Raw genomic sequence first — 72,089 nt, forward strand, 5'->3', positions numbered from 1 at the left:
AATATAAATAAACAAGATTATAACATAGTATACTATTTTTTCTATAGTTGTCAACACGAAAATAATTTTCTATGCCATCTGTACAGAAAATAATTTTCTGTACAGATGGCAAAGAAAATTATTTTCGTGTTTACGACTATGGAAAAAAGAATAGTTGATTCAGTTATAAAGAGGTTCCAAGGTCGCGTGTCACGTGATAAAACACACGTTTGCTCCGACTCTTCGCCATATTTGTGGTACAGCTTACGCTTGCTTCGATTGCACGTGATTTGTTATTTGATAGGTTGGCAGCGCTTTTTTCAATTTTAAAAACTTAATAGAACTACAGTGTTTTTATATCATGGACAAAGTTAAAAATGATGCTTTTCTGATGGACTATTCTTGCAGTCTTGTAGGACGATATGCTGCTTTATGTGAACAGAAAGTTTTATTATGTCAAGGTGTCGATCCATACGAAGCCAGCATCTTCGTTGTAGATCAAGAGTTGTGGTCTAAAGTAGAATTCACATCATAAGCTATTTGATTTTGACGACAAATTGCTACACTCTTTCACAAATGAAAGCTTACAAACGTTTAGAGGTCCATAACTATCTTACAAGTGACTTAATTTCTTCTGATTACGTGCTCTTTGATAACTCTTCTGATATACAGTTGAGTTGTGGCCACTCTCATACCCCATGTATAATGTTGCCTGGTAATGACTCATCACACAATGAGTAAGGTTTTCCTTTGGTAAATTTTTTTTTCAATAATATATTATTATTAATATTAAGTAATTAATATTAAAAAGATGTATACTATATAATGATTATTTATTATTAATATAAAAAAATCATTGTAAAAGTAGCATTTTAAAGAAATGTTAATGTTGCTCACCAAAATAACCTAATTTAGTTGTATGTGATTTAGTAAGTGTATTGATTTATATCTTAAAAAATACACACATTTTTATTTATGTACATTAGACTGGATTGACAATTGGTTTAAATTCATTTCTAATTCTTCATCTGCTAAGCGATTATCTTTGCTTAACTCTTTAATATTAACTCTACTGTATATTTATTACAAGCAGACATTAATAAAATAAATTTAAAAATGAAAAATAAAGTTAGAACACAAATATTCAAACTAAAAACTGTGGTTATTAAAATTATTTAACTTTATTTTGTTGATATTAACAAAATGATTTATGCAATCGGCTTGTACACACTTTATGACACTCATGCAAAAGTTTATCTAATAATTTATTGGTAACTAGTAATCTGATTTATTGCTTACCTGAAATGAAATGTTTCTGACAAACTCTTGTATTGATATTCATTTTATCCGTATCGAAATTTTTCTGGTTAATTCTCGAGAGCCATACGGATTGCCTTCGTCGTGAGAGTTCTATCCCAGATATTGTATAATATCAAACATAACATGGTATGAGCTTTACATCATTAAAGATATGCAATAAAATCTCACATATCTGTATTGAATCTCTTTTTCTTATAATCTATATTTTTCAGTGTTGTTTTCTAAAGAAAAGCTCTTTCCTCCAATATGGAATACATTCTATCTACACTGGAAAATAGAAACTGAAGGATTTAGACTGGGGATCGTCTTGATAATAACAATTCTTACTCTTTTCAGTAAACGCTTATCACCATACGAAAAAGATCCACAATTATAATCAGAATTACCCTTATAAAAATTACATTAAATGTCCTGAAGCAAAAGAATTCCCTCCCCGTATCAGACTTGTATGATCAATTAGATTTTAACAGTTTCGAATACTACCCTACTATCTCTGATCATCATTCTGTAAACAAGGTTTTTTGGTGTCATCTGCTTCCTCCGTGGATAATCTTGCAGGCATCAATATCTACACAGATGGGTCCAAAAGCTCCTTTTTTGTTTGCTCAAGTATCTCTATTTTCCTCCAAACTTACATATTTTGCCAAAAATATGTTAGAAGGTACAGATACAACCCAAATACCTACATCTATCAAGCTGAACAAGATGCTGACTACCAAGCTGTTCAGTGGGCCACTTCACTACCAAACAAAACTCTGTCTATCAACATTTATAGTGATTCTGTCTGTCCTGAAAGCTCTATTAAATCCCAATTGCAATACAGTAGAATAAAATCGCATATATCCAGCACCATATTAAAAATCTTGTAAATAAGATAATTTTTATATTTGTTCCTGGCCATACTGGCGTACTTGGCGTATTAGGAAATGAAAACGCCAACACTGAGGCTAAGTCAGCTGCAAAGGAAACTGACTCGGACTACACTAACATCCTTCTCTCATGTAGCAGCCTTAAAAATTATATTCATGACAACGCTATGCAAAAGTGGAATCAGTAAAAGTAGTTGAGCAGTAAAACTTGTAGAATAACAAGACTTTATTTTCCTAGTGTTGAATGTAGGTTCTCATTACTACTTAGCGATTTAACGTTTGCTACTGCTCAACTATTTACTGAGCGTGGTAATTTTAGAAGCTACCTGGGATGTATAACCGGCTGTATAGAAACTGCTTCTTGCTTTTGCTCTACAGAAAACCTAGACTTCGTTGACCACGTGATTTATCATTGTCCAATTTACAACAACATACACTTATTCTGAAATTAGAAATCTTTACACTTGGTTTCAAGTGGCCACGTCCACTTAATAAGCTTGTTCAGAAGCCACTGTTTGATGCTTTTTACAATTATGTTAAAAAAATATGAAAGAAAAGACTATTTATAATTTCTAGCTTTACATTTTAGTTTTCACTAAAAGCCGAATACTAATTTTATGTTTACTTTGTATCATGTATTTTGGTTTATGTATTCTTAGTGTTAAACATCCATAGGAGTGGTGCACTTATTCTAATAAAAAACAAGAGAAAGAAACCACTACACGGACTTTCTCCCATAACAAAAAATGTGTAGAGCGTGAATCTGCTAGCGTTATTACTCTATCACATCAGACGAGACAACGAGTGTTCTTAATAGAAACCGCCAAATTGAAGCCGAATTCAAAACGCCATCACTCAACGAGATCAAAAAATAAAAATAAGAATATTACGTAAGACGAGATCTATTACCCCCCTACCCCCGAGTAAAAAATTGTAAGAAATCCTTGACCCCCACCCACCCCAAAATACCTTACGTAATTTATGGACGGCCCCTAAATATAATCTTATTCAAAAGTTGCAATGATTATTTGACCACGTTATTAACTTTCAAGTCAGTGATAAATTTATAAAAACAGCATGCAATATACAGGTAACCCCCGTATAACACGGCACTTCTATAGCACGGATTCGCTCTAACACGGTTCGAGAATTGGTACCATCCCCCGTATAACACAGTACTTTTATAGCACGGATTCACTCTGACACGGTTCGAGAACTGGGTAAAACCCTCGAACAACAGGAAATGTAATAAATTTTTACATACTTAAGTAATAATAGTTCACGAAAATTATTATTTTCGTGAACTATTAGTACTTAAGTATGTAAATTTTCTCTTCTCGCCTTCTGTCGATACACGTGGTCCTTCTCGAAACTTGTTTCAATGTTGCCAGATCGCGACGCTTCTGCTTCTGATGTTGCCGAATGTTTTTCCCTTATTCCATACTTGCTTTATTCTTCATAAGTGCTTAGCACCATATAAGGAAATTTATAAAGACCTTTTAACTAGAAGCAAGCAATCTAAAATTACATACATTTTGCAAAAGGTAAAGCATGGATCTGAAGATAATGCAGAAAAATGCTCAGAGGATAAGGATAACTTGCCAAAAAGAAAACGCTCTCGGTTAATTAATAGTGTTTTTAGTGATGACGAAGAAAACATTGTTTAATTTATATTAATATGTATCAATTTAAAAAATTTTAATGAAGATATTTATCTTAATTATGAAAATATACTAGCATGTTTTTTAATTTTTGGAACCTAACCCTCCTTTTCGTATTAGTTCTTTGTTTCGTATAACACGGATTCGCATAACACGACAATTTTTTGGACCGTAACTACCGTGTTATACAGGGGTTACCTGTATTCATTGTTTAATTAACTTATTATTGGTAAACCTTTATTTAAAATTGATACAGTATTTAAATACGGTAATATGTAAAACAAAAATAAAATACAGTACATACAAGAATCAGTAATACAAATAGTCTATATAATAACTGTTTTTTATCTTAACAGGAAATTAATTATACATAGAGGAAAATAGTTATTCAATTATATCAATTTCAACATTTTGTAGCAAGTGAAATAATATGATGATTACATAGATAAAAAAGGAACGGGGTAATTCATTCGGAGAGGTTTTTGACATTGAATTGTGTAAATTGTTTTGAATGATTGCACAATGTCGTTGTATTGTTCATATGGTTTGACTTGTTACGCGTTGAATAGTTCGAATTCAGATTGTTTAATTTATTTATTAATTTTGTTTTTGTTGATATTTGACTGTTAAGTTATTTTAAAGGCATATGTTATAATGAAGTCTTTCAGATCTTTATCATAGTTAGAATATGTTGAGTTTTTGCGTTAAGAGCTATGTACAAGTTTAATTTTTTGTGCCAAAAACGCTCATCACTTCATAAATAGGAAAATTTCCGAATAAAATCATTTTTATATTTTAAAAGATACGATAACGAAAACTTTGATTTTGTTTAAAAAGTATAATGACGAGGGTATGCAATGTATAATGTGATCATAACAAAGACCCCACATCAATGGACGTCTGGTTGGGGACAAACGAGACATTTGCCCTATTAGATCAGATTTTTTTAACCGAGGGCGAGCGGATTTCGAAGTAGAACCTTATAATTAATTTCCTAAGGAGTGTCGGAAAATTCTATTCTCAGTCACACTTACTTGTTAGTAATAGGTAAATTACCTTATAGATGCTCGATTAGCCTGATTTTAGCAAAACTGAAATTATGATAGTGGTCTTTTTCCTCCTTGGAAAAGTTGCAGTGAACGCTCTGCTGATACCATGCGTTATCTATTAATTATCTGATTGTCAGTTTGATAATCAATAATCTAATAGGGTTAAGTTTGGTTTAACATGTGATAATTAGCTTCGAAGCATTATAAACAGGAAAATTGTTTAATTCTGATTTATAATAGTTTAAGACCTAAAAACAGTTATGAGAAACTGATACCTTTAACGACTTCAAGCAGTCATGTGGATGACGTCCAGAAAAATACGAGGAAAAGTAAAATTTATGCGGAGAATGATAGTAACTTCTAAGTAGCACACAGGTTCTTTATGGCCACTCTATAGATATTTGTACATTAACATATAACTATCAACTTAAAATTCAGAAAATTTTATTCAATGTATATACTGGGTGATCGTAATTATTATTCTGTACTTCTATTTAACGCTGTCTAGAGAAATATTTAACAGTCCATATAATGACATTTCAGGACAAGCAAAAGACATCTTTTTTATACTAATCTTTTAAAATTAGTACAAAAACTACCTACTAAGGCATTTTTGGCGCGACAAGGAACAAAATTTAATTTACGAGACATTCATGCTTACGGATATTTTGGCGATACGGAGAATACTTCCAAATGTGGTTCTCATTCTGAAAGTGTAAAACATGATGGCAATGAACAGTGCATTCAACCACCGATCGTAATTGATCTTCTATGATGCTTTTCAGTCAAAAGAGATGTCGAGAACGTTAACAGAAAAATTCAGAATCAAAAATCTCACCAGAATAAAACCACTGAAACTACGGTAGGAGGTCGTGGATTCACGCCTCGCCAATGGACTGGCCACGTGGAGTTTTCCAGGTTTTCATCACGTTAGTCATAGCGTCAGTTTCCCGTAAAAAGTCCTTCCGGGAGACATTCCCATCGGCAGTGTCGCGTGCCGCGTTAACGTAAACAAATAAACCAAACTAAACCAGAATCGAAAAAAAAAAAAAAAATATTTTATAAGCTACAGAATGTAACATTTCAATTTTCGATGTCTCATACGAAACTTTCCTATTTTCAATTCTGTATCAGTGAAGCTTGAAAGCGCTATTTCTAGTACTGCAAGTAATTAGTAATTAGAAACGATGTTAAACAATCGATCGACAGCGCTTAAAATTGATCATCTCATCGGCAGTTATTGCAAGGCTTGAGTATTTTACTACACCAAAAAAGTTCCTCCTACAACAATTTCCTGAAAGTATAAAGCGGAAGGAGTGAAGATGATTTACTGCTTTTCGCATCAGCTTTGAAGTTTCATCCGTAAAAAGAACTTCCTTTATCCCTTCTTCGTACATGTCAAACGGAAAAGGAGCCTCTCGAGATCCTTCGAAAGTTTAGAGCTAGATTTCCGCTGGTCTCTCAGTATCTGCTAATCTCAAATTTAGGAACAAGTTTTATTAAGCGCTGAAAATAGGGATGTTCCGATAGAACGCCACGGCCTTCAAGCGCTCAATTAATTTAAGCATCATCTATTTAGTTTTAGAGAAGTTTATTTTTCTTAATTTTTTTCGCATTATTTTAAATTTTCTTTTATATTACCATTGATTTATTCTTTTGTTAGGCCTGTATTTTAAATTATTATTTATAACTATTTAATCAATATATATAAAAACTAATATTGTTTTGTATATAGAATAATTATGAATTGCATTTGGGATGTGGAGAATATCGACGCAAAAGCTGAGTTGAGTTCTCGAATGTAGTTTGAGACAACCCTTGGTATAATACTGTATATTATACCGTTTAAATTGGTACAAGGATGTCAAAAAAGAATATAAAATACTAATTCATTATATCAAAATTTAAAAAAAAAATTATCATTTAGGCCTACATTATGAGTGATATAATAAGATATTCTGTTAAAACTTTTAATAAGTAATTTATAATTTAACTAAATAATAATATCTCTTAAGAAAATTTATGTAATTAAACTTAAAATACTTAATAAATTTCGAATTAAACCTTTTTAGACAAGTAATTTTAAATTCTTCAACGGTTAATTAATTATCTGACAAATATATTTGAACGGGTATTTTCATTTTGTTTTTATTTTTTATGTCAGGAATAATTTATAAGTAATTGTTAATTCTTTAAAAAGCCTCTTAGCGATTTTCCTTAACGTCTACATAAATTATTAATGTATTTTTTAAAAAGATAAGTTGGATAAACAGAAATAAGCGAATTTTTCATAGTAATGAAACCCTAGTAAGTTTCTTTACACTAATGAAGTATAATTATTGATAAATTTAAATAACTAATATTTAAATAAATATTTATATATTTAAAAGCTAGTTTTAATTATTATAATAAAAAGTATTGAGATAAATTGATAATAGATTTAATTTGTATGTCGCACAATTCCTCTTAGTCAAGAACAAAGTTTTCCGGGTAATGAATTATGATGTAGTTGTATTTATTGTAGTTGATAAATCATATCCTTTTAGTCAAGATAAAGAATAGGCTAGGTCACAATCTACTTAATTTTTACTTTCAAACTGATTCCAAATAAATAATCTTCCTTTATTGATCATTGATCATCATTGTTGTAATCCTTTAGTAATCTATCATTCTTCAATGATCTTTCATCACTGAGAAGTGTAAAAATTTTTTCTTTAAAAAAATAAAAGGAAATTTATTGGTTAATTGATTTTCTTTTTAAGTTTCGTTGATAACAAAAGTTATTTTCTGTTATCTTGAATGCTTGGTTATTTATAACGTTATAATTAATATGCTGTTAATAGATAAAACAATATCACAAAATTGAATGAAGAAATATAAAAAATTGCGAATATGATTTTACAAAAATGTTGTTGTTTTTTTGAAAGAAAATAATAATTTATTAAGCATTTAATCTCAAATTTATTACTTTGTATATTAAAATAATCTTTATTTACATCCATATATTCTGTAATTCAAAACTTACATTTTTTTCCAGCATTACTCTTAAACAACAAAACTCAATAATATAAGGCAATTATATATAAAAATATAAACTAATAATAACATAAGCTCTAACAGAAGTATTTTATACCAGCGATTGCAATCATTTTTATACTTTTTATACTGATAGAAAATAAGAATGAAGTACAAATGGGATGAAATAAAATATCAAATAGAGAATTAATAGAATAATATTTTATTAAACATAAATAAAAATTCAAAATTGGTTGTGTTTTATTATAATAAAATTAAAATTATTTTAATTATTATTAAATTTGTCCATTGATAACTCAATTATTGTAGTAATTTATTGACTTCCCTTGATAAATCGAGTGACCTCTTCTGAGGTCGCTACTGACCAGATTGAAAACTCTTGTTTTAGATAATTTACAATTAGACTTTATAATTAAGAATATTAATCAGCTTATGAATTCATTCATTAATTATATACACAATTTATACAAATACACAATACACAGTTTATCACAATAAACTGTGTATTGTGTACTTATCACAATAAGTATCTTATAGTGATCATAATACTATATACGATATGCAAAAAATGACATTAAATTTGTGCGTTATATTTTTTTTAAATGTTCATGAGCTAATTTTATTTAATTATTTTTTATCTTATAATACTTAAGAGAGTGGTTGACTCTCTGTGTTTCCAAGATTTGGGATTTCGGTCCTTGTCTGTTTTTTCAATGGCGATGATGTAACATTTGCAGAAACGGAATATTTTCTGTCTATAAATATATCAAACACACTGAGAAGAACTGGAATAGCAAAAATACTGTGTAAAGTAGCAAATAGAATAACCAAGAACACTAATTTGAATACAACTGTAAATGAATAAGATGACGTCAATGCTAAAGAAGCTAATCCCAATACCGTTGAAACAGATCCTTGTACGATTGGCATACCAACTGCAAATAACGATTCCTTAATGCGTTCCGAGGACGATGTCTTCTTAGCAGTAATATACGAGTAACAAATGTGAGCAGAATAATCGACTGAAAATCCTACACACATCACTAGAGCAATGACGGAGATCATATCTAAATTAACATTCCAAAGTGACATGAATCCAATAATTCCAATTTGTATCGAAGCGATAGCAATTGTAATTGAAACTGCACAACTAAAATCTGGTATAAATAATAAAGTCGTGATAGTTACACATACAGCAGCAATACCGATAGATTGTAGAGCAGTAGTCTTGATAATTGATAAATGTTCGTAGACAGGAAACCATAAGCTATGTATTGTTGTGGGTAATCCAGAATTATCGACATAATTGCGACAATCCAGTAATAGTTGTTTTTGCAATTCTCCATAAGTAACGTTCTGACTCTGAACGAAAAAACGACTGGCAATAATCTCTGTTTCATTTTCATTAAATAGTATATCAGATTTGAACCTGCGAGCCCAAGGAAGTTGTAAGAATATCTTCAAACCTTCAATAAAGTCTTGTTTATGAGATAAATTATATCCATGAAGGAAAAACCACGAGTGAGGGTGATGTGTATAAAAATCTTTGTAATATTTAAGCCAAGATTCTGTATATTTTGATGAAGATATATGACTGTTGTTTTCAAATTTATAAAGCAAATCATCTATTTTATCCTGTATTCTAGTATCGGAATAGTCTAAAGGTGAAGTTATTGCAATATGTATTCTATCTGGATAATGCGTAAAGTATTTGAAGTCATTTTTCATTATTTCTGACTCGTAGGATCCGTAAGGGAATAATTTCCTGTAATCTAAACCTACTTTCAGAAGATAAGCGCCCCAAAATGATAATCCAAGGTAAACAATCATTACCATTAAAACTAATAATTTTCCTTTTGTTTTTGATAAGAATTCTCCAATGTAATCACGAAAGAAGGTCATTACATTGTTATCTTCAGGTTGCAAATGTTGGATTTCGTTCGTATGCGATAAAAATCGCTCACCTAGAAAAAATAATTAAATAGGATATAGGTAATTAAAAATTATCACATAACTAAATATTATTAAAACATTTATGGCAAGAATCCAAACTGATTTCACTGATATTCAAACTTGGAGAGGCAACTGTAGGCCTATTTACATTAATTTAAATAGGTAATATGCTTAAACTCTCTGGCACTTTAGAATTTCAATATATCCCATTGTTTAAAAGTAAATAATTTTGACACTTACCTACATCAGAATTTTTAATTTCAATTTTTCTAAAAGTTAACGGATGTAATTCCTGTTCTTCTCTAAATCCGCTGTAAGCCATACAAGCGCCAAAAAATGTTATTTGATAAATGTAAGCTAAAAGTATAGCAATTGAGGCATATAAACAGAATATTTGAACAATTGGAAAGGATGTCAATAAGCCGATGGAAAATGATAAAAAGTTAGTGACAGAAGTAAGTGTTATAGATACTGCAGCTTCTGAATAACTTTCACCCATTCTCGATTCCACGCTATGTTTTGGATTACTTCTCCTCCATGCTGCTATCAAAACGAAAGAATCATCAACTCCGATACCTGAAACAATATTTTAAAATATTTATACTGCATCAGGATAACATATAACAATGTATTCATACAAAACAATTTTAATATTAGAAAAATAATCTACTCGATAGTTTTTAAAACGTATTTTTGATTTTCCTTCAAGGAAATTTAACCGATTATTAGAATTATCATCAAAACTATTTAATATTCTAATATTGAAATATAAAAATTATATAGGGTGGGGCATATGTATGTCCTGACAGGAAAATAATTTTTGAACAGTCTGTTAGAAACAAGTTCGGTAGAGGGATAGTTAGCGCACATTGTACACGTAAGAAAAGCAATAAACATGGTGTTTGGTTCCTCTGAGAGGACCGGAAAAGGTTGAAGACGGTATCGAATGGTTTTCATAGAATCTTGATTTAACACTCCGACCTTGCAATATGAAGGACAATTAAAGATAAAGTTTCTGTGTCTCCAATGGAAAATCCGTAGATCTTTCAGGAGCGCATAAGATACAAATGAAAGGAATTTCAGCAGCGGTCAGACACTATGCTATTGACTAATTTTATAAATGCTTACAGAATTTCATAGTTTATTTACTACTTAAACAATTGCAGTTAATTTGAATTGAATACCATTTGTAGTTTTTGAATACAGTAATTTAATTTTTTCACCAGGATATACCTATGACTCATCTGTGAATATACATAAATAATTTGTAATAATAATTAATGTTTTTCTTGTTATTTAAATTAATCAATGAATGAGAATATGTATTAATTTCACTTGTTATCTTTCTTTCTATCTCTCTACGTTGCATTGGCGGCTCGTGGTGTCTAATAAGGGGTGATGTCGCCAGACAGCATCCCCTTATAAACGAAATAAAAGCAATTAGTTTTTATAGCGTTTAATGTTTCGATTGGCGCACTTTTTATTTAATTTTAAGTTAAAATTAATGTTTTTCTTTTCATCAAAACAAAAAAATAAATTATTAATGTTGCGTGTTGCGAACTACTAAGTTGATGACTGGAAGCAATATAATATTTTAGTCAAATGGCATTATGCCAAAGAACAGGGGAAAAAATAAGAATATAAATAGAAACGAGTTAGTTAATGTTGAAACAAATGAATGTGAGTGTTCCTGTTGAAAATATTTTATTTTCCTACATACTACTTAACACACACATGAAAGTTTATTTTTAGTTAATAAAAACTATTCATTCATTATAAAATATATTTAATTTATCTTTCACAAATTTTTATTATGTTTACCTATATCTTATATAATTATCATTAATATTTTTATAAATTCATCAAAAGCTCCAAAACGTATCTTACCTAAGATAAGGAAAGGCACAGAAATATTAATATCTGCATATTCGACTCCACATAACATAAGAAGTCCGAAAGTAGAAGCTATTGATAAACCAGCAGAAATGCTTGCTGCTATTCCTAACCATGGTTTACTTCTAACACAATCTCTCGACATGCAACTAAGTACAGAGAATATAAGAATTAGAATTATAGAAAGAGGACTAGTAGGCAATATCAAATCGGTATTACGTGCAGTCACATTATCTAAAGAGGAAGATGCAATTCTGGTAACTTCGAATCCCTCAAACTTTATTCTATTTAAAGTATTTAGGAATTCTTTTTCCCATTTTACAGAGATTTTATCTTTAATTCTGTCACTATTATCTAAAAAGTAAAATAAGCGAATGGCTTCAACATATTTTACATGACTATTATCATCAATGATAACACCTCCCAAACTCACAGGATAAGCAATGAGGCGTGACGTCTTCGAGTCATAATATGTTGGAAATGTAATGAAGTCTTTACCCAGAGATATATTTTTAATTCTTGATTTTAAATCTAATACATCCATTTTAGCACATTCTCCGGAATATTTTGCACATATATTACTATAATTCATTATCTCTCCGTTCGAAGTTATAGAAATGTTACGAATAATTTCATCAATTTTTAATACAGTTTGAAAAGTCTGTTCTTCAAGCATATTCTTTTTATCGTTTGATATAATAATGATAACTCCAAAACGTATCTTATTAATAACTCTTAAGAAATCAAAATTTTCAGATACGTTCATAGGAAATAGCTTGTCTATCGTTTCTTTATCTTTTTTAGCTCTTCCATTGACAGGAGAGAACAAATATTCTAAATCTCGAACGTAAGATAATCTAAAAATTCCCAAAGATAACAGAAGAGTCATAAGAATAGGAATTAATAAAAAATAGAAACGATAACGAGTAATTATTTCTCCAAATCGTCTATATCTTTTATTCAAACTTTTCTGGACACATTGTAACGTCATCTTCAATTAATTAATTCTGCAAGAAATAAAAAAAAAATGAGTATAAAATTTTCTTAATATTCCAAGTGATAAATAAATAAATTGTAATTAAATAAAATTAATAAAACTACATTTATACTTAAAAATTTTTTAAATTGATTACAAACAGGAATAGCAATTCATAATTCAAGGATATTTAAAGCACTTCCTTCTATGCCATTCATTGTCAGAAGTTAACCTTGTAAAAACAAGGGTAAATAATGGATAATGGATTGTTTTGTTTACTTTTGTGAATAAATGATCAGATGTATAACCATGATGAATGAAAAAAATTGCAAATCCATCTAAAAATTCTTGCTCTTTTGTCTACACGTATATTAATAGCAATTCTCCTATTAAGGATTAAGGATAAAAATAAATCTCCCATTTGCGAAAATAGCTAAAATATATATATATATATATATATACATACATACATAGATATATAGTATATAACTTATATATAAAAGAGTTGAAACGTATGTTTATTGTTTCTTGTAATTCAAATAAGTTACCTATACAATAAAATCTGTCTAAAACATATTCTCTACAAAACGTACCATTCATTTTATTTTATTTATTTATTTTTGTTTGTAAATAAAAGTTTCCAAATGATTACGGTGAAATGTTTTAAGATAAAACGGTTTTACCTATTTTCCGATTTACCTATATTAACTAGATAAAATAAGAAATAATCAGAGCCTCTTGGAAAAGTTATTAGAATTAATTAAAATTCAGTACTAACACTAAGTAGAAGAAAAATTAATTACTAAGGAGTTAGTTATTTTTATAACAATATAAGAACAAGTTTTAAATAAATATTAAAAGTTTTATATTTTCTAACTTGATTATACAATAGGTAATGAATTAAGCTTGACTAGAAAATCTATGTCCAACGGAATAAGACAATTAAAACAGATACTTTTTTAAATTTTTGGATTCTTTCCACTCCTTAGACATTAAAATGGTCTTGAATGCTCATTATGGGTTCGGGCAGGACCACAATGGAAAGGATGGGGTCAACGTAATCTAGACAGATTGCCCATGAAAAATTCCTAATGTTACTGACTAGGATTCTAAATATAGTCTGGCTGAGGAACCTCGGGAATTTTTTCCTGAGAATAACAGGCTGCTGCTTCCGCCTCAGCCATCCAGGTGTCATTTCATGGTCCTGGAATTTTACAAAGATTTTGCTATTGTGCATCACATACATGATTTCAATGATTTTATCATGCTTTTGAAAATGAAGCACATTAGAGAAAATTATCCGTTCAAGCATGAGTTTATCTTTTTTTCTTTTTCCTGACTTATACATATAGTAAAACTTGTCTGAAACGAAAAACCAAATAGAGTAGTTTGGCCGATACTATTGCATTCATTTTAGATATATTTTACTACATATATTACATATAACATATATACACAAACATATATAGTAGCGAGAAAACGTGTTCTGATTCTACTTCGTTATATACTCGTATAGGCCTACAACTTATTTATAAGTTATATATATTTCATGGAGATTCCTCTTACTTTGGATATACAGTATTAATTAAAATTACATTCATATACTGTATTTGTTTAGAAAATCACTCCGCCACGCATTATACTTACCAAATTTTATTTTTCATACGAGAATACGCTAACCACGGCCTCACGTGGTAGTGACTGACCGGACCCTAGTCAGGGGGTCCGGGTTCGTGAGTGCCCGGTATGAAGATGGCCAGCCTAACTAGTCTAGCAATTTTATGCATTGAAAATGACTTAGTTAATCAAACAAATTTTAGTGATGTGATCGAAACATTTGCTTCGGCAAAAGCCAGAAAATTTACTGCAAAATAATTTAATCGCTAGTTTCTTGAGTTTTGTCTTGTTGATGTGCTTTGTTTTTCAACTTCTGTCATTCTTTCAGTTTTTTTTTGTGTTGGTTTCTATTTTGTTTTTCTTTTCAATGTCGTGCTCGTCATTGTAAAATCTGTCGGTGTAATTCCTCTATTGTCTCTAATAAATCTAATCTATGCTTTTGTAAATGCATGCTTAATTTGTAAATGAAAATAATATTTTTTTGTCATTTAGTTGCCTTATATCCCAAAGCGGCCGCAGGGCCGAGTGGTTAAGTCCTTCGCCTCACACCACTAAGGTCTCGGGTTTGAGTGGGAAGGAGGGGAGGGGATCGCCAATGATCCTGGACTGAGGGCCCAGCTGTAAAATATGGAGGCCATGATTCTAACCGTCTAGAAAGATACATAATGCATACTAAACTACAAAAAAATTAAATTACATTTTATATGCTTCTCAAATGTATGAATTGCTATTGCATACAATTTGTTATACAGCCAATAACTAATATAAAGATATTGCATGCGTATATATTTATAAGGTTATGTAAAAATATTCTTTATAAATAGAGTTAAGGTTACCAGACTTGCTATGGAAATAATGTAGGTCTGTTTACTCGGTGTCATATGTTTTGAGTTGTCATATTTTAGTTTCAAATATAGAATGACATCAGCTGGCATTATAATTATATATATTCATATTCTTATTATAGTCATAGGGTCAAGTACTATGTCTCAATGACGACTTTACTGTTTATGGGCTATAAACCTATTTTACTATTTTGTTTTACTACGCCATATATTACAGTGTTTTATTAATAGAAACAAGTTTCCGATTAAAATGATAAAAATCCATACATTCTTCAAAAAAGAAATATTTATTTTTAACCGTCTAGTTATACTGTACTCGTGTATAACTAAACGGATAACAAATACTTATGTAAAGAAAAGTGGAATAAGATCGCGCCTGAGGCAAGGACATGCGACCCATTTATTCAGAGATTAAAACATTTTTGGTAACATTAATTTTAGTCATGTGATCAGTAGTTGTTGCCAATGAAAAGTGTATGATTTTAGCTTCTGCAACAACCTGAATTCGAAAGAAGACAAATTAAATATTTTTCACGAATGAAAATTTTTTAATGCTATTCGTTGTTATTTTACAATGTTATATGTTTCAGTTAGTTGAGAACGATATTGAATAGATAGCAAGCTAATGTGCGAGTTAAATATATTATGGACCTGGCTATAGCATGCAAATAGCATATGTGTTTTTGAGCATTTGAGCTGTGCATTTGCACACGAGCGCTAGTTTGAGGCGAGAACGAACATTATTTTAACAGTTTTTAATTTATCTTACATATATTGAAATTTGTTAATGAAGGAGTTCATAACAACAATAATATAAATGTTTGTAAAAAATAGAACAGTAAACTACAGGTGTAGAAACGGTTGAAACGAGATATTACTGTACAATGTTTGCAATGATTTCTAAAAAATATTAGATACTTTCACAATAAGTATTTTAAGTAATAACTTTAATATTTCATTAAAATGAAATTAATTTAAAGAACTGCTCCACTCTGAAATTTTTAAGTTTTGTTTTCATAAAATTTTATTATTGTTTTTAGTTAATGAACTTAAATTTTTAAAGTCAGAAAGAATATATGCAGTAGACTTTAATAAGGTCAGAAAATCTTAAGTATATGCTTTAAATATTCATAAATTAGTGTATAATTTTTACTTTTCCGGCTGTTCTATATAACAGAAGGAAAGTATGGCGATCGATCAAAAATGAGCCGACCAAGACTTTTACATTTTCGGACAAAGGACACCTTGAAACGTCAAGAAATGCAAAAGGTTAGGGGTAATTTCTGTATGTACGAATGTTATGTGTGTGTGTGGGTTATGACACGATTTTGTTCATCCTGTTTAAAGCTTAATAACTCCTGTGCTTTTTGTCGGAATTTTCTGAAATTTTGCAGGGAGATTTATATACAAGTGTTAGAGAGATTGATGCTATTAAATTTTGGTGGTTAAAGGTCAAGAAGTGGAAGATAAGGGGTCGTCAGTAGAGTCTGACTTAATGACAATTTTACTCGTTATTAGCAAATACAATTTTTTTTTTTTTTTTATAAAATCCATATCTACCCTCAAAATTAAGTTTTCTGTCATTTTATAATAGTTAAAATATAAATTTTTTAAAAATAAAATATGATAACAGATGGCACCACCATAATTTTAAATGTGAGAAAGTTGAGTAATTCGTTGCTAGTTTATTAAAAATTGTATTACAAATAATCATTGATGAAGAGAAGCGCTAAAACATTCGAAATGCATATCGTAGAATCAAAAAAGTTGTTGCATTCATGGTTTTCTTAGAAAAGCAATAAAGAAAGAGGAAATTATTATTTGATGAGATACGATGATAACAAATAAGGATGATAGCCAATGAGGGAAAAAATACATTCTTACATCTCCTAGATATAGATAGATTATCTTTTCAAGGGAAAATTTAATAACAATTAAATATAGCATCTTGGAAGAAGAAAGTTCAACAGAAAATTTATGTCGTTCAACTAGAACAATGATTATCAACTGGCGTGTCACGAGAGGAAAGTAGGTAACCTTGAAATTATTCAAGGTTATTAAATAAACAAAATAGTTTATTTAATAATTTGGAAAGAACTTCAAAGAACAATAAATACACATGTTAAAATTAAAACTTCTTTAAATTGATTATACGAGTTTTTCATTGTTATAATGAATAAACGTATACACGATATAGTAAAAGATACATAGTATATATTCATAAGCAAAATTATATGAGTATAACACCGCGTTATTTCATTTTAAATAAAATGTTTTTTAAATCAAAAATGTATCTATAACTGCCCATATTTAATTTAAATTATTTTAACTTAGAAGTAAGTTTCTAAAGGCAATTATAATACAGTACCATTTTTAAAATGCAAATTAAGACAATGTTAATTGTTAATTTAAATAAGTATTATTGTAACCTGCTGCTATTTTAAGAAACAATACAGTTTTATTTAATTCACAAAAAATGAAGACAAAAGGAATTAGTTTAAGTGGCAAGTAATATGGCAATAGATGGCTTACAAACACAACTTTAAATGACGCAATTTTTTTCCGTGGAAATTTGTGCCCAAAAAATTTAATTATAGGTTCAAGTGTGCCATGAGATAAAAAAGGTTGAAAAATGCTAGAAAATAAAAAGATTCCCTTAGCCATTTGGCGTCTCAGACAACTGCTAGTATTGCCCCTCAAGTGATGGCACTGACCGAAATTGTCAGAACGTATCTGTGTTAACATTGTCATCAATAGCATATGAGATGCAGATTTTATTAATAGAAACAAAGAACTAAACACAATGGCTGTGAAAGTGGTATAGGACCAAGCAGAGGACTTGACCCAATTCAATTCAAATCTAGTAATAGTTACCTGAAAAAGAGCTGAAAAGTAAGTCCTAAAGAGATCACGTACTCAGTAATCCTCACTGATGATTGACGGGAACACAATGAAACAGGAAGGAAATCAAGTTAACCTTAGACAGCACAGTAGAACGTGAAATGGTAAGTGAATCGAGTTAGGAAGTAAATTGAAGGGACAAATGAAAATCGAATTTTTGGAATACTCAGAGATGGATCCAAGTAAGAGAGAACAGACGAATCGCCAACTCGATTAACGATATGGAATATTGTATCATTTATATCAATGAAATTGAAAAGGGAATGACATACAGGTCAAACGAGAAAGTACTTAGAGTACTGCTAAATAAATACTTTATCTCCTTTTTCGTTTGACCGATATACCATTCATTCTCAGAGAAAGATAAAACTAGATAGTTTTATCTAATTGGTGAAGCGGATAATTAATGTATTAAATAACAGGGTAAACGGAAGAAGAGATGAGCAATCTCGTATCAATACTTAAACTTGGTTAACGGTCGCAAGCACAATTCATTAAATCCTTCAAAATAAAGGCAAGATAACTAAAAGTATACCTTTTCTCATGTTGATCAGCTGCAAATGATCTGTTGGAATTGTAAGTTATTGAAATGTTAATTAAGCGTTTTTTAGTTTTTTTATCCCTTAATCAGGTTAAGGCTAGTTATATTTTTAACTCGTAGGTTTATATTTTCTACATAATTGTAAAAGATTTGTCACTTATTCAGAACTTCAGTTGTCACTAATTGTAAAAATTCAAGTAATTATTCCAATAAAATATTTGTTTTTTTAAAAACTCTGGTGCAAATTTTTAAAACTTAATGACTTATTAACAAATAATTTAGAAAGAAATTGTCTGGTTTCTTAGAATAAATCTTAGAAGTGTGTGAAACATTTTATTTAATGTTTCGCTTATGGCCGGTGCATACTTCGTGAAAATGCAAAAGAACAGAGAATTCTGTTCGCTTTTCTACCAGTATTATTTTGCAGAAATATTTTCTTATAGAAGTTTTTATATCAAAAATAATTATTTTCTCGTAAACATTTATATTTGAAAAGAACGAAAGAGAAACTCGCTTGAGCTTTGGTACACCGGTTAAATATGCTTTCAACGCTTTAGAATCGTAAAATTCTTAGTTAACTTCATATAATCCAGATTTTTTAATTCGAGAAGAAGAGAAAATACAGAATATAAGACTATAACAAAGATGAAAGATGATAATCCTGAAGTGCATAAGTTTTAAATACACCGTACCGTATACGTAGCTGTAATAGCTATTCGAATTTGATTAATTTAAAATACTGTTTTTTATGATATATTGCGATTCATCGAAGACAATTCTGCTCTAGTTGTAATCATTCAATTTAACAGTCCCATGTTTAAAGACACAAAGGATTGTAGGTTATAGAGAGTATTTCACTACTAATGAGCGAAGTGTTGTTTCTCTTCTCTTTTCGGGCATTTGAACAAAAAAAAATAAATAAATAAAAAGAAAAAAGAAAAGAATTGAAACTATTTATATATATTTTTAAATGTTATTTATTAAATCGATAATAATTTAAATAAATTTAAACATTTATTTCAATAAACTTTTATTTTTCGTTATAGGTGCCAAATTTTGTCGCTAAAACACTGCAAATACGTGTTAAAATTTAAAGAGAAAAGAAGATAGATACAAAACGCAAGACGACAATAGGATGACTATGGTGACAAAGGCAACAATCTGCCTCTCTGGAGATCAATTTTCGTAATTTTGTAGCATTCGAAATTTTCGTAGGTCGACCCAGATAAGTTCAACCCTATCTCTCATCAACTGGTTACCACTATTTTGAGTCTGACCAAATCCATGATAGACATTAATAATACTTATTGCAGGAAAGAAAGAATTAAAAAGTGGGGATGGAAGTAAGAAAGGATAATAAAATGTAAAATAAAAAATATCAAAATATTTATTAAATGACATTCTGATAAAACGAGTTACATAATAATTAAGAATTATAAAGCATTCCGTTTAATTTCAGTAATTAAAAAGTCATAAATTAATATTAATTAATTTTATTATGTTTTAATATAATTGTAAATTATTTTATATTAAAAATTCATAAAATCGATTTCCTACAAACACTACTAATTTTTTGTAATAAAGTTTTAAATTAATTTTATAACTTTTTAAGTAACTTTTGATAAAACAACGAAAGAACGGATATTTTTACAATCAATATTTCTGAACGATAAGCATCATTGACGTTAGCTAAATAATTCTACCGTAATATGTTTTTAATAAATCTTAATTAATTCACATGGGTATTCTTAAATGAAAATCTGTTTAAATACGAATAAATAAACGTCTAAATTTTAATAATTTTGAATTAATATCGATTACTGTAACTGAGTATGAACTTTTTTCATGTATCAATAATATAGAGTATATGTATTGAAGATTTTTTAAATTCATTCAACCTTGTGGGTATGAACAGCATCCGTTTTCATGGTCATCATCGGCCAAGCGCATAATATGATAGCTATATGAAATCGGCATAAAATACACGGTTTGACCAGTTTTAATTTCTTATGTAAAAAATAAAAATAAATTTATTTAAGGTTACAAAATCTATTTTTAAAATTTATAATTATAATTTATTATTAATAAATTATNCAGTTTCGATTTCTTATGTAAAAAATAAAAATAAATTTATTTAAGGTTACAAAATCTATTTTTAAAATTTATAATTATAATTTATTATTAATAAATTATTATATAATAATTTATAATTGATTATGTTAAATACTATGGGCTATGTTAAATACTATGTTAAATAATTTTTGAGCTTATGTGCTTATTAAATGTTGAAATTTCATAGTTCAGTTTTGTTAATTACATGTGAAAATAAAGATTTATTTACATGCCTAATTTGTCAATTTGCCGCAAATTTAAATGTAATACCCAATCAGTAAGCACACACTGAACGGTGTCAGGAATAATGACCATACATCCCATCATAATGCGCTGCCATAAACATTCGACCACCAATGGCCGAGTAGATAAAGCCACTAAACAGAGCTGATCCCGAGTTCTCAGCTTATCAACGGGCTGCTGGATTGAGTATTTCGTGTTTTCTTCCTATGTCTAACCTAGACGCCAGTTTTCTATAGAAAGTTCTCTAGGGAGGCGCATTTCAGTCCAGTTGTGTTATTTTAGCCCAGGGTTAGCGAACCTATGGCACGCATGACTAAATGACACGTAAGGAGAAATTGTATGGCACGTAACATATTATACGGTTTCGATTTATCATCTGTCTTTTTGAGTCATTTTTTCGGCTTATCACCTGATCCTCTCTTTTCAATCAGTTTGTTTTTACATTTATTCTAATTAAAGCATATTCGTTTGATTTCTTTAAATACCTTTATTCGAAGTCTAAAACTTTGGCACGCATAAACATCTTTAGAGCTAAGTATGCTTACTATATGGCACACAGGCTTAAAAAGGTTCTCCATTCCTGTCTTAGACCTTACAACTACAATAACGTAGAAAATGATCGACACTCATAATTTTTTCTCCGCTTATTCCATCATTCGTGGGAATCTGCATTCGAAAGAAGCTCAGTTCCATCATTTATCATGAATGGTAGGATCAAAATATAATTTTCTAATCCTCGCTCATTTTGATTGCAATGAGATTGATCCCATTGAGGATTAGATCCGCTCGTAATGAGCATAGTTTTGTCAATTCAGATAGCCTTTCTGAGGTAATACTATACGTTAATAAATCAAGCAATCAGTTTTGAAATATTGAATTGTGAAAAATCAACATTTTTATTTTCGTCAATGTAACGTATATTTTGAGATTTTAGCACGTCCATACTTGTTAAATCGCAATTTCTCGCGGAGATTTTGTAGCGGTTAGCAAAAATTATGGCTATTATATACAATATTAAGATTTTGCATGATAATTAAGAAAAGGAATCTTCAACATGATAATTCACCAGTTAGATATTTTAGCAGACTTATCAGCTCTAGACTATACACGTATCAACTTTTCAGAATACTTAAAACTTCTGTAATAAAATTAAATTAAATTACGAAAATAATATTCAAAGTAGAAATTCAAATATAAATTATATATTCAACTGAGACAGAAAATATTTGTTAAGCCGTAAGTAAAATACTAAATATCCTTCAGATAAAATTAAAATTCTAACAAGTAGACTAACACTGTAATTAAACCTGTCACTTCATATGATATCTTGAAATTTATGTTCGAAATAGTTCAAGTACATAATATGCACGTTTAATTAATATAACACTGTAAAATGTACGACAGTGGTTCCCAAAGTGGTCGCTACCGTCCCCCCAGAGAACAGTGAGTAAAACTAGGGGGCGAAAAGAAGCAGGGAGAGGCAGGACCGAACGATGACTATATTTTAATTTATTTGTATTCAGCACTAACCATAAGTAAAATATAATCTTGTAGTAAAATGTATTTTATATATAATAATATATACTGCTTCATTAACTACTTTTTATTATAAGCATCATTAATTTAATTAAAGCCTTTTTAACTTAGAAATATTGAATCTTTAATATGGCTTAAAATTTAAATATTTCTAACAATAATTATAAACATTTGATCGCTTTTATAATACATATATTTTTTAAATTATTTGGTCATATGACAGTTAAACTTAAGGAAAAAATCATTATATTTCGCAAGATAACGGTTATGCAACGTAAATTTTATAAAAGAAATTTCGTATTAAAACAATCGTTGGATGAATGAAAAAATTGTTTGAGTCTTTTTTATAAAAGAATAAATTTTTTAATTAGAAATTTACCATAAAACATTTAATTTTTATAATTAAAAAACAACTAGAAAATGTCACTATTAAAACGCTGTCATCAATTTAAATAAATAATGTTCTTTATAATAATTTTACATGATGTAAAATTATTATAAAGAACATTATTTATTTAAATTGATGACAGCGTTTTAATAGTGACATTTTCTAGTTGTTTTTTAATTATAAAAATGAAATGTTTTATGGTAAATTTCTAATTAAAAAATTTATTCTTTTATAAAAAAGACTCAAACAATTTTCTCATTCATCCAACGATTGTTTTAATACGAAATTTCTTTTATAAAATTTACGTTGCATAACCGTTATCTTGCGAAATATAATGATTTTTTCCTTAAGTTTAACTGTCATATGACCAAATAATTTAAAAAATATATGTATTATAAAAGCGATCAAATGTTTATAATTATTGTTAGAAATATTTAAATTTTAAGCCATATTAAAGATTCAATATTTCTAAGTTAAAAAGGCTTTAATTAAATTAATGATGCTTATAATAAAAAGTAGTTAATGAAGCAGTATATATTATTATATATAAAATACATTTTACTACAAGATTATATTTTACTTATGGTTAGTGCTGAATACAAATAAATTAAAATATAGTCATCGTTCGGTCCTGCCTCTCCCTGCTTCTTTTCGCCCCCTAGTTTTACTCACTGTTCTCTGGGGGGACGGTAGCGACCACTTTGGGAACCACTGTCGTACATTTTACAGTGTTATATTAATTAAACGTGCATATTATGTACTTGAACTATTTCGAACATAAATTTCAAGATATCATATGAAGTGACAGGTTTAATTACAGTGTTAGTCTACTTGTTAGAATTTTAATTTTATCTGAAGGATATTTAGTATTTTACTTACGNTTTTTTTTTTTTCAATAGTGTTACATGTTCTGTTATAATGGAAATAATTCCCTCAGCATTTTTATTATGAAGTTTATATTTTTTCTGATATGCGATTTTTCAAAGCGATACTTTTTCTGAAATGCAGACGTTTGTCAATGGATGTCAAAATATTTTCACGTTTTCCTTGAATATTTGTATTAAGCCATTCAAGTAATTAAAAATATCTGCTAAGTATGCCATTTTAATAAATCAAAATATCATTTTTAAGATATTCTATAAAAGCATTCGTATCTTCATTTTAGAAAAAGGACAATAATTTATTCTTAAGTTCTAAAATGGACACAACTCTTGACCCAGAATAACAAGCTTACTTCAGCGTGCAAAAGCAAAGATTTATACTGAGCTTCCATAGATATTCAAATTTTTAAAAAAGCATCTTGAATGATTTTGACTTGATGTAAGTTAACATTTATATAACTTAATGTTTTTTTTTTTATTAATTATTTTGGTTATAGGCTTATAACCAAAATAATTAATAAAATAAACATATAATAATTAATAAACACTATAATATATTTCACACATCTAATACTTAGTAAAGCACATTTTATATAAAAAGCATAAAATAATATATTGTATATTTGGAATTTTATAGATTATCGCGATTCTTTCACAGATTCACAATAAAAACTGGTATTTCGATAGCATATTGAGCTACATCTAATTTAAAGTAAAAAGTTAAGAAATAACTTGTCATTAAACTCGAGCTAATTTTTACATATGCATCGAGAACCGCCTAAAAAGTAGCCATTTTCAAAATAAAGTGGAACCTCGGTATACGACCTTAATCCGTTCCTGATGTTTGGACTTATACCGAATTGATTTGGTACTGGAAAGGTTGGTTTGGTATACCGAATTGGACGTATACCGAACCAACCTTTCCCATAAGAAGTAATGTAAAAATGATTAATCCGTTCTCATGTTAAAAAAAATGGCTAGCTTTAAACACCTCTCTTTCCTGGTTAGTTTCTGCTTGATTTTTCATGAGATCGCAAATAATTGCTTCTGATACGCTGTCGCCAGCACACTGTTTTTCAGTTATTAAAAGCAAAAGCAATTTCCCAACATGGTTTAATGTCTTCGATCTCTGTTTAGAAATTGATTTAACCCCTTTCGCAACGTTAGCAGATTTAATAATGTCTTTATTTTTCACGATTGTCGATATCGTCGTTCTCGGATTACGGTATGCAACAGTTAAATCTCGAACACGCATGCCACCTTCATATTTCTCAACAATCTCTTTTTTCAGTTCCATTGTAATTCTAGTCATTTTTTATTTTTCTGATGCCTTTTTGCAATTCATCATTAATAAAAATAATAAAATTTTACTTACAAATTAAAATCAGAAGAAATTTAACAAAGTTATAGACCGTTGCACCACGAACGTCTAGTCTGGTCTAATACACTGATAGTGCTACTTGTTCATAGATGGCGCGTATAATTGAATTTCATCATATACCCGAACAAAAGTCGTATACCAAGCAAAATTTGTTTCATCCAAACAGGACGTATTCCGAATTGGACGTATTCTAAAGCAGACGTATACCGAGGTACCACTGTATACAGTATCTTTACACAAAATTTTGTTCTCAATATCAATTTTTATTCATCGTTTTAAGCAGTTCTTCTTCTTCTTGGTGCCATATCAGATTCCTGACGTCGGCGACACCCGGCGCAGATTAGTAAGTAGTTAATAATACGCCAAGGTGTTACTAGGGAAGGTTAGTACCCAGAGTGGTTTCCCGTTGCCTTCTCTGGGGCGCGATGTTAAGCAGTTCTAACGTTCACTTATTGCCCGGTTTCGTTTAGGGCAGTGTTTTTCAACCTTTTTGAATACGCGACCCCTTTACAAGTTAAAAAATTCTGGCGACCCCCCTAGGGCCATATTAGAACTATATCAGTGATTTAAAAAATTATGTATTTAATTTTCTTTCTGTTGAGAGAAATTACTGTTGACTAAAATGAACATTTATGGAGAATCGACAATAACTTAAGACATGTATAGTATGTTACTTCCTTCTTATAATAACAATGGGTTCGGCCCACACCCAGGTCCCTCCCAGGCGACACCCATCATTCGGACCTAAATGTCAATCAAAAAACCAACTGTACTGTATAATAAACAGGTACAGCCTTCTCGCTGAAATTGTAGTTTTTTTTTAATGTAGTGTAGGACCTACAAACACTTGTCTTTTTCTTTTACCCGCGACCCCCCGTGTAAGGCTTCGCGACCCCCAGGGGGGTCGCGACCCACAGGTTGAAAAACACTGGTGTAGGGCAGTGTTTCTCAATGGGACGATATCACACCCATGTGGGCGTTTTTCCATGTTGAGGGGGCGATTAGTAACAATTTATATTTTGTATATATATATATTATGGGCGATAACATTATATTAAGAATAATTAGATATTTTATTCGTTATGTTGTACAATAATTAGACAAATAACATTATACTAGTTACTAGTCTATTCAATGCAGTCCGAATTTGGCGTTAACCTTGTCCCTTGGCATCGGAATTTTGAAGTGAAGGGAGCGATACTACGTTGAAGGGGGCGACGATTCGTTAGAGGTTGAGAAACACTGGTTTAGGGAAACTTTCTCGATATAACATTAATTTTCATTGTTTACAGTGTCATTAAAATGATACTTTCATAATATATTTGAATTTTTATCTAAATGTATTTTGCTCTTTTATTCACTATTTCTGTAATTTTCGTTACAAGAACATAAAGATAACTATTGAAATTCATTTAAAATGAATTAGTCTATTAAAAGACTCTTTATTATCATATTGTTCTTGTTGATACAATTCTATTCCTTATTCCAAAATCATGCTACTCGAAAAGTTTTATTTCATAGAGTTTCAATTTAAAAAATTTAAATAGTCACTTTAATACATTATTTTAGAATAAAATTATAGATAATTTTTGAATTAGTTAAATAAGTTCGCATACTTTATTATAATTAACTTCAATCATTTGAATTTGAAAATAAAAAAACTCTAATGTTTTACTATCACGAAAATGTTCATAAATCAGAATATTTAATGAATGGATTTTGCAACGAATTCTCCGAAGTAATTTTTTATAATAATAACAATAACTAAATTTTCCGAAGATATGATTTTAAGATAAAATAAATGACATTTTTCTCAAAATAGGATTTTATCTATCAATCAATCAGTGTATTGCGTGTTTAATTCAAGGACTAGCAGTGTTTAAAAGAAGTATTTTACTTCTTTGGTTTTCTGTGTTTTTCAAACACAGAAAACCTTCAATTTTTTTAATTCATAATTTATTCAGTCTTGTATATTTTTTTTTACCAGAAGTTAAGCTATTTTAGCACATTAATAAGTGAGCTCGTAAATATATCTTAAGATTTAATTCCAAATAAATTAATAAGTTAAGCCAGTTACTGGTTTTCTACATTTTCTAATTTTGAAGCTAAATAAATTTAGGAAGCAAAAGAAGAAAATATTTGATAAAAGTCATTCAATTAAAACTTTTATTAAATAGCATGTTAGCTGCAAGTAATTCATTTCGCTATTATAGGCTATTAGTCAAAGATAAAAGAGAACCGAATGGATACAATCGTAATGAATTTCTTATAAACGGCTTGCTTATAAAAATGTTTTTAATTGAATGGTTTTCGCCGAATATCTTTTAGTTAAAGGTACATTTAATTTCAAGGATAATTTTCATATTTTTAATTTATTTGAAATAACGTAACTCCTGGTTTGCATCGGAAGTTCCTCTATAGTTAATTGGGACTTCTGCCCTAAGGTTTTCATATCTGGTCTCGTATTTCATATATCTATCTCCGTTCTCGAGATTAAGGAAAGCCAGAGAGACAAACAGACGGACGACTGAGAATTTATAGGTTTACATTTTTTTCTAAATTGCAGTCAAAAAAACATAAAGACTATCAACTGACAAAATTTAATCTAATATATTAGAATATGTATCTGTAAGTGTACAAAAATATAGAATATGTATCTGTAAGAAATTGTTTTCAAAAAAGTTTTTTGTTAATATTTTTTCACTAAATTAACAAGCTGACCAAAATATTAATAAATTGTACGATTGAAACAGGAACACTCCTAATAAAGGCATCACATAATTGGAATTGAATTAATTCAAGCTAGAAACTCTGGGTATTATTTGAATCTTGATTACTAAAAAAGACTTTTCTAAGTCCTAGTGGATCTTACTGTTCTCTAGATAGGACGTGCTTTTGAAGATCCTGAATCAATTTTTAGGTGCATTAAACAGATGCACATTTAGAACAAGAATATTAATAATAAACAATGAAGTACCTTGTCTCACATGAGGCCCCTAAGAAACGAGGTCCCCGAACATGACCGGGTGTGCTCATGCGTTAATGGTGTCTTCTCTCTAGATATTTCGATATTTGAAATATTAAGAACTGTCCTAATTTATCATCAAGTACAATTCAATTGTAATAAAAGAATAAATATTAAAATTCTAAGAAATATTTGCAACTACTGAATGCTGAATAAATTACAAATATCTAACAAGTATTTTCCATTTTTCCTTTTAAATGAAAACAAATGTAATTAATTAACGAGCGCCTTACTTTTAAAACTTTTTTTTATATATTAAACTTTTCTTCTTTTTTTATTTTAATTACTTTTAAAATAAAAAAGAAGAAAAATACAGAAAGTTGTTAATTTTATTTATAGGATTAGTAGAATTAGAATTAGCCTATATTTTACATAATTTAAAATTTAAGAAACATGACTCAGGATTAATTTATTACATGTCTAATTATACGGACTTTCTACATAATCAATCGTTAAAATTCAATTTATTTAAAACAAACTTGGATATTTAATTAAAGTCACATTAATAAAATATTATTTTTAATCATATTTATGAATTTAATATTTTTTCAAATTAATATTTGACAAATTAAAATATTTGATCTTAAATTCAGTACATTTTTTTCCTAATTTACATTAATTAAATATTACATTAAAGCAAACGTATAAAATTTCAAAAAATATAGGCCTATATTAGACTACAAATAAAATTCATGTGTACTATATGTTGAAAGAATAGAATTTTATAAACGCAAAAATCAAAGAAGACAAGAAAACATATATACACTTGTTTTTTTCTCTTGTATACTAAAGCCTCGTCTTGTATATAAAGGCTTTAATATTTACACGTAACGTCCATACACATAAGTGTACAGGCGCATTTCTCTAATATATTGGGTTAGGTTTCAAACCACCGCCGTAAAACGAATATCGTCTTAAAACGAAACAGATTTTTTCCTCCATTTGCCAGTGCATATAAAAGCCTAAAAACATATTTACACGTGTAATATCATTATTAAGTGCGCAATAACTCTTTGGCCTAAGAAAACGACACATAAGTAAAAATACTAAATAAAATATACCGAAAATCTCTTAAGAGAAAGGAGGCTCCAAAAATAATAAAAATAAATATAATTGAAAAGCGTTGTATTATCGAAGCGCTATAAAACGAGGTATGCCTACACATATTGATAGTATATATAAAGGCTTCATCCAAAAATAATGTTTTAAAGTAAATAACATAACAATAAACTTCTCTTATTCAGTAATATAATTTATGTAATCAAGAGTACTTTTGAACACATCGAATGATATTTAGTCACGATTTATACTAAATTTATTATTATTAGAATTTGATTTTAAAAATTACGTAACAATTTACACAATTTTAAATGCAAATCGCACACTTTTCAAATATAACCTTCAATACGAAGACATTTATTTTATTAGAAAATTATCGGATGTAGGAGGAAACTAAAGCCTAATAAAAACTGTCACGTTGCAAAATATTATATAAGGGTAATGAATATTGTAAATTAAGCAAGGGTCTTTAATTGTAACTGAATTTATTATATTTATAAATGCTTGGTCAAAATGCAGAATTTGCTACAAATCATCAGTTATTGCTAGAATACAACAAAAAATATGACGTAAATATGACCTGATTTTAAAGTTTTCAGTTAAATAACTCTTATCTAGTTAAATAATTAAATTTTTTTCATAAATAAATAATTTACATTAATTAAATATTACATTAAAGCAAACGTATAAAATTTCAAAAAATATAGGCCTATATTAGACTACAAATAAAATTCATGTGTACTATATGTTGAAAGAATAGAATTTTATAAACGCAAAAATCAAAGAAGACAAGAAAACATATATACACTTGTTTTTTTCTCTTGTATACTAAAGCCTCGTCTTGTATATAAAGGCTTTAATATTTACACGTAACGTCCATACACATAAGTGTACAGGCGCATTTCTCTAATATATTGGGTTAGGTTTCAAACCACCGCCGTAAAACGAATATCGTCTTAAAACGAAACAGATTTTTTCCTCCATTTGCCAGTGCATATAAAAGCCTAAAAACATATTTACACGTGTAATATCATTATTAAGTGCGCAATAACTCTTTGGCCTAAGAAAACGACACATAAGTAAAAATACTAAATAAAATATACCGAAAATCTCTTAAGAGAAAGGAGGCTCCAAAAATAATAAAAATAAATATAATTGAAAAGCGTTGTATTATCGAAGCGCTATNAAGAATAATTCATGTGATATGTTAAATAGCCTATAAGAATATTATATTATCAGATTGAAGAACCTTTAGCAATACAACATTTATTTAACATATTACAACAATTATGATACTATGTGATAAACATTTTGTTTTATATTAGTATTCTTGTTTTTTAAACCAATTAAACTTGTTTAAAAGAATAGAACACTTACGGAAAAGCACAAATATATTTTCTTGTTGTCCCACTCTGTTATTTTCAAATGCTTAAAACATACAAACGAGCTCGATCAACTACGTCCGGTTGTTTTTTTCAGAAAATTTTCTATTATTTATAAAATACACATTAATATCTTCTAATTATTTTTATAAACGCCTTGTTATAACTTACATAATAGTACTTTTCTCTACTTTCTTTAAAGACTATTCTATAAACAAAAATACTTATCTCTATCAATATTGTATCTTGAAATTTTATTTTAGATATATAAATAGTATATAATTTTAAAAGATATTCTCTACGACTGTATATTTTGTGTATACAATACTATCGATATAATTTTCTGCAAACATATTAAGTAATTTCTTCCGCTTGTCACATGTCCCAATAACTTTTTGTGTCTTCTTTGTTATCAATAGAAAGACACGAAACCATACAAAACTAATATTCCCGTTTATAAGTGAATAATATCGAATACTTGACTTAATTTTATTGAAATAAAACGAAGAGAATATTGTTTAGAAGTTATAATTATTCGAGCAATAATAGTTATAATCTATATAGCAGGGGTGGCCAAACCTTATCACGAAAACAAGTATCGTCTATTAGAAATACGTCAGCAGAATCAACTATTGTACTGTACATAGTCAAAATGCTATAGTAAATATCATTCTGCGACAAACTTTAAATAGTAAATATCGATATTTACTATTTAAATATTTAAAAATGTAAACAATAAGATAAATTATGTAATAATCGATGTATATTATCCAAATTCAAAATTAATTACATATATTTAATGTATTTTTAATTGATAATGAAAAATAAAGTCTTAAAAATAGTCTTATAAATGTATAAAATATTTTATAAGAGGATTTTAAAGCGTGTATCCTGTTCTCTTACCTTTAGATGATTGTTTCTATTTGCTGTCAGAGTATCAACTGGCTCACCTTGAAAAATAAAAATTTTAATTGCTTATTTATTTATTATTTTCTTTAAAGATTTTTGCGATAGTTTAGATCAAAATCCGAACATATATATACACAAGTTTTGTTTATACGCTATTTTTCCTTATTATTAATTTAAAATACCTTGTCATGTATTTTTCGAGTAATAAATTAACTTACGAAACAAATTTCTGTTGTCATCTACTTCTAATGATTTCCTGAGATTAATTATTTTATAATTATATATTTATGACTTATAACAGGTTTTCTAATGTTTTAAATGCAAAATATTTAGCATAATGTTATTTAAAAATCAGAAACAAATGCGTAAAGTGTGATAATTTGAAAGTTTTTTATTTTGCAATTTAAAAAAAAAAATTATTTTGAATGTGTTTCTGTACATAAATAACATTTGGAAAATATTTCAAGTAATTATAATTAAAAATAAACCATATACAACACGAGGATGGCGATAAGCCAAATATGCATAATTTTGAGGTAAACATAAAAATTATGGTTTTACAAATACGCCTTTTACATTCCGAAAGACATTAATGAGATTTTCTCTACTTTTTAATAATAATTTTCTATAATAGTTAACGATATTTTTCTATTTTTAATAAAGGCGATGCGGGGCCTTGGGGTTTTATGGGGTATCTTCGCTTTCATTCTGTCCTATCTCGCTTTCTTTCACCTTCAACCTAAATCCTTCCTATTACTTTAACTCTTTTTTCTTTTTCATGTTTCTTGGGCTATATCAACGAGTGCGGCCCATAAGCATTTCGCTAGTGTATACATAAAACTAATTATAGAAAACAAATTTTTTTTAATGTAATTGTATTGTTATTTACGATATTTTCAATAAAAAGAGGACTCTCCTCATTGAAACTAATAAGTTATAAAACATATCTATAAAAATAACAATAAATACTTTATTTTCTGAAGCATTTGCGAAAGTTTTGTAAAATATTAAAAAAAGATTCTTTCTAAAAAAAATCGAACCCGGATCTTCCTGCTCAAAAGCTTGAATTGTATCATTATTATTAAATACATTTCATTTCCTTTAATGATTTATATCAAATATAAAACAATTAGAAAAATTATAATTCCAGAAAAACAGAGTAATTTCCTAAGCTATTTTGAAAAAACTTTCAACTCTGTATAAACAAATTTAAATATGAAATTTAATTAACTTGTTATGCGATAAAAGAATGAAATTTGCTTCTAAAATGTTTAGAAATAAATGAAATTACTGACAAATATAATATTGCAATTTTCGTATGATAATTTATCACGTTTTCATCCTGTAAATATCAATCAGTTAACCAAGGACATAGCTAAAATGAAGCTTTGTGTTTACGTAATGTATTTCAGAAGATAAGCATGCGTCATATAGATTGCATTTACGGTATAAGGAAAAATAAGATAATTATGGCGCGTGATATATAGTCACTAATAACATCACCTTTAAGCATTAATATAAATTATGAAATGAAATATCGAAAATATGTCTATAGTTTATATGCCTTTCAAATCATATGAATTCAAATACCAAATTTACTAGAATAATTTTATGGGAATCGATTTTATTAGTATATTCTAATATGCTGTGAATGATTCAAAACAACAGCGTCAGAATAAAAAAAGGAAGTAAGAAACTACAATATCAATCACTACTACAAGAAATTTCCACACTCCAGTTTTTTAGTATGCTAATATCAGGCTGTAGCTAAGATAATGTTAAAGCCAGAAAGATCACTAATTATATTGATAATTATAATCACATATAACAGATATTAATTTAAGTACTATCATAACACTTTTATGATATGACTTTTTAAATTATTTTTGAATTTTTCCGCTCTGTGGGCATTAAGAAGGTCTTTCAATCAATCGTGCATTCGGCCAGCCCTACAATGCGCGAGGGACGAGGCCCAACATATCCAGGACGGATGGCCCCTGAAAAATTTCAAAGGTTTTCCGATCGCCCGAACTTCTAATGTTTTAAATGCAAAATATTTAGCATAATGTTATTTAAAAATCAGAAACAAATGCGTAAAGTGTGATAATTTGAAATGAAAATTTTTTATTTTGCAATTTAAAAAAAAAAATTATTTTGAATGTGTTTCTGTACATAAATAACATTTGGAAAATATTAATTAAATCCTAAATATTTCGAGTAATTATAATTAAAAATAAACCATATACAACACGAGGATAGCGATAAGCCAAATATGCATAATTTTGAGGTAAACATAAAAATTATGGTTTTACAAATACGCCTTTTACATTCCGAAAGACATTAATAAGATTTTCTCTACTTTTTAATAATAATTTTCTATAATAGTTAACGATATTTTTCTATTTTTAAAAATTTCCTGTAAATGTTTGTAATAACTACTATGAGTACTATCAATATAAATCAATAATAATCATGTGCCCTCAAGGGATAAATGAGAAAGGACACTGTGAATTCTTCAAATCGATCGTAAATAATTTAAGAAATTATTAATGAAAATTATTATTGTATATTATGCTTATATTAATATTTTTATTAATTATTAGTAGATTATTTTATACAATTATATGTATATATATCAGGACCGGCTAAGACATCTGTGTTTCGGACAAATTTGAGTTCTCAGAGGGGTCTTTGACAGTGTATATGTATTTTATGTCTGTAAACTATGTTTAATAAAATTATAAATTTAGCAAAATTATTCACATCTTCATTGGATAAAACTTTATATTGAAAATATTTAAAATTTTATGTATTTTTAAAATTTATCTTTTAATGATTGAATATTATTTTAGCGAAAAGCATAAATTCAGTTCAGAGAAGGAAAATATATTTGATTTTGGTATTATAAACATTACTTATTACTGTTTCGTTTGCTGAAATATATATATTCCAGTGGATATCAGTCATCTATTGTTCATGATAATAATGTAAAGTAAAAACATAAAGGATATAAGCAAATAAAATACTTAAAATATAGAGAATTACTATACATTGATACCTCGGTTTTCGTCGATAATCCGTCCGAAAACAATTGGCGAAATCCGAAACCGACGAAAACCGAGACAAATTTTTCGCGAAAAAAATCGATGATAACTGAAGTCAACGAAAACCGAGGTATTACTGTATACGTTTTCTTTGTAATTACTTTCTTTCTTTAATTGAATAAAGGCGATGCGGGGCCTTGGGGTTTTATGGGGTATCTTCGCTTTCATTCTGTCCTATCTCGCTTTCTTTCACCTTCAACCTAAATCCTTCCTATTACTTTAACTCTTTTTTCTTTTTCATGTTTCTTGGGCTATATCAACGAGTGCGGCCCATAAGCATTTCGCTAGTGTATACATAAAACTAATTATAGAAAACAAATTTTTTTTAATGTAATTGTATTGTTATTTACGATATTTTCAATAATGATACAATTCAAGCTTTTGAGCAGGAAGATCCGGGTTCGATTTTTTTTAGAAAGAATCTTTTTTTAATATTTTACAAAACTTTCGTGAATGCTTCAGAAAATAAAGTATTTATTGTTATTTTTATAGATATGTTTTATTGTTATTTACGATATTTTCAATAAAAAGAGGACTCTCCTCATTGAAACTAATAAGTTATAAAACATATCTATAAAAATAACAATAAATACTTTATTTTCTGAAGCATTTGCGAAAGTTTTGTAAAATATTAAAAAAAGATTCTTTCTAAAAAAAATCGAACCCGGATCTTCCTGCTCAAAAGCTTGAATTGTATCATTATTATTAAATACATTTCATTTCCTTTAATGATTTATATCAAATATAAAACAATTAGAAAAATTATAATTCCAGAAAAACAGAGTAATTTCCTAAGCTATTTTGAAAAAACTTTCAACTCTGTATAAACAAATTTAAATATGAAATTTAATTAACTTGTTATGCGATAAAAGAATGAAATTTGCTTCTAAAATGTTTAGAAATAAATGAAATTACTGACAAATATAATATTGCAATTTTCGTATGATAATTTATCACGTTTTCATCCTGTAAATATCAATCAGTTAACCAAGGACATAGCTAAAATGAAGCTTTGTGTTTACGTAATGTATTTCAGAAGATAAGCATGCGTCATATAGATTGCATTTACGGTATAAGGAAAAATAAGATAATTATGGCGCGTGATATATAGTCACTAATAACATCACCTTTAAGCATTAATATAAATTATGAAATGAAATATCGAAAATATGTCTATAGTTTATATGCCTTTCAAATCATATGAATTCAAATACCAAATTTACTAGAATAATTTTATGGGAATCGATTTTATTAGTATATTCTAATATGCTGTGAATGATTCAAAACAACAGCGTCAGAATAAAAAAAGGAAGTAAGAAACTACAATATCAATCACTACTACAAGAAATTTCCACACTCCAGTTTTTTAGTATGCTAATATCAGGCTGTAGCTAAGATAATGTTAAAGCCAGAAAGATCACTAATTATATTCATAATTATAATCACATATAACAGATATTAATTTAAGTACTATCATAACACTTTTATGATATGACTTTTTAAATTATTTTTGAATTTTTCCGCTCTGTGGGCATTAAGAAGGTCTTTCAATCAATCGTGCATTCGGCCAGCCCTACAATGCGCGAGGGACGAGGCCCAACATATCCAGGACGGATGGCCCCTGAAAAATTTCTAAGGTTTTCCGATCGCCCGAACTCGATCCCGAATCCGCCCGGAGCGATAGGCTGACGCTTTAGTCGACTCGACCATCCTGCCGACTTTATGATATGGGTGATAGATCAGAGATAAATTATATAAATATAAGAATTTTTATTTAGTAAAACAAATATCTGTCTTATTATAATTAAATGCAATTCAGCAGTGCTTTAAACGTCATCAATTGAATTGTCTTTAAGACAAAGATAAATCTATCGGGATCTAGAACTCTGCTCATTACAGATTAAATAATAACCATTTGGTTATAGTCTATTATATATTACAAATTTGTAATTTTATATAAATATTATTTTAAAAATAATTTTATACAATATAAAATATGTGCATTGTTTACGCGCAATTGCTGTAAAAGTAAGTGAAAAAAATTGAATGTTTTTGTTTCTGACTTGTTTAATGCATGTTTACGTTTACTGTAGCCTCGAAAATCATACACGTAAGTTAAAATCAGTAAACGACTTGCTTCTTGTATATAATACTTTAAAAGCTAGAATAATGAGTCCAACCCCAACCTCTAATCGGTCAAAAATAACAGAGTAGACTCTGGTAGAGGGCTCATTCATAAACAAATGCGTAAAGTGTGATAATTTGAAAGTTTTTTATTTTGCAATTTAAAAAAAAAAATTATTTTGAATGTGTTTCTGTACATAAATAACATTTGGAAAATATTTCAAGTAATTATAATTAAAAATAAACCATATTCAACACGAGGATGGCGATAAGCCAAATATGCATAATTTTGAGGTAAACATAAAAATTATGGTTTTACAAATACGCTATTTACATTCCGAAAGACATTAATAAGAATTTCTTTACTTTTTAATAATAATTTTCTATAATAGTTAACGATATTTTTTAACGATATTAATTTTCTATAATAGTTAACGATACTGTTTACCAACTAACCCACTTCTGTAAGGATGAGATGGTGATTTAGCATATTTTGTTTCTGTTTATCGGAAAGCACTATTATTTTGCTCGTTATTGTGTGGTTTGGTATGATAAGAAAACACCAGTTCAGTTAGTTTTTAATTTCCCGGCTGTTATATATAACAGAGAAAAAGTATAGCGATCGGTCAAAAAATGATCCCCCAAGATTTTTATATTTTTGGACTCAGGAGACCTTAAAACGTCGAAAAAATTTCGGGGTTTTCTGTATGTATGGACGTTTGTGTGTAGCACGATTTTGTTTACCCTGTGTAAAGCTTAATAACGCTCCTTACTTTTTGTCGAAAATTTCTGAAATTTTGCAGGGTGATTTGTGTATTGGGAGTTAATGCTGTTAAATTTTGGTGGTTAAAAGTGGTGGGGTCATTATGTATCTCGAGTAGGGTCGGACTTAATGACGATTTTACTCGTTATTAGCATAGGCCTATACAATTATTATTATTATTATTTTTTTATAAAACTCATTCCTACCCTCAAATGTAAGTTTTTTGCCATTTTATAATAGTTAAAAATATAAAATTTTTAAAAATAAAATATCGTAACAGATGGTGCCATCAAATGTTACCGGGAAAGTTAAAGCAACGCCAAGTTCGTAGCCAGCGTCCAACTCTCCCGAAGGAGAAGTTAAAGCAACTCGTTGCTGGAATTTTTAAATTAAAATTTATTTTCACAACTTTTTTTATTTCCAAAACTTTTTTACTATCTAACTCTGGTTTACTCTATCGGATAGATTATATTAGGACACAGTCAACTGAGCGACGGTCAACTGGGCTACTGCTAACTGGGCGACAAAATTAGAGATGAATGGTGGACAAAATACATTTTTTTTTTGTTTTCTTTATAAAAATCACCATTCTTTTCTATTGATCGTCTTCCCGGTAAATTTCAATAATATTTTTTAAGAAGCGATTTTGTAATTAACAAACATATTTATATACATTATATTATATACTTCATTTATTTATTTTTACAAGTAAATAGAAAAGGATAGTTGATATCTACCCCCAAAATTAACAAATATATCTAAAAACAAAGACAATAATTACATAAGAATAAAAATACATTAAATACAATATAAATTAAAACAAGAAAGTATAAAAGTTCTTCGAAAGAATTTGTTTCCGAAAAACTGCTTGTCTTTGATGTGCTTTGTTAACCGTTCTGACAAAATAATTAACGATGCTGCAGTGCGTTATTAGAAAACATTGTCTTTTCCTAAATCGGAAATAACTCACAACCCGTAGTTCGTAACTTATAACTGATACCTCGTAAGTCTTAACCATATTTATATTTATGTATATATTTTACCAATATTTACAAATAAATAAATAATATCCATCAAATCGTATGCTTACTAAGCGTGCAAAAAATGACATATCTTTACTTTTTTGTATAATATAACTAATTTTTTCCATATCTTTGTCAATATATATAATATAATGTGTAGAAATCGGTTCTAAATACGCTTCTAAACCGTTTGACGAATCTGCATCAATTTTGCAAAATATTCTCTAGGGTTCTGTTTATTGTTTATAAATAGCTTGCAATATAAAATAACACAATTCTTAACTATACTTTTAAAATACATTTTAAAACTGATAATTATTGTATAATATTTTAAATTAAAATGATTTAGTTAACTGTTAAACTGAGGATTTACTTAATGGAATCAATTTTGTTATTGTAATGCATATTCGTTCTCTTCAAGGTAAAGAAAAATTTCAATGTATACGTATCAGTAGCAAAAAATAAAAAACTATTAACCGAGGACAACTTAATTACTAAAAGTATTTCTTATACTCATAAAATGGAATTAACATTGACATAAGAACTAGAACCATAATTTGTAATTATGACTAACTTTATCATTAACTTTTTTAATATTTCCTAAAATTATAGTCTTTGCTTTACAGAAAATCGTTAATGAATCTTTCGTAAAGAATGATAACAATAATGACTGCCTTATAGGTATATTTTATTATTTTATTTAATGAATTTGCACTGAAAATAGATTAAAAACTTCTATACATATTTTATAAGTAGCCTATATATTATTATGCTAACACTCAATACTTTTTAATACTTTATTTTATTTGAAAACACACACAATATGTTCGTTGTATACAAAATATACATTAAAAAATATTAAAATGCATTTTAAAGAAACGCTTTTTATTCACATAAATGCGCTAAAAGACAAAACTAATTTTTTTTCAACTTTTACAGTATTAAATTATTATTTCAGCAACCCACAAATGTAATTGATAGACAGTAATTAATTAATAGTGAAAGAAATATTCTTAATTACACGGTCTATCAATTTTTACAGACTTTCCATGAGCGCCCAACTGTTTTATTTTTAACCACATAATACCAAGAATACTGTGAAAGTTGAAAAAAGTTTATTCTTCACCTTTTAGTGCATTTACATGAATAATAAGCGTTTATTTAAATATTTTTTAATATATTTTATTTTCTACCTTTTAGTTTTATATATGAAACACTGAATTATTGAAATTCCTTGATCAGCATTTAATTGGGAAGCTGGCGAAAATTGAGTAACAAGATTCTGGACAAACATATAAACAGAGCAAGTTAACAAAAGCGTATAAAAATAGATATAGGCTAGCCTAAATAGTATAATATATCCAGCTTTTAACATCAAAACGCACAACTATTCCGTATTAAAAAATTGAATTGGATTGGATTGATGGATAAGTTAATGAATGCAATATATGGGCGATCTGCCAAGGAGAGATGCCTCCGGGGAGAATTTTATACAGAAAACTGGCCTCTGTTTAAATTTTAAACAAATACCAGGAAATCGTTAATGAATCTTTCGTAAAGAATGATAACAATAATGACTGCCTTATAGATATATTTTATTATTTTATTTAATGAATTTGCACTGAAAATAGATTAAAAACTTCTATAGATATTTTATAAGTAGCCTATATATTATTATGCTAAAATTCAATACTCCTCGTGGCCTTGCTCAAACCGGGACCAATTACCAATATTCAGTGAATTTCAACCAACTACCAATATTCAGCCAAATTTTATCGATTCGGCCACTGGCTGGCTTGCTGAGGCACATCTTTAGAGAGACTATTGGAAAAAAATAAGCAATTTTACTACTGTAATTGTCCAAGGTGATTATAATTAAAGTTGCTCTACTCAGACCTGTATAGAGCTCGTTCTCGTTGGTATATTTTGATGAAACTTGGTATATACGTTATGTGGACCATGGGATTAAGGAAAATGCAAAAAAATATTTAGTTCAAATTTCTACCACCAGGTGAAAAGTGGCGCTTGCAATAGACGTTATGCAAATTAGGAACCTTTATATCGACGCTTGAAAGGCTTGTGAATAAGGCCTATGTCGGGGTATGGTTTGAGAAGGATGATTAACAAATTTTATGAGACTGGAGAGTTGGGTGTATTGTCAGGAAGAGGTCGAAAAAGGATTTGAAATGAATTTGTGGAGCAAAAGTCACCGTTGCTGTGATTGACAGAGCAAACCAGTGCTGCGGAGTCAGTAAAAAAACACTCGACTACGACTCTGGCAAAATTAAATACCAAGTCATTTTATGGAGGGCACAGGCGGTCATAGAGGACCCTACTCTGAAAGAAGCCTGGGTCGTTTACCCAAATACTTTTATAGTTATTATTTTTAATATTTAACTTACATTAATATTTATTTGTGTAAAAAATTAATTTTTAACAAATATTTAATAAGAGGAGAAAAGGGGCATTAACGAGTACACATATTCGACAGCATTTGCACTTCAACTTCATCTTTCCAGAAAAGTTAGTCCAACTAAAATGTGCGCGATCTAGCTACTTTCAGCCCCTTGTTCAGAAAAGAAAAATATGTACTCTGATCAATGCAAAATTTCCGAGTCTTTCAAAATTGCATCGACATTGACGGTCGCCATTTAACTGATGTACTCTTCAAAACCTAATGGATGACAATGACATATTGTGTACTTATCAGGTAAAAAAGATTTGTTTCTCTATCTTGTTTTGTGTTTTTCTTATTGTCGTTCCAAATCAGAACGTTCTTTCTGCCTCGCCCTGTAGATTGCACATTGAACAAATGCGAATAAAAACTTTTTGCTTGTTTCCATTTTGTGCTNTAATAAAACAACTAAAGTAAATTTAAAATGCGGAATTGGAGTCGACACATTTTTTCCAACTGCGACTTCTGGTCCTCTGGCCAGAAATTCCTCCCGACTCCGACTCTACAGCCCTGGAGCAAACGCTTCCCAACATTCTTCGGTGAGTGCTCAATAGGTGTCATGTGATTTGACTCTTCCTTTGTCTACGGTTCGAAAAATTATGCGATCCATTTTACAGTGGTATCCATACAAGATCCACACGTTGCAAAAGCTCTCTGCACCCTCAAGATCCAGAACAACAAACAGACATGGGCGTAGCGAGGGGGAGCCTGGGTGGGCACGTCCCCTCCCAGGGAACCTGGTGCCCCCCAGGAAATCACAGCCGAAAAAGTGTTGAGTCGATTTGTAAACACCTAAAGCTAAAATAAAAGTTTTGAATACTAAAAAAAAGGTGAACGGCTTGCTCGGTGCCCAATAATGAACAATAATTTGAAATAATTCAATTTTGTGTCAGGTTGGCCTCCACTAGCCCCCCATAACAAAACTCTGGCTACGCCCATGCAAACAGAGTTTGCTTACCGGTTTTCGGCTAGAATAGCCATTGACAATACATGGCCATGGAACATTTTGTGGGTCAGACGAGATGCATTTCAATCTAGACGGAGCAGTGAATACTCAGAACTGCCGATTATGGAGTACTGTAAGATCTGATGTGCATGAACAACCTCTGCACTCTGCGTACATGACCGTTTGGTATGTTTTCACTTCTAACTTCATTCTTGGTCCTTTTTCTTTGAGAAGATCACACTACAACACCCTAAAAGGTGTTCTGTGACGGGTGCCAGTTACTGCAAACTTCTGCTGCATCACGTCATTCCTGCTTTACAAGAATGAGGATGTTTAGAGACTACTGTCTTAATGCAAGATGGGGCAACACCGTATATTATCTGACAAGTGAACGAACTGCTGCATGACAAATTTGGAGACGATCCGGTAATTTCGAGTTTTCCGAATGCCTGACCTCCTCATTCACAAGACTTGAATCCCTGTGACTTTTGGTTGTTGGGATATCTGAAAGATTGTGTCTATAGAGGAAGCATACGGACTCTGCCTAAATTGAAAACAAACATAACAAGCCATGTTGCTGCAATTCCTTGACAAATCTATCTAGCTACTGTAGAACAAGCTGTAAGGAGTGTTGAACACGTGATTGATGAAAATACAGGGTGCAGCAGAAAGAATGTTCTGATTTGAAACGACAATAAAAAAATACAAAACAAGATAGAGAAAGAAATCTTTTATACCTGATAAGTAGACAATATGCCATTGCCATCCATTAGGTTTTGAAGAGTGCATTAGTTAAATGACGACCGTTAATGTCGATGCAGTTTTAAAAGTCTGTTTCGGAAATTTTGCATTGATCTGCGGACCATGTCCAGCGGAATCGCCATGATTTCTTGCATAATTGCTGCCTTGAGTTCTTGCAAATTTGTTGGTCGGTATTGGTACACTTTTGATTTGAGATAGAAAAATCACATGGGGCCAAATCCGGCGAACATGGTGGCCAACCAATATCACCCCGTAAAGAGACAATATGGCCCGGAAACTCCGGAGTTTCTGAGAATTCCAAGTGACCTTCTAGAGGTATGCGATGTGGCACCATCTTGCTGAAACCATACATCTTCCGGATCATGATCGTTGAGTAAACCGTTAACTAATGGACGGAGAAAATTCTCAAGCAATTCACAATAGCGCTCTGACGTTACTGTCACTGCTACACCGCCCTCTTCAAAGAAATAAGGACCCCACGCACCGAAATCACCTAAGGCACACCAAAGCAGAAACTTGTTTCCGGGCCATCTTGTCTCGTTACGGGGTGATATTGGCCAATATCACCTCTTTATAGGGTGATATTGGCCACCGCGTTCGCCGGATTTGTCCCCATGTGATTTTTTAATCTTAAATCAAGTGTACCAATACCGACCAACAAATTTGCAAGAACTCAAGACAGCAATTACGCAAGAAATCATAGCGATTCCACTGGACATGGTCCGCAGATCAATGCAAAATTTCCGAAAGAGTCTTTCAAAATTGCATCATCATTTCATCAGCGACGATAGTGGAGCGTTATTGCTTTGCGCTTGTCACTCCGAAGGAACGGGGGGGGTGGCCGCACAGCGACCGAAGAAGTGGTCTTATCGAAGACGACCAATCCGAGGAAGATAGGAGAGAGGTCACAAAGTAACCAAAACTGGCCTTATAGGAGACGACCCCCGCGAGAAAGGGAGACAGAATGCCTTCCGGGAGGACTTGAAGAAAAAGCTGGCCCCTATTCAGGCGTCATTGGCAAGGAGGAAAACCCGGAAAAAACTCTTGCTGCCAGCTCGTCCGAGTGAGGCGCGAACCCCCGATCGAACTCCGGTGTTTAGGGTAAAATTGCATCGACATTGACGTCGCCATTTAACTGATGTACTCTTCAAAACCTAATGGATGGCAATGACATATTGTGTACTTATCAGGTAAAAAAGATTTGTTTCTCTATCTTGTTTTGCGTTTTTTTTATTGTCGTTCCAAATAAGAACGTTCTTTCTGCCTCGCCCTGTAGATTGCACATTGAACAAATGCGAATAAAAACTTTTTGCGTGTTTCCATTATGTGCTCATGCGCCATTTTTTCACCTAGTGGTAGAAATTTAAACAAAATATTTCCTGCATTTTCCTTTTTCCCATGGTCCATATAACGTATATACCAGGTTTCATCAAAATACGTCGACGAGAACGGGCTCTATACAGGTCTAAGTAGGGCAACTTTAATTATAACCACCCTGTATTTCATAATTTATAATTATTCTATAGCTACAATTAAACGTTTCTAGTTTGTGGTATCGTAAAATAATGTGGAGGAAATCTTCTGTGCCTAAGGCCCTGGAACGTCATAATATATTACTAATAGTGAAGTTTTGCCATTACTGCTAGCCTAATAACATGTACTGTATATAGGGTGTATCAGAATGACGTTTTAAAAATTTGGGGCATTGTAGAGGATGAAATTTTGAACGTTTTGATATAAGGAACCTATAGCCGAAAATTCGAACTAAAGTGTCTACAGCAGTAGGAAGTGAATGACCGCCCTTCACTTTGGTAGCTACCCTTCCGTCCATTGACGTCATGTTATTGCTGCTGATGGAAGACTGTAAACACACAACTACAGTGGTCTAATTGCGCCCGTGTACAGGACGTTGTGTACTTAGTGCTTGTAGTCTTTCAGGTCACCCCTTGCATCAACTGGCGCTGTGCTGTAAACACATAACTAGTCAACGTGAGTCCCTTATGTACGCAACAACTGGAACTTTCATGAGCTTACGGAGTGCATCTTTACAGCATTTAATGCCATCAGAGGGGAGCGTGGCATCTTACAGAGGGTCGGACAAAACATGGTTCGTCGTTGTATATTATGTAACGAAGTTGGTGGTCGTCACATTGGACATTTACTCTAAAGTAGTGCAGCCACTGATTCGATGTACAGTTTGATTGTACTCTACTGTTTTTTTCAATAAAACTTGTCATAAATACTATATTCTGCTGTTTCATTCAGCAAACCGACCGCATAGAACGTATAAAGTGCTGTAGAAACTTTATATCACATTTCCGGCTGTAGGTTCCTTATATCAAAATGTTCAAAATTTCATCCTCTACAATACCCCAAATTTTTAAAACGTCATTCTGATACACCCTGTATACGGTATAAAAGATGTTATGTATTTTAAAATTAAATTTTAATAAAAAATAAATTAACACTATTTTAAATGTGCTATTAACTTATAAAATATAAAATTGTACATCCTTTTCTAGAAATGCAAAAAATTCATACTTTTATTTTAAAGATAACATTCACATAGAAATCAAGCACGTATCTAGTTCGAAAATAGAGAAGGCATTCCTTGTTCTACGATACTTACTTTCTTCTAATATACACTCTCAAATAAAAATAAAATTAAAATATACAAAACCTTCATTCGATTTATGGATGTTGCAAAAACTTAGCCAACCCTATATCAAATGCCCTCCATTTTGAAAAAAAAAACAATTAGGAGAATTTTTAGTCTCATTAAATATGCTATGACAGGTAAATAGAAAAGAAGACAACAAAAAAATATATGCAAAATATCACAAATGTGATATAGTTAAAGCACTTAAGATATCAAAACTAGCATACTTAGGACACGTGGAAAGAATAAGTGCAAATTGCATAGAAAAAATAAGCATATCACTATATTCCAGTCAATAGAAGATGAAGGGGCAATGTGAAAAAATCTGGATAAATTAGAGACTTGGTGCAGAAGAGAGGAAGGTAAATTCAAATAATAATAGTTAATTTTTTATTTCAATAAAAATATTTAAAAATTTACTTGCAGAGTAATTTATTCTGTAATAAACATTTAGGTTTAATTGTGTCTTTTATTTCATCCTCTTTAGATTTTTTTTATGAATTTAATGACCCATTCTTAAGCAGGGTTGGAAAATTTATGTTTTTCTTTAAAAAATAAACAATAATACACGTTTTATTTAGAAGCCTTTGTTTTTTGTTTTAAAACAGTTTTATATTACATTATAAAATAATGTTTTAAAACAATGTTTTAAATTTTAAAAAAATGTTATATTACATAAATTTAGTAAATAAACTTTTTCTGACTTGTGAGCGGAATGTGAGTGTGGGAATGGGAAATTTTTATCACTCTCATGGGCCATGAAAGCACGTGACACGAGACTTTTATCACTAAGAGGAGATTTTCTGACAGCACATGCCAGTTAATACTGTTAGCAATACAACTAATGTATTGTAATATTACTTGGATGGAAAAAGACGTTATTATTATTATTATTGTTACTTGTTAAGTAAAATTATTATTATTATCATTGTTACTTGTTAAGTACTTGTTAGTCTGTACTGCTTCCATGTATTATCAAGCCTTCTTCCTGCACTCATTTTTACTTAAGTAAAAATGAGTGCAGGAAGAAGGCTTGATAATATCTGGAACCAGTACAAACTAATTTCTGGAAATCCAGGAAAACTGGCATGCAGAGTGCAATTCAAAATATGTAGGAAAGAAATGGTTGGATTAGTCGCTAGTATGAAAAAACATATTGAAAATAACCACCTACAAGATGATTACAGGAATTGCAACAGCTGGGTGAGTATTTTGAACCATGATAAGTTTTAAAATTTTCTATAGCTTGCTATAAAGTTTTACCTGGGTCATAACTCAATTTGTATCTATATAGATATTCTTTAGTTCTTCCCCTGAGTTATCTCCATAGCGTTACGAAAAAAACGGTCCTTTTCCAAAAATGTATGGGCTAATACATATATATTCTTATCTATGATCTATGAAAATTTTATTAATTACTTTTGCAGCGAGAGTTTTTTATAACATTTTATTATAATTGCCTTGCTGTTTTTTATGAGAGTTTTTTTAATCAAAGTAATTAAATCGTTCTAAACTTTTGCCATTCTTACTATGTAAATGTCCTGGGAAAGCAGTTCTCAATGTCAACTGGTTTGTAAACAATATAGACTGCACGTGTAAATTTTCACGCCTGTCAAATGAAAGAATAACAATCTCTGCAACTATATTTATCAAATACAGTAAAAGCATTTTTTAGTTATTTTAAATTTTTCGTATAGTTTTTCTATAAAAGCACGTTTTTTACATCTAATGATATTATTACTTTTATAGTGTTCAAAATGACTTGCAACAACTTGGGATCACTGGAGTCACGCAAGCAGCCAAAGACAGATTTGATATGGCTATCACAGATTATCACCTTTTAGCAAATCTTCTGGACCCAAGATACCAGGGTGCAAAGCTCACAGACAGTATGAAAGATGTTGCCCTAACTCTGCCACGCTTACTACCCAGATGCTATGACCAGTTTTAAAATACTTGGCAAAAACTAGCCCATTTCTGCAACACATGTTTGCAGAGTTTGTGTGAACTAATATCACTCCTATTACATGGTGGTAGTCACTACGTGACAGAATTGATAAACCTGTTTTAAAATTAGTTACACAGCTTCACGCAGCAATGGCTTCTTCAGTGAGAATTGAGAGAATTTTCTCTACCTATGGACTTGTTCATTCAAAACTTAGAAATTGACTTGGATAGGAAAAGGCAGCAAAGCTTGTTAAACTTTTCAAGCACTTAAACAAACACTACGAAGCGTTGTACATTTCTGTAAAGAAATTCTTCATGCTGCAGAAGCCACTGCTGTCAATCCTGTTTTGGTGTTTGTACATGCAAATCTTAAAAATGCCATTGCATAAAGAAACATTTAAAAATGCTATATTTTACATTAAATAAAACATTCTATACATTCTTGAGTCTTACGCTGAAGTTTCTCTGTTTTGTTTTTTTCTTTTTCTATTTTACTAGATCAAGTGTTTTATTTCCTAAAAAACCATATTTTAAATGTTTTAAAACATTTTTTTAAAATCATGCCAACCCTGTTCTTCAGTGGCGTGCCGTGACATTTGATGATAGGGAAGCTGTGTTTCTGTAAGAAGCCGACTTCCAAGGACAGTCAGTCAGTGATGATCTAGGGTCCATTCGTATTCGTTTGTTCGATAAGCCAGTAAAAACCATAGACTTCTTTAAATGTATTTTTAATTAATAAATTATCTAACGCACTTAATAAATAAGCAAGTTTAATATAATTACCTCTGTTATATTAGATTCAATAGATTCCCTATGCCCTCTAAATGCCAATTCTTGCTTCGATAACATCTACTAATTTAAATATAATATATCTATTAGCCGTAACTATCTTGTTATAATTTTCAATATTTATTTTATATTGTGTACTAATGTTAAATTCTATTCTATTTTGATTTCCAAATTGCTTCAATTTTACGAAAGAATCGATGCGAGATTTAGGATTTTCGTGTCTTTTGCCAGCTTTACTCAAATTATTTAAATCGTCAAAGCCAATCTCATTCTACACACTAATTTTATTTGAAAATAGTAGGCAAGGCCAACAAAACAAATTTTGCATTTTTATGCATCCACAAAGCCATTTTATATCTTCATAAATTTTATCATGAAAATGTCGAACAAATTTTTTCTTTTTCATTATATGGTCTCGAGCCAAAACTTTTTGAAATAAATTTTCGATATCACAATTACATTCTAAATTGCTAGCTATAATATAAGGGCTAAAATTAAAAATAAAATTATAAAAACTTACTTGTTAAAATAAAATGTGTGATGATATACAATTATACATATCTGGTACAAAATATTCAATTGTATGAATATACTTTTAAAGAAAATTATAAATATAGTTTTGTGAAGAAACGTACATAAAAATAACATAAAATAGTCTTTACTTTTTAAATATTAAAACAATCCACCTAGTTAAAATTGCTCCCTACCAGTGGCTCGTGGATGGAATCAGAGACGGTCTTGGTAGGTGTGCGGTGCGGTGCATGCTTGCCAAATCCCGAGGGTGCCGATACCGGTTAATGTCTCTTTTGTCTCATCACTAGTATATCTCAAAGGACGCGACAGGGTTGTTGTAAATTTTAAACGTTTCTCATCATAGCTGTAAAAATCTAAATTTGTTAAACTTAAAAGTCATTTGTTTTCTAACTACTGTAATTCGTTTTAAGACCAGGTGTCCACGGAAATTTCCAAAATTTACAACTTTTACTCACTTTCATTGAACTGGAAAAATTTCTGTCTTTATTACATCTAATATTACGAAGAAATCAGTCCCACTGTACTCGGCTAGATATTGGTCCGGTTAGGCTTTTGTTTAAGTAAAATTCCGGCTCTTTCATCAGGGTTTTGTTTACGTCCCCAATTCCCTAATCGCTTAATTATTTAACTACTTCTTAAGTAGAAATAAGTCGAAACCAGTTACTTTGTACTCGAATATTTGTAGTCTCGGGAAAAAAGTGGAAAGACAAATTTTTACGACAACGGATACATAAATCGTAAATTTAAGGAAAATAAATTCTAGAGCCTTTTCTGTACCTGGTGCATCTCTCTCATTCATTAAATTTAGTTGTAAATGATGCTACCAAAGTAACAGTTAATGTTTTAACATTGTACAAGAATTGTACACGTTTTTTTCTACATCTCCTTATAGATGAAACATACGAAATCGTAATATCACTGATTTAACATTGAACTCCGTAAATAATATAAAATGGGAAATGTGATTATTTTCATATACAGTAATTAAAATTAAAATTAAAATCAAAATCAAATATTTTAATGGATTTTTTAAAACTCCTGTCAACTATACAGAACTATCATAAAAACATACCAGTAAATTCTTATCGGTTGGGTTAAGTTATAAATACACTCATAATTCANAAATATTTTAATGGATTTTTTAAAACTCCTGTCAACTATACAGAACTATCATAAAAACATACCAGTAAATTCTTATCGGTTGGGTTAAGTTATAAATACACTCATAATTCACATAATCAAGCGAGGGCGGCCAAATATCTAGCAAGCAGGCGGCTAACAGCACAGAACCGGTCCTGGATACAATTGGAAGCGTTTTGCTGTGTAGCTTCCACCCAAGGTCCTAGGCGTCCACCGGCTAAACCGGGTGAGGGAGGTGCTTTGTAAAACGCATGCGCAAATCTGGCTGTTTGGAAGCTGACAATACAGCGCTTCCACTCCGCCACTAATATTCGAATATACAATAGCAATCTTATTTTTTTTCACATGTGGTATAGAAATTTGTAATAAGATACATAATTAATGTTCCCTCTAAGCTGCGCGGCTGCGCGGCCGCGCACTGCTCAAATTGTTGCCGCGCACGAGAATTTATGTGCCGCACAGGCGAGCATGCACACCGATTTGAATTGTTGTTTACTTATTTCACATTCTGTCTGCAACATGACTATTGCTATGTACAGTACATTTCAATTAAATACATTAAATCATTGACAAGAGATAATATTTTGTGTAAAAGTATGTTTTAAAATTAATTTTAATCTCTACTTTATAATTAATTATTTTAATTTTTATAGAAAAAAATAAGATTTTTTATATATATATGATCAGAAAAATTTTTTGCTCAGAATCTGCTCAGCAAAATTTTTTTGCTCAGAAAAGTATGTGTTCCGCTCATCGACAAAAAAAATAGAGGGAACATTGTACATAATGCGGTTATAATAAAATATTGTGCGATTATTTTCATATAATTAAAATTAATATGTGTTTATTTTTTAGAAAATACAAGGGAAGCGGCGCTTCCACCGCTTCCAATGACGGCACGCCACTGATATTCTTAAGTAAGTTACACACTGGTAGTTAGTCGCGGGTTTGCGCCTCACCAATGGACTGGCTGTGTAGAATCTTTCAGTTTTCCTAACATGTATAACACCTAAATAGGGTTCAGTTTTCCATAGAAAATCTTCCCGGAGGCATACCTTGGCAGATTTCCAGTATGTTCAGAGTCGTCGAGCCCGGAGAAAAATTAGGGACCCGTAATGATTCTGACCCTATAAAAATCAACGTTAGTTTGATTAATAAGGAAACGATCTATGCCAGAAGTCGCAAACTCAAATGCAACAATAGACCAGTTGAATAGATGTATATCAGATGCGGGCCGTATACATTATTATTTGGTAAATCAAAACATACTGTAAACTAAAAAATATTCTAACAAAAGGCCCTTTTGATACCAGGCATTTAATACTTACGGATAAACATCTATAAGTTTGAATTTTTTTCTGTTTTAATAATCGGAAGATGCTATAAACATTGATTTTTATAAAAGAAATTATCAAAGCCGTGGGCCGAATATGAAGTCTTAACGGACCGTATTCGGCCTGCGGACCTCCAGTAACCCCTGTTTTACATATATCATTTGTTCGAAAAAACAAAAGGCTAAAGGGGCCCGCTTCAACCCGGGCTATAAAACTTTGAACGAACCTGAATATGTTACATTTCTACCAAATCAAACTCGCTTTACGAACTAGCTCAGTGATGTTTTTCACTATTGACTCCTCTCCTAATCCATCCAGTGGTGTAACAATCATTTATTCGGTGTATGCAATTGCTCACGGGTACAAAGCAGGTAGAGGCTCTCGACCTCTCACACTAGTTGCAATAGCAAAAATAACCGAAATTTTAAAGACTATTTGAGGAGCTGAATGGACGAAGAGAGGCTAAACAGTTTACTTCCTACGAAAATTTGAAAATAAGAACTTGTCCAAACAACGGATATATTTAATATAATAAAGTCCATAAAAAATTTTAGGCAGTCAGTCAGTGGTGATATTCGAAATATTTAACAAAGGGTTCGCTAACAGAAAATTTTTCCTTAACAATTTTTTTTCGCTCAAATGGTGCATTAGCAACATTAGCGCAAAAACTAACCTTAAGATATCCATATAAATAAAAAAGATACGTTCGCAAAATTAAGTCAGTTAAAATTTAACATTGTTTATGCCATAACTATAAATATGTTTTTTTTTTATAAATAATAAAAAAGAGTGTTCAAAATGGTTTATTTTGTACATATTTTAATATTTTTCATTCAAAATATTTTATAAACATAAAAATTGGCTTTTTTTTAATCAGAAAAAGTCATAGGGAAAGCAGTTAAACAAGAAAAACTTTTCTAAATCATTTATTTTATCGTTAGGTATTATTATAATAATAGACAGATGTCATCGTCTCTCGAAATACAATATCTTTCTTATTTCGCTGTTGATAGCCCGACACGTGCTCCGCAGCCATCTTGTATTTTCTCGCGCGCGTGGGATTGTGGGATCTCTCTTATGACTGGATCTAGTTTCGAGAACTCTCTCGAGTCGATCGCGATTGAACCTCGTTTTAGTCGAGATTGAAACGGTCGATGGAGGTTGCACTAGGCGAACAGGGTATAAGGCTCTAGTTTAGTAGTGTTACAGAGTATAATACGTATATTTTAATATATTTTTTAAAAGAAACAAAATCACTGAGAAATGTTACGTGTGTTTAACAACGGGTTCGGAAAACTTTGAAAATGTTAGCAACGGGTTTGGCCGAACCTGTGCGAACCCGCTGAATATCACCACTGCAGTCAGTGGTCATCGCAAAATAGTCTAAGTAGGTTTGTAATATACTATTGCATTTTACTATTTTTAAAATAAATATATTACTTATCACTTTACATTTTTATGTATGTTAGGTCGTGCCGTGAAAAAAAGTCCTATGGGGAGTCCGTTTTGGAAGAAAGTCCTATGGGGAGTCCGTTTTGGAAATATTGTACAAGTGTCCATTCTTATATAGTTACAACACTGAATCCATCCAAATTGCCTCATGCTTCTGATCATATTTTACTCCAAACTCTGTTCATATAGGTGGAGTTACTTTTTTCCAGGCTTTTCTGATATCAAGTATACTTTACAGCATATATAATTGTCTGTTTGCTGTCGATATTAACATTCCGTTTTTCTAGGTTCTTAAACGTGTGACATAGGTTGTAAAAATTGATATTATTCCTGATTCATTGACTACAGCAATTAAGTGGTATCAAGTGAAGTTGATCTAGATTTTCGGGGTGGCCAGAATCGTTAACGAGTAATAACGATACTTTAGCAATAGCAGGTCCAAACATTTTAATTGGGGGTGCAGAAAGAAAACAATGCGATGCCTTATAAAACCTTTTACTACCTGAGGTAACCGGCTTTAGTTGGGAAAAAAAAACCATATGTTGCTGCACTCCTTGCGTCCACTAAATCCACCTGTGCTTTAGATTCTACATTTTACTTCTCACAGTAGAGCTTCACAAATGACAAAAACTTGAAACAAATCATGGTTGAAAAACATCAATCGTAACTTGAACTGCTTGTTTGATTTCCATATCACTGGAAGAGTTAAATTCAATATTCTTCGCATTGTTCATAGTTTTCAAAACAATAAACCACAGGTTCTCAAACTTATTTTGACCACGTCCACTTTGAAATTAAAAAAAAATCTAGTGCCCCATATTTTTTAACTTACCTTTATACATTACCATCTGTTGCGTATCTTAAAAACAGTTATTGCAAATGTAATGTTTAAACATGCATTATTATATGGATAGGATAGATAGGGTGTGTTCCATATCCTATTTCTGAGATCAAAGAATGTTTCAATGAAAAGAAATAAAACTCATATTTAATCTCTGAGCCTTGTACTGCCCCCTGAAAGCCTCCAGCACCCACAAGGGGGCGTTATCGCTCACTTTGAGAAAGGATGCAATAAACGAACATTAAGCTTAAGCTTACAGTTTCCCTGCATTATTGTATAGCGGCAGAATTAAACGGTGCTTTGAACCCAGATGTTTTCGTCATCTATACTAATATTATAAAGAGGTAATGTTTGTAAGTATGTAAGTAAGTTTGTATGCAGCAGGTAATCTCCGAAACTACTCATCCGATTTCAAAAATTCTTTCACCAATTAGAATGGAACTTCAGGGTGGACATAGGCTGTATATTATTTCGTTAAACATTCATATAAATTAAAAGATATAATCTAGGTTAAGGCTTTTATGTCCAACAGATGGCGCTACGAGTACGACGCCCTAAGTTTGCTTTTCTGTGAGGCATTATGCTTTTCTGTGAAAATGAACTAAAGCAGATCATCTTCTATCTATCTATATAAATAAAAATGTAATGTTCGTTTGTTCCTACCGATTCCTTTGAAATTTTGACACAACGCTGCATTCGAATACGCACGTGTTTTTATATAATATACGTGTCGAAATTCCCCCCACTGAAGGGAGATGGTTAGGATTAAGGCTTACGGTAAAGAACTCTGCTTCTATTTATACTATTTTAGATGCGGGTTTTTGCGTTTTTGATTGCGTTTTAATAGGGTACGTCAACAGAATGTACACTAAGAAGAAATTTTTCGAAAAATTTCCCCCCCACGGGGGAAGTGTTATAAATTTATAATAGATACATTTTGAGCCACAACAACGCGTGGCGGGGTCTGCTAGTATAAAATAAAGGCATGGAAAGTATACTTTTCCAGAAGAATCCTTATTTTATCATCTATAATGAACACAAATTCAGGAAGATAGCTTTCAAGACGGTTTTCCGAATTGCACGAAATACCCGTGCTCAGTAACACAAAATTCTTTTTGACTTAGACTTTGCCACGATGTTGGACGATACCCTTAGTACTTCTGACTCCGTCCACTGTGAAAATTATTACTCGTTTACTTAGACTACCTTTAGTAGGCTTACTGTGCGTAGGATGTCACTCCACCTATCTTTGGAAGATAGGTGGAGTAATGTCCTAAGCAATCGGTTCGGTTTGAAGAATTTTACGTTTAGGACTGTAAATGGCGGTTCGTGCCGTATTAAACAAGTTAATTTTGAAGATAAAGAAGTAACTATTTTAATAAGTAAAGAGGCTGAAATTTTTCCTAGCTGTATGACAACGAATAATTGTTCAATGATGCTCAGAGAATTGTTAACTCCGATCACTAAGCCGCTCAGAATTCTGACTTAGTGTTCTGCGTTACTGAACTGAACACGGCTTTGATATCAGTAACATGCATTCTATGAAGAAAATTTAAAATTCCAGGTCACAGTTATTGAAGCTTTTATCTTATCAGCACGTTTTAGATTTGTTCTTATCCTGAACGTTGCAAAATTAAAAAAACTAACCACATTGAATTTACTTTACCAGGTTCCAATTGACATAATACTTATAGATTCATGTCTACAGAAATGCTTTATATTTGCAGTTTTAAGCCTTAATCACTTGCACATCTTTTTTCTAACATAATGGATAGAACGTACTAAAAATGTATGACAAATACATATAAAAACTAATCGAATACAAAGACTCCAAAAGAGTTATCATGAATGACTGAACGTATGAAATGAGTCTCGTGACACGCGAATTGCCAAATAACGCAATAGCAGAACGGAATCGCTTTAATTGGTGTATGAGTACAATTATATTTTAAGTGAAAAAATTCATTTTCAAACGAATTATAAATTTTTCATATTAAACGTATTACTTGATTAGTGCAGTAATTTACTGAAATGCATGAATCGCACTAACCCGAATATTTAATCTTTTGGATGGACGAGTGGTCAAGGAGGCAGCCTACGGCTCTGGGGGATTCCGGATCGAATCCGAACGGGTCGAAAAAGCCCAAGAATTATTAGGCTGGTGGCCTGTCTCTCACCATCCGGCCGCCCAATGTGAGTTTGGCCGAACTCTTAATGGGCTTACTAAAATAGCCTCTCTTAAGCCTACAGGGAGAAAAGACTTAAAAAACTGAATATTTCTGTATACAATAAACATAAAGATGTATTGCTATTATTTACGTGTGTGTGTGTGTGTTTACAGTACATATACACATAAACAATAGCATATACCTAAATACATACATACTTATTGTACAGTACATCTGAAAAAACCTACTGTTATTGTACATATAATGTATACACATGTACTGTACATCCATATGCATGAGTACAGTATATAAAAACATACACAGTACATTGTAACTTAATTGTTTATGTACAGTACACTCTAAGGACTATATTATTCTTTTCTTTAATATACTGTCATGGCATTCCCTAAAGGGATGATCAAATTCTTTTCAAACACTCTCCGCGCCTTCCTTTACTCAGAATCTGTTTCTCTTTCCGACAATCTTCCCCTTGTTCAGCCTATCTTTTCCTCAGTCCTTCACCCCTCTCCTTCCCTTACACTCTCCGCATAAAATTTACACACCTCATCTTTTGACATTCGCTCCTTGTGGCCAAATCAACGCAGATACCCATAATGCATTTCTCAATCGCATTCTTTCACACCGCACTGCACCAACATATTCTCGTTACTCACCAGATCTCTCCTTGTCACACTACATATACATTTAAGATAACTCATTTCAGCTGCAATCACTCTGCTCTTATGCTTAGTTCCCCACAACCACGCCTCATAACCATACAACAGTGTTGAAAGGACCACATTCTTGTAAAAAGCCTTCTTCGGTAATATATTCTTACGAATCAATTGCATCCAACCACTTTTATACAAGCATTCACTCGTCTTCTAATCTTCCTGTCTATTCTACCATTTCCCTGAAAGGTGCTTTTCAAATTCCCTTGCCTGTTCTATTGTCACACCGTTCAGCTGTATCTTGCACGCGCCCATTTGCTCATCTCTTTCAAATGCTAAAACTTTCTACAGTCTACTACAGTCTAGATATAAATTTAAGTTTTATTAATAATTGTATTTGAGGAATAATGTAAACAACAAAAGCAATAAAATACTGTGACTTCAGCATTAAATATTAAAAACATAATTTAATGAAATTTTGAAAAGTTAAATCTATACAAATAGTTTAATTATAAGTTATGAATTTAAATTATTAACAAACATAGAAGGCAAATACTTACATAAAATTTAAGAGCTGAGGTGATGATCAGCATAATTAAACTTTCGATTTAATTTCAGCAACACCATAAATGAATCTGTACATAAAGGAAATGAAATATTAATTATATTTTAAATTTTAAAGTAATTTTTTTTCAATATTTAAGCTGCTGGCTCTCAAACACATTCTTTGAATTATGAAAACTGTCATTGAAAACAACTTTTTAAATGCAGAATCCATAAAAAGTCCTAGACCTAGAAAACTGAGAGGCATAAAAACATCGAGTTTGAAATGACCCCTTAACAAATTTAAGCGAAATTAGATTAATAATTTGAAAGTCGAAAACGTCCTAGATATTGGAAATTATTAGAAAATCATTATTTAGTCTACTTTTCCATCTTGTACCAGTATAGAAAGAGGTCGGTGATCGGTGAATAAAGTCTGATTTTGGAATGAGGTAGACAAGCAACAAAGAAACCATGTAAAGAAGAACCAGTAATTGACAAGAGTTCTAATAATCATGCAATTTCAATAGTTGTACAGAAAAACCTGTCCAAAACAGAATCTGAATAAAACGGGAAAAAATTCTTCAGTACAGAGCGATTTTCTGTTTTATTCCACTATAGGCAGGAAACCTGTCAAATTTGGTAACGGAAGAGATTCTTGCGTATGAAGAACGTAATTTAACCTGAATACAGAGAAAGTTAAGACTCCTCCGGGTATAATGGTCATTGCATGCATGGCAAACTATTCCCAAAACGATTTCGAACCTTATCATAGGATACGGATATATACGGACCGAGGGCCGTCGAGTGGGGATGAAGCTCGGATTTTTCCCCCCTGACCTGTAGTAGTTCTTGTGCGTATAAATTAATATTGATTTTACTAACAGTATTTTTACTAGCAATACTATAATTTTTACAATTTCTTTTTATTAATAGAAAAACATTCTACGTATTTTATTCAAAGAAAAAGAAATGGCAAAAGGGGTCCGTATTAAAAGATGGGCGTATTAAAATGCGAGAATTAAGAACTATTCGATTCCAAAACGTTCTCGTCGTTTCCAAGAACTTATCCTAGGTATTCGAACAGATGCGATCCTTATGAACTCGCATGACAGAGAACAAGCCAATTTGAGCGCTACAATTAGTTTTTGATCCATTGCAAATTCTAATCACTTTTCACTAATACAAAGACCAAAGTATTCTGCGATAAGACTTTTCGAAGAATTTTAATTAATACTGTACTCTAATTCAGTGGTGCCCAAATTATGGGTTTCGGACCGAATCTGGTCCTCAGNAAGAAGAACCAGTAATTGACAAGAGTTCTAATAATCATGCAATTTCAATAGTTGTACAGAAAAACCTGTCCAAAACAGAATCTGAATAAAACGGGAAAAAATTCTTCAGTACAGAGCGATTTTCTGTTTTATTCCACTATAGGCAGGAAACCTGTCAAATTTGGTAACGGAAGAGATTCTTGCGTATGAAGAACGTAATTTAACCTGAATACAGAGAAAGTTAAGACTCCTCCGGGTATAATGGTCATTGCATGCATGGCAAACTATTCCCAAAACGATTTCGAACCTTATCATAGGATACGGATATATACGGACCGAGGGCCGTCGAGTGGGGATGAAGCTCGGATTTTTCCCCCCTGACCTGTAGTAGTTCTTGTGCGTATAAATTAATATTGATTTTACTAACAGTATTTTTACTAGCAATACTATAATTTTTACAATTTCTTTTTATTAATAGAAAAACATTCTACGTATTTTATTCAAAGAAAAAGAAATGGCAAAAGGGGTCCGTATTAAAAGATGGGCGTATTAAAATGCGAGAATTAAGAACTATTCGATTCCAAAACGTTCTCGTCGTTTCCAAGAACTTATCCTAGGTATTCGAACAGATGCGATCCTTATGAACTCGCATGACAGAGAACAAGCCAATTTGAGCGCTACAATTAGTTTTTGATCCATTGCAAATTCTAATCACTTTTCACTAATACAAAGACCAAAGTATTCTGCGATAAGACTTTTCGAAGAATTTTAATTAATACTGTACTCTAATTCAGTGGTGCCCAAATTATGGGTTTCGGACCGAATCTGGTCCTCAGCACACGTTAATCTGTCTCGCAATGTATAAATTGTATAAATTTATATTCTATTGTTTCTTGTATATATATATATATATATAAGCCTATATTAGAAGTTATAAATTAGTATATAAATAATAGCTTAAATTTTGGCCTTGCAGCATTAATTTAATTTGTCATAAATTATGAATAAATCTCTAAATTATGCCATTAGAATTCTAATGCAATAGCGTGTAAATATTTCTTTTAAAAAAGTATTATTTTTATGTAAATTATTTGAATTAAAATCTGATTATAACAACTGATTATTTTAAATGTTCAAAATGCAAAAACTTATTCGTTTGTTATCGAAGGAAATCTACTTTTTCTTTTTTCTTTTTTTTTCTTTTTTTGTAGATAGTCCTAGGTAGCGTATTATTGAACATGGCCCCATTTAAAGGATATAGTATATCTTCAATCTTATAACCTTTATTAAAATATATATTTACAAATGTAAATCTTACCTTTAACCTTGCTGTATGCCTGGTAGAAGATGATAATGCTCTAACATTTTATATCGGTCACAGTTCACCTCTTTACTTTATAGTTTTGCTAGTTTTGCAATACTTTCTCTGTTCTAGTTTTCACTTAAAACTATAGAAATACTGCTTTTTTAGCTATTAAATATTCAATTTTCTATTACAAGAACTTTTATTATAGTAAATAATCATTGTTTCTTAACATAATTATTCACTAAATATATATCTTTAACGTTAAGTATGCATTTGTTTCGTACTTACATATAACGCATAACGTGTGCTAATTGTATATTATTTTGGTTTAATGCATAATAAATTATTGATCCTAACTTTTTTGGATTTAAAAAATTATTTTATTTTTATCAATTGCTTTTATCCTGTTTCAAGCCAAATAGAATAAAGGAGAATATGTCACTTTGAATGTCAACAGTTCGACGAATGTCTCTACTTTAACATTAAAATGATTGGAATTATTAGAATTGATAAGGCTATTTAGATACGAATTTCATTTAATAAATAAAGTCAAAGTTGTAAATATTTTTTATAAATATCGAAGATTATAATAAAAATATCTGTTAAAGTTTCCTTCATTGTAACGAATACTTTATGCAAAATAAATGCTGTTTAAAATTTAAAAAATTAGAACAAATCTGTAAATAAATTCCTTAATTAATGATTAATATATGTTATTATATTACGTTATAAAGGGTATTAATGTCTTTGGTAGTAAAAATCTCGCAATACCCACAAATGACCTAGTTTATAAAATCTACAAGTTTTTCACATTGTTCATTCCAGTTTTGAAATTCACTTTTCAAACTTAAATAACATATTTATATAAATAACAAAATAAATATAGAATAATAGAAATATTTATTATAGAATAAAAACAGAATAAAATATATAACAATAAAAATTATTCAAAATTATTAACACAAAAATAAATAATATATCATCTTATGAAAAAACCAATTTAAACTTAATCGTTGGCCTATTTAAGTATAATATATATATATAAATCTGATTAATGAATGTCAGTTTAAGTTGTATTATATTATTTATAAAACTGGATTTTTAATTTTTAGAAATAAAATAAGTCACGGAATTAAATGTAGGTTATTGTATAATGATTTGAAATTAATTATTTATATTCTTATTTAGAGAGTTAGATAAGTAAGAATTATTCATACTTTGATTGTGGTATATTCATAAGTATTCCTTTTTAATGTTAGTGTTTAACTATATTTCTATTTAAAAATTGAAGTCATAATTTATTAAAAAATAATGGTTTAACAATTAATCATGATAAATAATTTTTCTATAAAATTATAAGGAACTTTGTTGCAAAATAAATTTTTGTTGATATTGCAATGTATTTTTATTATAATTGCTTGATTTATATAAGCATTGATGATATTACTTTCTCACATACGGTAGTTTTGTATTTATTTATGATAATTAAACAATAACGAGAAAGAATTTATTAAATTACAACACAAATTATTCAAATTATACGTTGTAATTATAGATTTGAATTTATATTTTCAAATAAAGAAAAATGATATTTTCAGATATTTAAAAAATAAAAATCTATCAAGTCCTTTGAAACGAATAAGTGTAAACCCCACAAAGAGCTGCAAAAAGACGGAGATTTAGACAAGAATATATTATTATTTTTTTTTTATTTTTTGCCAAGATTCCAGTGCGTGCTGAAATGGCTAATGTTAATTTGAGAGTCGGGTTTTAATTGATTGCTTCTAAGATATTTCAAGACATTAAAATAGGGAAAAATTGAGGCGGGTTATATGTCCTGTCAACCGATAAATATCGTGGATAAATTTATGCTTTTTGTATTTTCACTACTATTTATTTCAATAAAAATAGAAAATATTCTTTTGTAAGAAAAAAATCGCAAATTTTGTGATTAATTGCAGTTAATCATATTTTCTTTATTTAATCCAAATAAACTGAATATGATAAAAGTGTTTTCAATTAAACATTTTATTATTACGTGTTAATTATCATGAACAAATTTTGGCTAGTTTTGTGATGATATCCTCACATCTACACAATGTATAAGCTTTCGTTAATCGTTTAGCAGATTGTATTGTCATATTACATGTTCTATTACTGTAGGCTTACATATAATATGACATTATATGTACAGTAATAGAACATGTAACCTACTGTACATATATTATGACATATGTACAGTAGGTTACATAATATATATTTTTTCAAAATTTTATGACTCTTTTATGATAATTTGAAGGAAAATAAATTTCATCATTTATTACAAATGATTAAATTAATTAAAAATCTACTAATGTAAAGTAGATATCAGAGCAGTGAACCAGTGACTTATCTACCTCACATTAGTAGATTTTTAATTAATTTAATTATATCAAGAGCTAAAAGCAATTTCTTTATTTTAATTACAAATTATATTTTTTAATTAAATATGGTATGACCTACTTTATTATTTAAATAATAAAATTGTATAATAAAGGACACAAATGCTTAAGAATTAATGGTCCTCATCTTAATGAGTCTCAATCTTACCATTTTTAATAGAATCTTCCTGGAATGTAAATTGTCATTGTTGTTGAACTGGAATATAACTTTTACAATATTTCCATTTGTTTTAATGAAGCTAGTATGATAAGTCTAAATTTTATATTTTATGATTTTTTATGTATAATTTTTTAATTCAATAAATATGATATACTTTTCTTCTTGCCACTTGTAAAACTTGCGATGCTTCTCGAATTTTTACTGCGTTTTTAGTCATTTCTGATAATTCGAACATTGAAATAATACAAAATTATTTTGTTTCCAACAATGTATATGATTTCTATTATTTAGAATTCGAAATTAACAAGAGTTTATTACTACGGTATATAACAATAAATGTTTTCTCTTATTGCATCACGAATTATTGTAACATACAAAGAAAATTATTATATATATAGGTTCAAAATAATTTTATCTAAATGTCACAATAATGAATAAATTCGAACTATAGTTAAATCTGTATTTTTATAAGGAGAAGGTTATATTCTCTAAACAAAAGTTACTAAGCATAAAAAACAAAGGAATGGTTTTCTTTGTTTTGACATTTAACTTTCAATTTTTGTAACATGAGCATTTTCAAACAATAGATATATCAAATAATATAACTTAATATTTCAAGTACTTTTTATAATGAAAATAAACTAGGTTAATAATGCTATTTTAATTGTATTTTCTAAAATAAATAAAGTTACATATTACTTAATTCAAGAATAAAATGATATAATTTTTTAAAATCAGATTTATATTATTACAATACGATGAATCGTATGCATACTGGGACATTTCGGTTAAGGTGGACAGAGGAGATTAATTTTCCCTGAAATTTTACACAAAAACAAGTATCAAGTTTTAATTTGCCATCAGTGATAATTGGTTGACCTTTTTCGCCTTCTGCCTGATAATTATTTTGTTCTTGCTTTGTCCGAATTTTCCCCACTGTTTTTTCGAATTTGGAGGACGATTACCACGTTTCCCTGACTGAAATGCCTGTTCATGTGGGAAATAAAATATTTTTAATAATGATTAATAATTTTATGCAATAATTTTGAATATAGGGGAGACCGGGGCAACTTCGGCATGCGGGGCAAGTTTGTCAAGCGCTTTTTTTTAAAAACAAATTAAAAGGAGACTTTGGTTATAGATTAGGCAGTTGAGTTTTATTGGTGACTTGTTGAGTGTAGTGTTTTTATTGTTCTCCAACAAGCGTAGTTGAATTATCAAGCAAATTTTCATTTTCGTTCAATTCCATATAATATTTTTTTTCCATTTATATTGAATTGGCAGGTTTTGTTATAATTCCATGATAACGAAAGTTACTTTTCCTGTTAGAAGGATGTAACTTCAACTTATTCACGTGGCCAGATCGTGGCTTGGCATTCTGTTCTCAGGGTTGTACTTAATGTTTCGAAATCATGACTAGCGGGGTAAGATCGGCAACATAAAGCCACATTAGAAGCAAAGGATAAAAATCAAACAGATGATAAATGAAAACATGTTTGCATTTGTTATTCATGTATATATGTCTTTGAACTTGCATTTCGTTGTAATAATATTAAATGGGTGTTGGATTTGTATTTCTTTGTTTTAATAGTGAATTCCAACTTATACATTGTTAATAACATAATTTTATATACGTGCCTATCTTGCCCCATTACTGTTGCCCCTATACCAGGGGCAACTTTAATAAAAATAATTAAAATAATTACAACTTTACAAAAAGAGAGAAGTTGCCGATCTTGCCCCTATACCCGGGGCAACTTCGTCAATTTCTCTCTTCTTGTAAAGTTGTAATTATTTTAATTATTTTTATTTCCAAACTGATTTTAACCAGTTCTATAGTAAGGTAACATTCCAATAGACAATATGCAAAGCTTTTTTTTCAGTTTACAGCAGTATTTATTACACAAAATTTAAGTAAAGCTTAACATGCCGATCTTGCCCCGGTCTCCCCCTAAATTATAAAATTTATGTTTTCGAAGTTTTCTAAGTATAATTTACAATGAAATTTGACAGTTAAATAACGTAAATCACGAACCGCTTCAAATGTTTTTTAAAAAGTTTTAGTATAACTATTTTAAAATTTATAAATTTAAATCTACATAAATGTTACTTTTTATAACTGTTCTAGTGTAATATGATAACAGTTATCAATTTATTTCATAACAATGACTCACGGGGAAATTCAGTCACTCATCCATGACTCATGAAATGCGTGTTTTAGTATTACGCTTACTTGGTGACAAGCTGTTTAAATTATTGTACGAGTATATTTTTATTTTTTATTTTTCATTTGTAAAGAATATAATTGGATTTCTAATTTCCGGAATACCTTTTTGTTTTTTTTAATTATATTTTATACTAATTCCATTGAAACAAAATTTTTTATTCATATATAAATCGTTTTATACTTTCCTAAATGTTATTGTTATGTTTTATATCCAGTTCTTATTTAATTTATTATAATAACGAAAGTTACTCTAAAGTTTTAAAATCTAACGTTGCTATTTAGAAATTAATAGAAATTATTTCTAATTAATTAATTATATTTATACATTGAAATATTAATTAAATTTTGATAATTATTATTAATTTTTTCAACTACAGTATATCGAAATTGTTCTTTTAATATATCATTAGAATATATTCTTTTATTTTACTGTATGTCATCATCATTTATTTGCACTGTTTCGTATATAAATAGCAAATAAGATGAGGACTCTCTTGGAAATGAACAAATCAAGTGTAATAAATTGCTTAGATAATGAGTAACGAATATGGATAAACTATAATCAGTTCTGTATTCCTCACTCACTCCTTATCTTTAAATAACCAAACAGAATAAAAGGAATATAATTTAGTTGGATTGCTGTTCCTTCAAAGAAACTACAGTATAAATTTATTGACAAAAACTATAATCAATTTAAGCTGATGATTTTGTGTAAGTCGATTCTTCTATTGTTCTCTATTCTAGGCCAATTGCATCACTGAGGTGTGAATTACCATATGCTATAATTTTAGTAATATATTCTGCAAATTGTCCTCCTTTCCTTTTGCCAATTGATGGATTGTAGAAGGCCATACTCTTGTAACGAGAGAGAGCTTCTGCCTCAATCACTTAAGTCGATTCTCCTGCAGCACTATAACATAAAAAAGATCACATACGTTTTCAGGGCATATTCTCTTCTAAGTGTAAACACTAAGTGTGAACACTATACTGTATAGGCGTGGGCGTCTACAGAAAATTTTTTAGAGAACAAAGCTTGGAGACAAATAATTACAGTACATCAATAGATTTTCATTTCATTATTTAATTTTTGTTTTTTTTTTTTCCACGTGTAGATTATAGAATATAGTATCAAACGTCCCTTGTGGAGGTGAAGATTACCTATCTCNAGAGTATTTCAATAGAGTTTCTATAATACTGTATTTTTAATTTAGATGTTTTTTAATCGAGACTTCCTGTATTTTCTAAAGATATATCTGTATAAAGCAGGGGTCGCCAAAGTGGTTGGTATCGACCCCCAGGGGTCGATGCAACATCATTGGGGGGGGGTTGATGCGGCTAGGGGGTCGATTGAGGGGTCGACCTGGCTAAGGGGTTACAACTTTTTGTTTTTTTTTTTTTGCTTACACAGAGACCACAACGTTTTTTTTATTGCTCAAACACATACACTTGTAATAAAACTTTACGGTGGGGGTTAATGTGAGGCTTTGGAAAGTGATTGGGGGTCGACGGTTAAAAAAGTTTGGCGACCCCTGGTATAAAGATACAATTATTCAGTTTTAGTGGCACTTGTATAAGTTTGTCTTTCTCATCTACTCTAATAACAACTAAAGATATAATCCCAGAATTAGATTTAACGTTCTAATACATTAGTTATGGGTTTTTAGTAAAGAATTTCCTCATAGCTTCATTAACTTAAAGCATAAACTTCAAAACGTGTATACAATAAGGAATAAAAGTAAATATTCGACGATAAGAATTTAATTAAGGAAAGATGAATTAAATTGAGATATGAAATTTCAGTTTTATTCCTCAAAAAATAAGGAAGATAACACTAATTCTCAATAATTATTTATAATAATATTCTGGTTTAAAAATAAAAATAATGTTAATAATAAGATATTTCATGATGTTTCTAGCTTCCTTTTTTCTTGTTTTTCCCAGGAATTAAAAAGCGAAATTATAAACAAATACACAAGCCTAACAATTATTTTTCTTAATTATAATTTAGTTACGACGTAAAATATGAAAATTATAAACATTATCAGCGTAACTAGGGTTTAATTATTTTAATACAGTATCAACAAAATGCATGTTTTAAAAATAAATTTATTAATATTTTTTTATCATTGTATTTGAAAATAATAATGAATGTAAGTGGAAGACTTTGAAAAAAGAATGAACTTGACTTGATGGAACAAATACATCGAAATTACCCTTAGTGGGATCTGATACTACAATGGAGATGATATATAATATAAATAAATGAATACAATAAATGTATATTATTAGATAGAGCTTAAATTTTATCGTCTGTGGTTAGAATTGAGAGATATGAAACTAATGAAATAATCTTCAGAATTCAAAAAAAGTCAGTAAACTTTTGTTGATCATTCAGGAAATTTTAACTTCTGAACTAATATGTAGGATAAATTACTTTTAATAATACTGAAGTGATATGACTGATATAATTGATATTAAAGTAATCACAAAGCGCAACTTTTTTGTACGTTATAATTTTTGATATCAGATGTATCAGTAGAATCTGACGATGCTGAACCTATAAAAGATATCACCTAAGAATTAAAATTGCATATAGTCATTTATAAATGTTTAATACTAATTGTATTTCATCGACAAGTAATTAGAAAAATATACAAAATATTTTTTGAAATTTGTACTTTTTATATGAAGATAAAAGATTTTTTAAATGTTTTTATTAAATATATCAATTTAAATTTTTACGTAAAAATCATATAAATTCTTCACATAGAATTTATAAAATTTGAGAATACTCATTATTTATAATTTAGGCCGATTTATATGCATTTAAAATCGCGTGAAATACCTGAATCAGGTATTCAGGTATTATACGTGCACTGCTATATGCATGTTAAAAAATCTAAAATATGCATTATGTTTGTTAAAAGCGCCAGTAACATACAGTACTCTAAAATTTGTAGGTTATAATGCATACGTAAGCTATTTGACTTCTGTCTGTGAACAAATTTTACTAACGTCAATTACCTCATACATTTTAGGTAGAAGGGGATAAACATGCGACAATAAGTGGAACAAGGAATTTGAAAATTACGACGTCACAGAACACTTAATAGAGTACTGTGTCATTAGGATGTGAGTAATTACACCTTCAATAAAATTTTATAATTTTCTATCTAATCGATTATTATCGAATTTATTTCTAAATATAGGCTACAAATTGTTTACAAAGTGTTCGAGAATGACAGACAGGGTTAAAAGAATGCGAGTTAGACGTTCCAATTTAAAACATTTGACTTTGTTATAAGTAAGCATAAGATTGCTCAAGGAAATTAATCACACAGGAACACAACTAGGATAGACATACAGGCTTATGCATTTCCTTCACAATCAATAAAGCCTGTATATCTCTCTCAATTGCGTTCCTATGTGATTAGTCCTCTTAGGCAATCTTATTCTTACTTCTATCAATATAAAAGCTAGAACAAGAGGCAATCAAGTACATTTGAATTTTGCATGCTCATCTGTAATTGGGTGATAAGTGATATTTCTCATACGTGTATGAACTGTACATGTAAAAGAAAGGTTTCAGCACTTATAGCAGAATGGACCCTAGCTCGTTAGCAAAAATAACACTCACAATTATGCTTATAAACTATAAAGTTTATGAAGCACTTATTTGGTCCTGAAAATAGTCAAATCTGCAAAATATGCAATAAAATCGCATGTAAAATATACATTATCGGACAACATTAATTTGATCTAGTAGATCTAAATTGTATTACTATCGAGATTTCTTCATGGCATTTAAGGTGAAAAATATGCACGTGAATACAAATCCGTCCCTTACTTATAATAGATAAAATTTTACTTTGTATAATTATCTATTATACAGACTAATGCTCACAATATTTGATAATGTTTATTCTTTAATTTATTTTATCTTTTTTAGTTATTGCTTTTACACTTTTTACAGAATTATAACACGGAGACTACTTTATTAAAAGTAAACAATTATTTATTGTGACATAATCACAATGCCGGACTGCAATTTTTAATTTACTTAATTTAAAATATATGCTTTCCACCTCAAATTACTAGTGGCTTGACCCTGTGCATTATCCTTTTCCTTTAACAATAGAGTCGTGCCGGTCATCTATCTAACACCTTTCATGAAAACATTTTTGAATTGAAATAACATGACTTTCAGTTTGGGTCGAAAGTTTATCTATAGTTAATCGGGTCCTTCTGCCCCTAAGGTTTGCATATCTGATCTCATCTATCATCTATACAGTAATACCTCGACTTACGCTACCCCGACTTACGCGAACCCGAAGTTACGCGATTTTCAAATCTCGCCGATTTGTCTTTTGTTTGAGTGCCACGCAACTCTTGATTACTCACTCCCCCATACTATTGTTCAGCTTACATGTTCGGACGTGTCGCGCGGAATCGACGCATAGCTACAATTTATTTTGTGTTATTTATTTCTGTGTTTGTTTTATCTACGGAGACTTGAGAGACTCTACTATGTCATCCAAACGAAGTAGAACTGATTCTTCTGCATCAAACAAGAAAAGAAAAACTTTATCTTTGGAATGTAAAGTTAACATTATTAAAGACTTCGATACAAAAATGAAAATTTGTGAATTGGCAAAGAAGTTTGATCTACCGGAATCGACGGTCAGAACAATTATAAAAGATAAAGAAAAAATTCTCGAAGCTGCGAAAAATGCTCAATCTTTAAATTCAAGCATCATTCGTAAACGTCACAGTATTATCGCTGAGATGGAAACAATGTTAAAATTATGGTGTGATAAACAAGTAATTGTGAAAAAATTGTATAATAGTATAATATGTTATACACATATATTATCTAAGATTTTATTAAACATTTTTTTCTAAATTATTGCTTCTTTTAGTCTCCGGCCCAATTAAAAATTATTTGTATGTATTTATATGCGAAATTATACCCCGACTTACGCGAATTCGACTTTGCGGTTATCGCTCAGTCCCACCTATCGCGTAAGTTCGTGGTATTACTGTATAACAGTCCTCGAGATTAAGGAAAAAAGACAGACGGACGGACGGACGACAGTGGGAATTTATAGGTCTACAATTTTTTTTCAAATTGCAGACCAAAATTCATTTTTTCCTAGTTATCATCTTTTCACTTGTGACTGGCGCGAGTCCTATCTTACCCCGTTACGTTTGTATGAAGATATATTGCTGTATAACAAAATAGAACTGAAAATACGTATTACTAAAAATAGAATTATATAATTTTGTCCATTTTCAAAATGTTAATGTTTGTCATTTGAAAACGTTAATTTCCAAACTGTAAAAGTGAATTAGAAAATAGAATGATTTAATAGACAACTATGAATTTATATATATACTGTACTTCACAAGCATGGAAAGTACAACGAACTTGTTTATGTTACTATGTTTGTTTATTTTTTTAGAAGTGTTGAACACTAGATCGTGTTTTTTAAAAGACTCTTTAGTAAAAAATAACACTGACATAAATATACCGGAAGAAGTCCTTGAAGTTTTACAAAAAGGATTAGATTATAGCGGCCCCAATAAGTGGGACGTCTTGACAGTTATACCAAACCTGGACAAAATGTGCAACACCCTTCAGGACACAGAGTCTCATTTTATGAAAATGAACATTAGTAACAAAGTGAAGAAATATATAACTACAGAAAAAGAACAAAAAGTGATAAAAGACAAGAACTACTATAGCTATAATAATAAAATTAGTCGGATAAAAAGGTTTTTGTTGGATAATAAATTAGATATAATTAAAGCAGATAAGTCGAGGCAACTAATTATAATGCATTCAGATTGGGTAAAAACGAAAAAATATGATCTAGTGAAAAGTAAAAGTTTTAGACTACTCCCAATCGATCCAAAAGAAGTTATACAAAAAGAACTAAAAAATAGAATCACCAAATTACAGAAATTAAAAACACTAACCAAAGAAGAAAAAGACTATTTTAAATGATAATGATGATCGTATACACCGAAAATAAATATACATCTCAAAACACATAAACCAGGTGATAAAGTACGGCCAATAGTAGATTTCAAGAATGCAACCTTGTATAACTTAGAAAAATTCCTAAAACAACAATTGAAACCTATCCAAAATTCTATATTTACCATAATGAATACCGATGAACTACTTAATGATATTAAAAAACTCAAAATAGAGAAAAATTTAAAGATTGCCAGTTTAGACATTACAGATATGTATCCATCCATAGCATGGGAGATAATAGAACCAAAACTAAGAAAACTCAATATAGAACCAGAAATAATAAATTTAATAGAATTCACTTACAAAAGCAACTATTTTGAATTTGAAGAAAGTTTTTACACACAAGAAGAAGGCATAAGTATGGGATCAGTTATTGGCCTAAAACTCGCAGAAATAATAATGATAAACATCGACGAGAAAATAAATAAAATACATGGAATAAACTTTTATAGACGTTACGTAGATAACATTATAATTATATACGATACCTCAATCACAACAATAGATAAGATAAATGTACTCATAAACAACATACAAAACAATTAAATTATTACAAAAGTTGCTTCTAGCCCTTGATATAATAATATCAATTAAATTAAAATATCCACAACCATGAGGCAGATAATAGTGAGGGCTTATCAGACCAAATGATGGGCATAAACGCTCAGAGATTAAAGTGAAAAAAAATTTAATAAACACAAAAGGTTACTACATAAGTATGAAAACGAAAACCCAAAATGCATTTCGGACTGTTTTCTGTTAGAAAACAGTCCGAAATGCATTTTGGGTTTTCGGTTTGGGTTTTCTATTATGGCATTACCTTTAACTAACACCAACTGATGAGGGACTGTTTTCTAACAGAAAACAGTCCCTCATCAGTTGGTGTTAGTTAAAAATAATGCCATAATAGAATTAAACAAAGTAACGGTCATCTTAAAACTAAGCTTAAAGTTATACAATATATAAGTTGAGGACACCACTGTAATGGTGTGAGTAGTAAGCATCATCAGTAAGTATTATCTAAAGTAGGTGGTATATTAAAAAAATTATACAAAGTAAGGTGAACTTAAAAGCTATGCCTAAAACAATACAATGAGCGTTTGTGCCCATCATTTGGTCTGATAAGCCCTCACTATTATCTGCCTCACGGTTGTGGATATTTTAATTTAATTGATATTATACAAAACAATATCATGTTCAAAGTCGAAGAAGAAGACAGTATACATAATAATAGAAATTATTTAGACATTACGAACAAAAGAAATATAGATAACCTCGAATTTGAGCCCTTTAAAAAACTTTGTACTATCACAAAAACTATCAACTATAATTCTCAAATACTGTAGATAAAAACCTTTTTTAAAATAATTTTATTAAAAACACCACCAGAGGGCATGAAACTACTCTACGTAATTAAGTAAATCACGAACAATCTTAAAAAAAAAAAAAAGCTTGATAGTGGAAAGTTCAAAATTTGAAAGGATTATATTTGTGAAAATTTGTCTACAAAGTTGACTAAAAGAAGAATTTTAAAATTTGTACCAACATAAATGTGCAAAAGGAGATATTTGAATGGAAAACGTATATTTATCGTCTCTGATAAGAGAAAGAAGATAAACAATAGTAAGACTTTTAGTCTACTAATACCAAAAATGGTTCATGTAATTTTAATATCATTTTATCATTTTAAATAGATATACGAGAATTTTACTATGTTTCTATAAACACCTCATTCTTCCAGTTTGTAATACACAAACTTACCCTGTACAAGTGGCATATCGGAGAAAATGGTACTGTACGTGCAAGTTGTATATATGTATTTTAAAAT

At 30.0% G+C, this 72,089-nt stretch overlaps 1 protein-coding gene across 5 annotated transcripts; it reads right to left on the reverse strand.

Annotated features, from left to right (window-relative positions):
* Positions 1-7,934: 7,934 nt before the first annotated feature.
* On the reverse strand, positions 7,935-56,895 carry LOC111629163 (patched domain-containing protein 3-like). 5 transcript variants are annotated; one of them, XM_023373039.1, is made up of 6 exons: positions 56,828-56,895; positions 31,551-31,597; positions 30,643-30,752; positions 11,755-12,767; positions 10,108-10,443; positions 7,935-9,878 (listed from the first exon to the last, which is right to left on the reverse strand). In XM_023373039.1, exons 4-6 carry the CDS (start codon positions 12,749-12,751, stop codon positions 8,563-8,565), a joined length of 2,649 nt encoding a protein of 882 aa, XP_023228807.1. In that variant the 5' UTR covers positions 12,752-12,767; positions 30,643-30,752; positions 31,551-31,597; positions 56,828-56,895; the 3' UTR covers positions 7,935-8,562. The 5 variants fall into 5 exon arrangements, with proteins under 5 accessions (XP_023228807.1, XP_023228808.1, XP_023228806.1 ...); XM_023373040.1 differs by lacking the exon at positions 56,828-56,895 and adding an exon at positions 28,159-28,237 and having other exon boundaries at positions 31,551-31,689; XM_023373038.1 differs by lacking the exon at positions 56,828-56,895 and having other exon boundaries at positions 31,551-31,689.
* Between the last annotated feature and the right edge of the window lie 15,194 nt (positions 56,896-72,089).

The sequence above is a fragment of the Centruroides sculpturatus genome, unplaced genomic scaffold (assembly GCF_000671375.1).
Source record: "Centruroides sculpturatus isolate CEXI.00-Female unplaced genomic scaffold, Cexi_2.0 scaffold500, whole genome shotgun sequence".
Lineage (NCBI taxonomy): Eukaryota > Metazoa > Arthropoda > Arachnida > Scorpiones > Buthidae > Centruroides > Centruroides sculpturatus.

Excerpts from the sequence above, each read along its gene's own strand:
- LOC111629163 (XM_023373039.1), bottom strand. The coding sequence starts at position 12,751 with ATGACGTTACAATGTGTCCAGAAAAGTTTGAATAAAAGATATAGACGA. Across the intron at positions 10,444-11,754 it reads TGTGCCTTTCCTTATCTTAG|GTATCGGAGTTGATGATTCT; the intron begins GTAAGATACGTT and ends ATATTGTTTCAG. Across the intron at positions 9,879-10,107 it reads AATTAAAAATTCTGATGTAG|GTGAGCGATTTTTATCGCAT; the intron begins GTAAGTGTCAAA and ends TATTTTTTCTAG.